The 72,089-nt window shown below is 36.8% G+C and overlaps 1 protein-coding gene across 1 annotated transcript; it reads right to left on the bottom strand.

Moving 5' to 3' along the window:
• Positions 1 to 24,737: 24,737 nt before the first annotated feature.
• TRAT1 (T cell receptor associated transmembrane adaptor 1) lies at positions 24,738 to 63,456 on the bottom strand. The gene is made up of 6 exons (XM_082697413.1): positions 63,004 to 63,456; positions 49,811 to 49,921; positions 40,186 to 40,222; positions 33,396 to 33,457; positions 31,065 to 31,153; positions 24,738 to 27,071 (listed from the first exon to the last, which is right to left on the bottom strand). The coding sequence occupies exons 1-6, from the start codon at positions 63,008 to 63,010 to the stop codon at positions 26,814 to 26,816; spliced, it is 564 nt and encodes a 187-aa protein (XP_082553539.1). The 5' UTR covers positions 63,011 to 63,456; the 3' UTR covers positions 24,738 to 26,813.
• Between the last annotated feature and the right edge of the window lie 8,633 nt (positions 63,457 to 72,089).

Raw genomic sequence — 72,089 nt, 5'->3', positions numbered from 1 at the left:
TAACAAGGGTACCTGTGTGGCTCAGTAGGTTAAACTTCTGTCTTATGCTCAGGTCATGATCCTGGGGTCCTGTGATCGAGCCCCATGTTGGGCTCCTTGCTTAGTGGGGAGCCTGCTTCTTTCTCTCCCTCTGCCCCTCTTTCCACTGCCTCTTTGTGCTCTCACTCTCATGCTCTTTCTCTCAAATAAATAAATTATTTTTAGAAGTTTATCATAACAAACTCTGTTCTTGTTCATATTCTCTATCTAAAATGTAGCATATTTCATATTAGATGTTACAGATCCCATAATTTACAACTTCCCTTCAGATGTGCCCCACGAAGTTACATAAAACATTGCTGAAATATATCTTCATTTTTCATGGAAATCAGATATGGCAATTTGAACATCGAAGGCAGGCTTAAACCAGTTCTTGATTATGTTTTTATAAGTGGTGGTATTTTTCCAGTATAATTTTTTCCCCCAACACATTTAGAAACCTTACCAAGAACTAATATTCAGGAAATATTCATTCTGATCAGTTGCCTCTTTAGGAAGGTATGATTAGACATCCACTTGGCACAATTTTAAATGCTAATCTTGTTATATTGGTCAAAGAAAAGTGAAACAAAAGAAAACAAATTTAAGCTTGAAAAATGATGGCAATTTGGATATGAACAGTTTGCTATAATTAAATATGGTAAAGGTAAGAAGTAAGAAACATTTATAGGAAGATGACTTCAAGTTTTAAAAACAAGTTTATTTGAAACCGAACAAATGAATAAATGAGGCAGAGATTTACGGTACAAGCATTTTATGATAACACAATTTATGTGAATAAGAATCCACATGCAAGTACGGGAATGGAACACTGAAAATAATTCAATTACACAAAACAAATTGAAAAGGCATAAAATCACCATCTGAAGGGTTGGTTAAATACTTTAATCTTTTTCCAATACTGTTTATTCAAAGGAAAGTCCAGTTTGAAGGTTTCTATTTTTGTTAAGCAAAATAAAGAAAGGAAGGAAGGAAGAAACATAGAGAAGCAATGGCAATTTGCTCAGTGATTTTGTTAGGTCCTGATCTGAGAAGGATACTGTTGAAAGCAAAACAGTTTGACTTTGAAATATTGTTCCTATTACTTGGGTTTCTCTTGAAGTAATCTGTGAAGGTAGTTTGTGATCTAATCATGAATTCTGAGGGCCAAAATGAACTGCGTCCCTTAAAAAAAAAAAATCTGTCCTCCATTTCATTATGAGGTGAGTTAGAACAGATGATCAAGGTGAAGACCAGAAATAGGAGAGTGGGCTTTTGGAGGTGGGGGACAGTGGAAAGATGGGAGAGGACAATGACAATCAAGGTAGTTGAGTAAGAAATGTAATTCCTACATTAAAAATGAAATTGTAGTTTCTCCCTGTTGTTTGCTCCCGCATTCCCTGTTTTGGAAAAAAAAAAAAAGTATGAGGGGCACCTCAGTGGCTCAGTGGGTTAAGCCTCTGCCTTTGGCTCAGTTCATGGTCTCAGGGTCCTGGGATCGAGCCCCAAATCAGGCTCTCTGCTCAGCAGGGAGACTGCTTCCCCCTCTCTCTCTGTCTGCCTCTCTGCCTACTTGTGATCTCTCTCTCTGTCAAATAAATAAATTAGATCTTTAAAAAAATGTGAAATTTGTGCCTTAGCAGTGAATGCCCAACATAATTAATATATTTTGGATAGTTCAATGACCTCTTTGTAAAATAATTGGTGTGTATACAAATGACATTAGGTATCTCTGCACATCGCCCCCTGTTCTGAATAAAGTTAGGAAATGTATCATTTTTTCTAGATAGGTCAAGATTGCCCATTAAAACACACACTCTCTGCTTGACTTCTATTTTTGAAAATTATTTAGTATTTCCAGCTACATTTTTTTTAAGGCAGAAATACGTTTCAACAAAGCTAAGTGTGGTCATAGCTAGAGTACCTTGTACCCTGACTGAATAGCAATTTAAAATGCTAAGGCCCTATCAAGTGAGAAAAATGGAATGTGTGACTTGTTTGGGATCACGAGTCATTAAGATGCAGGTACTAGAGTAGAAGATCAATTATTTTCTCTGTGATTTGTTAGGCTGACCTTTTGACTAAAGAAGTCCTCAGGAAAACCAGACTAACGGCCTTGCAGCCTCAAAGAAAAGGAAATCTCTGACCAAATTGAAATCACATAAACTGGGGCACGGAGTTATTTTGCACAATTGCAGTATTTCCCACTGAGTAGATGTTAAATTTTTTCCCCTTTGTTTCATTTTTTTTTAAAACCACTAATAACTGGAATAGGAGGCAGTGGCAGCATCTGTCACCCCAGGGGTGGCCTGATACCCCTTACATTTATGAACTGAAACGAAGTGAGCGCTCTCTAACCATAGCCTGCATGGAGACTACTGCCCAGGGAATGCTCTAGGAGGACAGGTGAGTCCATGAGGCTCTGCGCTACTAGAAAAATAGAATTGGTGAAGTGGGCAGACGCAGGCTCATTCATTAATTTATTTTTTAATTCATTAAGTATTAGTGGTAGACCTATTATCTGTCAGACTCTGAGATAGACACTAAAGAGGCAAAGTTAGTAAGAGACAGAGAGAGCATGCCCTCTTGGGGATTACAAGCCTACTGTTGACCAAATAAATTATATTATGAGTATAAAATTGCAACTTCCAACAAAGAAGTGAAAGAGAGGAAGGTCAGCTCAGCTCAGGATTTTATACAATGGTAATTCCATTACTTGCTTGGTGCCCATGGAGAATATGGGCCACTTTCAGCATATATTTTGAGATCTTGGAAAGGGTATATGTCACTGTCCTTGTTTCTGTGAAGGCTGTGAGATTGAATTGGTACAAAACACAAGGAAGTGGAACTATATAAATTTGCTACTGTCTGGAGTAAAGTAAAAATTGGGGGAAAGAAAATATTTGAATTTTAATATTTAATTGATTATATTTACTTATGTCAGGCACAATGTAACTTCTCAAAACTTGGAATCATATTGAGTACCATCCGTCACTTCATTTCTCTTTTCATATTGATATTCACATAGTATTTGTTTTTTATTAAACAGTTTTATTTTGAGATCATGGTAGATTCACATGGAGTTGGAAGAAATTATAAGGAAAATTTAAAGGAAACCCTTTAGTGTTATATATATATAAAGGAAATTATGTTTTCTTTATATAAATATATATAAAGGAAAGGTGTTATATATATATAAAGGAAACCCTTTAGTGGGGTCCGCAATGACAACATCTTGCAAAACTGTAATCCAATATCACAGCCAGGACACTAACATTGATACAGTCATGCTACAGAATGCTTATGCTACCATAGGATCTCACATCTTGCCCGATTATAGCTCTGCTCACTTTCCACCTACTGCTACATTTCCTTAACCCTTGACAACCACTAACCTGTTCTCCATTCCCAAAATTTTGCTGTTATAAGAATGTTATATAAATTGAATCATACAACATGTAACTCTTTGGACTGGCTTTTTAAACTCAGCAAAATCCTCTAGAGATTCATTGAGCTGTAACCTGGTATAACTACTTTAGAAAACAGTATTGCAAGTTCTTCAGAAACTGTGATCTCAGCGATGACATCTATTGCTTGTCTTACTTCATTCAGTTGAAATTATCCTTGCTCTTGGTATGATGAATTTTTAATGAAACCTGGATATTTTTGTATCATGGTATGAAACTCTGGATCTTATTTCAACCTTCTGTTTAATTGGTTTTCTCTTTCTCTGCTAGGGCAAGTGTTGGGGGAGGGGTGCATTGTCTGGTTACCACTAGGTGGAGGTAGAAGTCTAGGTTCTCTACTTCGCCTCCATTGACACCTTAGGGTGGGTGGAGAGACCTTGTCACTGCTGGATTAGGTGAGAGTTCTGGCTCCCCTTGGGGTCTCCACTGATACTAGGGTGAGTTTGGTTTCATTACTGCTGGATGATGCTAAATGTCTTGAGTCTCTGTCAGGCCTCCTCAGACACCTACCTTCTCCCAAGTGGTGAGGGGTAGGAATGCCTGATTAGGGCCGGTTAAGACATGGAAGTCCAGGTTCCCCATGTGATCTTCACTGACACCATGGCACAGGGATATGGACCACATCACCAGCTGGGGTGGTAGGGAGACAAAATCTTAGCTCTTTACTTGGCTTTTATTGACACTGTTTTGAGTTCTCATGAGTACAGAAATCTAGACTTCTCACTCAGCTTTTGACTGCATGATTGAAGATGGGCCACAGTTTTCTCTATGGAATTAGACTGGACTTGAGCAGTTATTGTCTAAGTTTTCTGTGCCCCAAGGGTGACCCTTCCCTGGTCTTTTGGCTAAAGAAAGTAGACTTTACTTCCTTCCTTCCTCACTCATTCATTCATTCATTCATTCATTCATTCATTCATTTGTGTTTGCTGGCATTTACAGGTTGCCGGCTTCTTCAGTTCCAAGTATGGGATATATGAGGTAAAAAGGAAACCCAGGTAACTTACTACTTGGTTGTTTCTTGGGACCCTCAATCCCTAGCTGGCCTGTTCCTTCTCTCCACCTTTCAGATCTTCTTATGTTTGTCTTATGTATAATGCCTAGAGGTTACCTGTACTTAGTGGAGAAACAGGCAAAAGTATGTCTATTCCATCTTCCTAGAAGCAGAAATCAATAAATTTTTTTGATTAATGTATTTTTATTCAAATTCTCTCTTCTTGATTTCAGTAAATAAGAGTCTAAATAACTCAGAAAGGAACATGGGCATGCTCAAAATATATACCCAGAATCCAAATACTTTTCATCTTCATCACTGCTACCATTGTAGTACAAACTCTCAATGTCTCCCATATGAATTATTGCAGTAATCTTATGATTGTTTCGTCCCTTGGTCCCTATTTTTTATATTCACTAAGTAGCTAGAGAGGTTCTATTAAACTGTAGTTTGATCACTCTGCTTAAAATCTCCCAAAGGCTCTGTATCACTAGAGCCAAAATCCATAGCCTGGCCCTCTCAAGCCCTACACATTCTGCACCTCCTTTACCTCTTTTGACTCATTTCCTCCTATTCTCCCCTCACTCTAATGCAGCCATGGTGACCTCTGTGCTGTTCTCACATGTTGTTGCTATTTCCTTCATCTGGAACATTCTTGCCCCAGATATCCTCATGGATAGCTTTACACCTTCTGTAAATCTTTTCACAAATGTTACCTCCTCAGGTCTTCCCTGACTACCATGTTTAAAACTGCAACTATGGGGAAAAGACAGTTTCTTTAATAAACGGTGCCAGGAAAACTGTAAAAGAATGAAACTGGACCACTTCCTAACACCATATGCAAAAATAAACTCAAAATGGATTAAAGACCTAAATGTGAGACCTGAAATCATAAAAATCCTAGAAGAGAGCAAAGGCAGTAACTTCTCTGACATCAACCATAGCAACACTTCTCTAGATATGGCTCCTGAGGCAAAGGGAACAAAAGCAAAAGTAATCTATTGGGGCTACATCAAAATAAAAACCTTTTGTACAGGAGGGGAATCCATCAACAAAACAGAAAGGCAACCTACTGAATGGGGGGAAATATTTGGAAATGACATATCCAATAAAGAGTTAATATCTAAAATATATAAAGACCTTACACAACTCAATACCAAAAAATATCTAAAAAATGGGTCAAGGGCCCAAGTAGCCATTTTTCCAAAGAAGACATCCAGGTGTCCCATAGGCACATGAAAAGATGCTCAACATCACTTATCAACAAGGAAATGGAAATCAAAACCACAACAAAAGATCACCTTACATCAGTTAGAATGGCTAAAATCAAAATGCCAAGAAATAACAAGTGTTGGTGAGGATGCTGAGAAAAAAGAAGCCTTTGTGCACTGCTGGTGGGAATGTAAATTTGTGCAACCATGGTGGAGAACAGATGGAGGTTCCTCAAAAAATTAAAAAATAGAAATGCCATATGATCCAATAATTCCCCTATAGACTATTTACCCAAAGAAGATGAAAACACTTACTCAAATGGATATATGTACTTCTATGTTTATTGCAGCATTATTTATAATGGTCGAGATAAGGAAGATGTGCTGTGTGTATATCAAATATCATACAGCCATAAAAAAGATGAGATTGTGCCAGATGAGACAACATGGTTGGAACTAGAGGGTATTACGCTAAGTGAAATAAGTCAGATGGCGAAAGTCAACTATCATATGATCCCATTCATAAATGGAATCTTCAACAATAACAATGAAAAACCAGATGTATTAACAAACAAAAAGCAGAATCAGACCTATAAATACAGAGAGCAAACAGGTGGTTGTCAGATGGGAGAGGTTGGGGAGGGGCAAAATGGCTCAAGGTGAGTAGAAGGTACAGACTTCTAATTAAGCAGTTAATAAGTCATGAGAATAAAAGTCACTATATAAGGAATACAGTGAATGACAAGGTAGTAGTGATGTAATGGGATAGATGGCAGCTGCACTTGTGAACATAGCCTATTGTGTAAACTTGTCAAATCACTAAGCTTTACACCTAAAAAATTAACGTAACATTGCATGTTATCTATACTCAAATAAGAAAGAGAATGAAACTGCAGCTGTCCATCACTCCCTCAACCCCACATGTCCTCCTCCCTTGCTTTATTTTCTCCATAGCAATTTCCCTTCTGTTCTGCCATATAATTTAGTTATTTATTTTGTTTATGTTCTGTTTCTCTTTATTGAAATGTAGACCCCACAAGGGACACGGTGTCACGTTTCGTGCTTCCACTGCTGTTTTCTACATCATGAAGACTGCCTGGCATGTACTAACCGCTCAATGAATATCTGTTGAATGAAGAAATTACCTGCATATCCAGGCTTTATTGAGGCAGAAACAGCTTCATGACCAGCAATGGCTCTGATGGTCTGACCGACTGCAGCTCTGGTGACACAAGGTAAATTCTAGTAGACGTTCTTTTAGATGCATTTATACACAGATCTCTTTTCTAGTGTTGTGTCACTCTATTTTTTTTAATTTATTTTTTATTTATTTTCAGCATAACAGTATTCATTATTTTTGCACCACACCCAGTGCTCCATGCAATCCATGCCCTCTATAATACCCACCACCTGGTTCCCCCAACCCCCCACCCCCCCACCCCTTCAAAACCCTCAGATTCTTTTTCAGAGTCCATAGTCTCTCATGGTTCACCTCCCCTTCCAATTTCCTCCAACTCCCTTCTCCTCTCTAACTCCCCTTGTCCTCCATGCTATTTGTTATGCTCCACAAATAAGTGAAACCATATGATAATTGACTCTCTGCTTGACTTATTTCACTCAGCATAATCTCTTCTAGTCCCGTCCATGTTGCTACAAAAGTTGGATATTCATCCTTTCTGATGGAGGCATAATACTCCATAGTGTATATGGACCACATTTTCTCTATCCATTTGTCCATTGAAGGACATCTTGGTTCTTTCCACAGTAAGGCGACCGTGGCCATTGCTGCTATAAACATTGGGGTACAGATGGCCCTTCTTTTCACTACATCTGTATCTTTGGGGTAAATATCCAGTAGTGCAATTGCAGGGTCATAGGGAAGTTCTATTTTTAATTTCTTGAGGAATCTCCACACTGTTCTCCAAAGAGGCTGCACCGACTTGCATTCCCACCAACAGTGTAAGAGGGTTCCCCTTTCTCCACATCCCCTCCAACACATGTTGTTTCCTGTCTTGCTAATTTTGGCCATTCTAACTGGTATAAGGTGATATCTCAATGTGGTTTTAATTTGAATCTCCCTGATGGCTACTGATGATGAACATTTTTTCATGTGTCTAATAGCCATTTGTATGTCTTCATTGGAGAAGTGTCTGTCCATATCTTCTGCCCATTTTTTGATATGATTGTCTGTTTTGTGTGTGTTGAGTTTGAGGAGTTCTTTATAGATCCTGGATATCAACCTTTTGTCTGTACTGTCATTTGCAAATATCTTCTCCCATTCCATGGGTTGCCTCTTTGTTTTCTTGACTGTTTCCTTTGCTGTGCAGAAGCTTTTGATTTTGATGAAGTCCCAAAGCTGTGATCACCAAGACAGCATGGTACTGGCATAAAAACAGACACATAGACCAGTGGAACAGAGTAGATAGCCCAGATATGGATCCTCAACTCTATGGTCAAATAATCTTCAACAAAACAGGAAAAAATATACAGTGGAAAAAAGACAGTCTCTTCAATAAATGGTGCTGGGATAACTGGGCAGCTATATGTAGAAGAATGAAACTGGGACCATATTTTTACACCATACACAAAGATAAACTCAAAATGGATAAAAGACCTCAATATGAGACAGGAATCCATCAGAATCCTAGAGGAGAACATAGGCAGTAATCTCTTCGATATCAGCCACAGCAACTTCTTTCAAGATATGTCTCCAAAGGCAAAGGAAACAAAAGCAAAAATGAACTCTATTTCTTTGATATTTTTTTTCCTCTTCATCTTTCTGCTTCTCCCATTCTAGACTCACTACCAATTGTATGGTTTTCTCTATTTCTAAAAAAATAACATGACAAGATCAAATCTAACTGGTCTAGTGAGTTGTCCTCATGCCTTGACAAAATCCTCATAACAGAACACATTGTAGATCAGCAGGTATAGAATACCCTTGGGTCAGCTGTGGGCCAAGGCATATAGCACATGGCCCCTCTTCTGGTCAATCACCTCTGGCAGTTTTCCCAAGGGCAGCAAGTAGGTGAGGCAGAGACCCAGACAGGAGTATATTCTTCTCTAATAGGCTAGGCAACTCTGCAGATTCGCAAAAATTTTTTATAGATTTAAGTATAAAATCCTCCTTTTTTTTTTTTAAACTATTATATCTGTAGATGAGCTACTCAGCCTACAACTTAGAAAAGTGCAACAAAATCATGACCCACCATTTACCAAAGGGATCTCTGACCTTTTTGACTTTCTGTCCAGGAGAGGACTGAGCTCTTTGAAGAACATAAGAATCTATGCAAGAAATAGCAAATAGCTTCATTGAACTCAACTTTTATTTTTGAAATGAATTTGACTTTCAATCCAGATGAACAGAAAAGCTTTCCTCTTAGGTATATGAAGAGTCAGAAAAGAGAGAAAACCCTTCGCTTTTCCTGTGTATCTTGGAGGGGCCCCCCCAAAACCCTTGCAAGTTCTTGGGTGCTACATCTCACTTATTACGGCTTTACTATGGTGCTTTTCTGAGCTCTCTAGAAAAGTGCAAAAACAAAGAGAAACATCAGAACCAACTCCTGCCTAGTGTGACCGGTAAGGGATAGCAGTTTGGAATCAGTGTGGATTTTAGATTTTTCGTAGGAACTGTTTTCTGGCCCAACTTAGGGGAAAACTGATTCCAACATACAGGGCATAAATGGACTCATTGTATAATCTTGCGCTTTTCATATCACATGATAAACACATTATAAACAAACTGTTCTGTGACAAACAGCTTTCAAAACATACACACAAAAAAGATAAAAAAATATTAAGCATATTTTCTTCCCTAGAAAATTCCTATCACATCCAACAGCTGCTTGTTATTATGTGGTTTGGGGGGGTTTCCCCCCATATCTAGAGATGAGAGGAAAAAGCTATTATGGATAAACTGTGATAAAATTACTAAAGCCCAGGAAACCAGTGGAATGTTTTAATATGAGTATATTTAATTTTGGAGAAATGGGACTAATTTCAAATTTCAGTAGAAGCTTTTGTTTTCACTTTTCTTTAGAATCTTTCCCTCTTTCTTATTGAGCACAAGGTATTGATTATTAAACATTTATTTGCTTTACATCGAGCCCCTTTGCCTTTTGCCAAACATAAGCAGGTGCCATTAAGCCAAAATCACGTACAGATAGCTCAGCTTTTTCTGTTCTACCTTATGGAACATTCTTTTATAATTGAGTGTGTTTTTAATTCCCCTGATTAGAGTGCAACATTACCCAAATTGAAAGGAGAGAGATTAAATAGCAGCATGTCTGAGCTAGATGAATTATCTGCTGATGAGAATAGAATGACAAGCGATTGCCACGCTTTTCTCATCTTTATTTGTCCAATTATCTTTACTTGTTTAATTATCCTTGCTAGAAAATGAGGCCAATAAAATTTTCAAGACAGAAATTTGCATCATTTTAGTACAGCTTATATTGATAAACAGCAGCCAAATAAAATAATCAGGACACAACAATGTCAACATTTAGAAAGTTTTATTATGTTGCTTTGTTAATATTTAGCACACAGACTGGCAGAGCCATCTGAGGGATAGTGAATCTGGGGCAATCGTTAAACAAAAGCTTTGAAAGAGGTCGTGCTCCATATTTTTGCCTTTTCCTCTTCCCTCTGGCTCTAATAATACCTTGAGGCTATAAAATCCTGAGAAATGAAACACCAAGTCGCCTGGTAGACAAATGAGAAAAGAATGCAACTCTGCCCCCTTCTGCTAACTAAGCATCGAGGCTTCAATGTAATTCTGCAATGCAGAGTGGATGGTACGGTGTTGCACGGAGCTTCTCGAAGGCAGAGAATGCATGATTCATCCCTCTTCATAAACCCAGTGCCTAGGATGGAGCCTGTCACATTGTAGGCAAACAATTCAGTGTTGACGAAAGTGAATACCTGTAGGAATGAATTCTATTTCTTATTCTATATTATAACACTCAGTCTTCTCTTTTGACACCTTTCCTCCATCAAGAAAGGTTTACTTTATGTCAGCTCTCTAGTATAGAACTGGACTGCTGGAAAGTAGGGCAGTTGTAAGTACATGGTGTGATGCACTTCTGTGAGAAACCCTATTCATTAGGGCTGATGTTTCTGAGTAGATCAGATGATCTAACTGGGGGTCTTTGTAGGCGGTGGTAATAACTACATGATCTTGGATGAAATATGAACCTCTTTCACTCACAAGGTTTTCCTTTGTATACTCTAAAGGAGGGCTGGTGTTCAAATAAAATGATGCAAAATCAACCAATTATTGAAAACATTAGAGAAGGTATGAATTTGTTCTACAACACTTTGGGACAAGAAAAGGTAGATTGCTTTATTTGGGTAAAGCAAATTAACTCTGGATTCATGCCTTTGTATGAAATGCAATTCTGAGTATGTTGGGAGGCCCCTCTACCTCCCTAGAGGGAGTCTTTCATTAGTCATCCTCACGCAAATACAAGGAAATGCAAATATATGCGTATTCTTATTTCTTCACCTGGACTTTTCCTACACAGAAGAGAGCATACTTTATGCACTCTTAGACACCATGCTTTTTAAAAAATGTTAACATTTCCACATCAATGTGCAGAGCATGTCCTTAGCCCTCATTACAGCCCTTATGGTGTTCCGTTTGGTGGCGGTCCCAGGGTTCCCTGAACAAGATGCCTATTGTTTCCAAACGTTCACTACTGCACATAATGCCTCAGTGGATGCCGGGTGGAAATATCACCATGTACATACCAACGTAGCCACAGAATCAATTCTTAAAAATTGGGGTCCTGTGTCAAAGAGCAAATGCACTTGTAATTCTTGTGAGTGTGGTCCCCGTGTCCCCCAGCGCTCCCCCACACTCTTCTGTAACGCTGTAGGAGAGTGCTGGCTGTCTGCGGGGGCATGGAAAACTAGTCAGTCAATTTCTTCCACAGGGATACAACATCTTTTACTTTTCTGTTTTTTTTTTTTCTTGAGTTACTTCTGATCATTTGTATTTTTCTGTGAATGTCTGCATTTTTGTCTAAATGGCTACCCATGTTTGCATATGTTTGTTCTTATTATCCTATTAAATCTTGTCCTGTATTTGCAGACGTGAGAATGTCCTTTGCGTTCCTGGCATTGTTTACTCATGGCTTCTCTCTATTCTTAATTCACTGGGCTACACGGGCTTCTCAACCTTGGCATGTTGGGTCCGATGATTCTCTGTTTTGGGGTTGTCCTGTGCCCTGTAGGATGGTTGGTGGCATCTCAGTCCATGCCCGTAGGGTCCCTCCACCCCAGGTTGTATTTCCAATTACAGAATGTCTGCACACTTTGCCAAATGATCCCTGAGGAAGAAAGTTTGGGGAGGGGGAGTAAAACTGCTCGTAGTGGATGACCATTGACCTAGAAGATTGGCAGTACTGGCCTTCTTGCAGAATGAACTTCGGTTTTGTTAATTGTTTTTTCCTTTTTGTGGCTCTTCTTACCTTTGTATGTTTTTTTTTTTCCGTTTAGACTGATGTTTACTTTCAAAATTTTTATGATTAATATTTTACCCTTCAGTTTTCACCCTACTTTTTTTTCCTAACAGAAGCATTCAAGGCTCTCCATTTACAACAAGAAGTGGAATTATAGTTCAGTATTAGTTTTCAGTTTTGATTTTAATTATTTCCTCTTTTATCTACAGTTTACTTAAAGATATATTTTTATAATTTCCAAATTTATGGATTTTTAAACTTATTCTTATTTTTAAACTTATTTTAAACTTATTTAAACTTATTCTTACTTTTTAATATTTTTTATTTTTTAAACTTTTAAACTTATTTTTAAACTTATTTTAAACTTATTGGAAATGGATTTCTAACTTAGTTTCATTGTCAAGGAACACGTCTGTGTAATTCTGATGTTTTGGTGCATATTGAGACTTATTTATGGCTTAGGAAGTAGTCAATACTTTTCATAAAGTTTCCATGTGTTCTTGAAAGTCATGTCCAGTTGCTAAATATAGTCTTCTATACAAGCCCTTTATCCCCGTTCCTCACAAACATTTTCTGATTATTTCTCACTGGGGTAAATGGATGAGGTTGGTTATGGGGTTGGATGAGACAGATCTGAAAGGGTGTAGATGGGCAGCCCGCTGTCAGCTCCCTCTAGAACAGAGGCAGTGAAGTCTGGTTTGTCTTGAAGTCCTTTCACAGTATGAGAGTTTGCCAGAGCACCACATCTTACCAGTTTTGCATTAGGTCAATATTGACTATGTTTTCCAAATCTTTCAAAGCCTTACTAATTCTTTTGTGTATTAATCTATTAACTACAGACCAAGTTGTGTTGAAGTCTATTAATTTTATACTTTCTCTCTGTAGTTCTATAAATTTTGGCTTTATAGATGGTATTATATACATGCAAATTCAAATTCTTAAATGTTCCTATTTAATGTTAATGTCTTTAATTGCAGCAACCCTTTTATCTCTAGTATTGCTTTCTGTTTTCATGTCCATTTGCCTAACATTAATGTAACTATGTCAACTTTCCTTTGTTATTTGCTTATTATATTTTTTCATCCTTTTATTTTCAACTTTTGTATCATCATATTTTAGATATACTACCAGTAGGTAGTGGGTAATTGGACTAATTCCCCCATTTTAACAATATTTGTGAAATATTGTCCCTGATAAGTTGGTAGACGTGTCTCTTATTAAAACAAGAAGGTTGCTGTCATAGGCTTTAACTTTTTCCATCATGCCAGCGATTCTTTTCTGATATGATCTGTGAATCTTCCAAGTATTTATGTTGTTTAAATGCACTGAGACACCAATTATGATAATATTACCAGGTCAAGTAAGATAGCCAGTCAGAATTGTAAGTTTCTTCCGGTATTGTTACAAGGCATGACAACAGTCTCTAAAGTCTTCAAAGTGTTAGAAGAATCTTTTCTGATACTTCCAAGGACAAATTTATATGAAGAGGAAGAACGGTACAAGTCTGTAGCAGTTATGAATATTCACACAAGTCTTCCCCTTGTTATAGAGGAAATAAGATTGATATTCTTGTGAACGTTCTCAATTTAATACCTTATCAGATCAGACTCCTTGAATGTGTTTTATGATGCAGAAAGCTCTCCCTCTCTGTAACTTCAAGAGATTGGGGATATCTCTTCATCTCTTTTAGACTCTTTTTGTTAATTGTGAAGACTAATACTTTTCTTTAGGCAAGGCTCTGCTAACTTCATTACTTAGCCCAGGAAGTCAAAACCAGGTCTAAGATCTCATTTTTATTTGCAGAGGTGGAGTAAAAGATGAACAGGATTTTACTTATTAACAGTGAAAGAAGGTGCTTCTATCAGTCACCTTGCGTGTTCTGATTTTGCAAATGAGGAATGGGTTGTTTCTCATTGATTGCAATGACTGCAAGAATGATGAAATTGACAGGCAGAGGTATTTTCCTCTTAAGATAATCCAAGGTTTAAAATTTACAGAGCAGGGGACGCTGCAGCAGTCTTGGTGAGAGGGTCTCATTTCTTTGTTCACCCAAGTGCCCTACAGCAAGGAGTTGCAGACCTGCCTCCTGGCTGGGATCTGACTGTCCCACTTCTCCATACCTTTCCTCTCACCTGGATCGGAATTGAACTCTGCAGGCCACTCGATTTATATCTTGGCTGGAAACATGTCTTTCAGGTCCTGCTACGTCGACTGAATTAGGTCGGACTAATATCAGCTGGATAGTTGAAACTACAGCAAGTGATACTGTCCTTAACAATTTGATAGCAAAATTTAGAGAGTGAATGAAGTATAAATAACAAAGGGATTAATTCTTGGTTTCTAAAAGTAGTTTGTTTCATATTTATTAAAAGTACCTGTAAAGGGTACACGTGAGTAGCTCACTGGGTTAAAGCCTCTGCCTTCGGCTCAGGTCATGATCCCAGGGTTCTGGGATGGAGCCCTGCATTGGGCTCTCTGCTCAGCAGGGAGCCTGCTTCCCCCTCTCTGTCTGCCTGCCTCTCTGCCTACTTGTGATCTCTGTCTGTCAAATAAATAAATAAATAAAATCTTTAAAAAATTAAACAAACAAATAAATAAATGAAATGAAATAAATAAAATAAATAAATGTCTTGCCAAGTATTTTCTTTTAAGGGATCTCTTTTAGGCAAAATTTTATTCTTTCGATTATACATCCTCTGAATTAGTGAACATAATAACTACACAAATTTAGTTTCCATTGTCATATATAAAGTATTCTAAATTTTATTCTTTTTTATTTTACTGGAAAGATTTATTTATTTATTTAAGTGACAGAGAGACACACAGTGGGAGAGGGAACACAAGCAGAGAGAGTGGAAGAGGGAGAAGCAGGCTTCCCACCAAGCAGGGAACCTGATGTGGGACTCCATCCCAGGACCCTGGCATCATGACTTCATGACTTGATGCTTAACTCAGATGTTTAATGACTGAGCCACCCAGGGACTCCTAAAGTATTCTAAATTTTAATTGTGAGGAACAAGTTTATGCATTTGCAGGAATTTTAATATTCATCTTCCTGAAGATGGGTTTTTAAGCATCTCTGAGAATATTCTGAGTGGTGTGAAGTAGATTCAGTCTTGAAGAAAGCCACTGTAGACCCCATTTTGCCACCCACATCGCAGCCCACATGATGTCATGTTAGCAAGCCTTCTTACCTTTAGGGGAAAAATTAACTAAAAACTGAAACCAAGATATTTGTGGGTATATTAGCTAGATTAGGTCCACCCACAAATAACAGAAAACTCAAATAACAATGGCTTAAATAAAACAGAATCTTCTCTCTCACATTGAAAAGCTAGTGATAGTTTGTCCAAGGCAGGTGTGATGTTCCACATGGGAGGAAGTTGGGCTTTTCTTATCTTGTTTCTCTGCCATCCCCAGCCTATGGCTTCTTTCCTCTGATCTAATATGGTTGCTTAAATTCAGTCGCCATATCTTTCTCCCAGCTAGAGGAGATGAGGGCCAAAGAAGACCGCACCAGCTATAGGGGGAGGGTTTTTCCTGCAGCGATGCATTCAGTGTCCATTGCACTGAACAAAGTTAAACAGACAATGAAGACTTTATTCAAGACTATTGCAGTAAACGAGGGAACCTGAACTCCACTCTGCTGAACCAAAAAACTGGAGAGATTTTAAAAGCTGGGTGGAGGTAACCTTAGGTCACCTGTGTTTACTAATTGGACTTACCCAAAGGAAAACCCAACTTTTTTCTATCTTTGTGGCAGGGGATAGTTTTACAACTTTGAGAATAATACCCACTGAAGTTAAGCTTCTACCCTCCCATGGACACTGGGAAATAGTGGCACCGTCTTCTTTTGATGTTCACATTGCAAAACAGATGATTGCCAGGTACCGGGGTCATTAAACCGCCAAGAGGCTTTTAAGCAATTTGTATTTCAAAGGAGGCAGAGGAATAATTTGCAACAACATTGTTTTAAAGGAAATACTCTAGGAAAAGTGAGGTCAGGGGCCTATAGTCAGGAAGAAATCTGTCTAAGGTTTGTCAAGCTGAGGAGAATATTATGGCCCCCCAGTTAAAAATCAGGATTCTGTACTAAGAAAGAATGGGAGCATGGAAATTGGAGGACAACTGGCAATTTGCCCCAGTTGCCTTAATACTTTTTTCCTCAGTTACTTGAAGAAAAATTACAAAATGCAATAATGTTTAATTCAGTAATTAATTTTATTGGTAGATTTTCAGGTACTCCTCTAACTTGTGTGTTAAAGATTTTGTGGATGTGGGGGACCCTACCAGTGTTCTAAAAATTCATTCTGTAAAGCTGACTTGGATTTGAGAAGTAGGACATTTGCTAAGTGATCTCCACGTATGTGAGCTACTCTCTTTTCCTTCTATAAACAGACTGACTTTTGGCCACAGCATGAAAAACACTCAGACCACTAGATATTCTCTTATAACCTGCTGAATTTTCTCCAGTCCCAGCATGGTATGCTTTCCATGAGTCAGTGGTGTTCCTTTCTGAAGTTGATTGTCCTAGCTATACTTGTTAGTGTAGTTACATAAGATAATTAATTGTTATGTTTCCTAATGAAATATGGGTGAGGATGGAGCATTTTCTTTGATAATTCAGTTTGGTGCTTTGCAAAGAATCAATAAACACGACTTGCTTAAAAATTGCTGCCAATTCAGATGGTAGAAATACTTACAAAATACTTACAAAAGTCTTACCAAAAAGGGCCAAAAGTCTGGAGAGATCCTGCACTTAGATTCCATCACAAATGTTTTAAAGTTTTATTCCACTTTAAAGAAACTAAGACTGGGGCTATCAACAGTATTTTACAGGCAGTGAGATTTATAAAAAAAAATATGACATGGAAATCCCATCATAGATGTTATTAGGAAAATGTCTTGGTCCTATGTCTAAAGGTTAATAAAGATAAACTTAAGCATTTGTGGTTAAAATGTTTATGGTACTTTTTGTTATTCAGTGCTTAATTTTAATAATCTACCAACTACTCCTTCAATCAACTGGGATGAAAACAGAACAAAATAAAAGTTCTACTAATTGTCCAGTTTTATGACAAAGAGAGTTGTCCATTGCATCAGAGGTGGCCAACAACACTACTGATTGAAATGCTTACTCTTTTTTCATTTTGGTTTAAATAGCAAAGATTTTTCTAATTCTAAGTGAAATAACTTTAACCCGCCCCCAAGATAAAGTTGGACTAAATTGAGCATAAAATAAGGTTTTAGCTTTAGTGTTGAAATGTGTGTGTGTGTGTGTGTGTGTGTGTAAGTTAGTTTTAAGTTTTCTCTGTTATGGGACATGAGCATGACTTTTGTATCCAAAATCACCAAAATGATGACTTCTGTCTTTCAAGGTATTTAAAAGCAAGTGGCATTGATAAAATGCTTACCTTTAAAAGCACTTTGATATGAACATTTTATGGTAGATAACTTAGTGTTTATTGAGAGCTATAGACTGTCATGTCAGTGAACTTATATTTGGATCTGACTTAAACTGCAGAGGCTCTTAGTGTGTGAAAGCTAACATAAACAGGCATTATTTTTCAACATTTTAAAGAAATATATTTTTAAGTTGATTGTAATATATAAATAAATGTATATTTATATATTTATATATATTTTATATTTATATTATGGTTATATATTTATATATTAAATATAAATATATATTTAAGTTATTATTAATAATAACTATTATTTAAATATTAAATAACTATTATTTAAAATTCTATTATTTAAAGTCTTATTTTTATTATAAATAAATAATATAAATAAATATAAATATTATATTTATATAATATAAATATAAAATATAAAAATAAACAATATAATTAAATATAAAAATATAAATAAAGTTTTATTATTTAAATAACAGAAATGCAATCTATTGGAAGTAGAGATTAACTATGGTCAAATAGGCAGGGCATAGGACAATCCAAAAATAGGACTCAAAGTGCTTGAAACCAACTAGAGAGATCACTAAAAGATCACTGCTCTACAGAGCCAGCTCTGGACTTAGACTGTGTGCTCAAATATTGAACCTATAATTTATTTGCACAATATTAGGCAAGTTAATCTTCATCACTCTTGTTTTTCTCATCTGTAACATCAAGATTTAGTAGCATCCATCTTTTAGGGTTTTATGTATTTAAATTAAGTATGCAAGTAAGCTCTTAGACTAGTGTCTTACACTTAGCAGGTTTTTAATAATAGTTGTTTTTATGGTGGTTATCTGATTAGTGATTAGTAATGGAATCTTGAACCCCACTCTCTATCATCTTGTGTTTACTCTTAGTTTCTGTCCTTTGTAATCCTGCTTTGCTTCCCAAGGCCTCATTTCTGCCTTCTGGTATCCTTAGGGCTCTGTCTTCAGTAATGACTGTTCAATCTCCTGTGTACAGATTGGTTCAGTAGATGAATTAACAACGGTCATGATTCCAGTGTCCACCTCTGACCCAGGCAGCCATGACTTCTTAGGCAGTAAACTGTGAGTGGATAGGGTGTTTTCCTACAGAGCAGGTTGGAGGAATGACAAGCTGCATTAAGGGAGCACCTCTACTGCATATGTATTCTTTCTTGTTCCCTTCTCTAAATTTTGACATTTCCTGTTTTTAGCATCTCAATATAAATTGTCTATTCTGTTAATCAAGTGAAGGAAAAACCTCAAAGAGAGATTTAAAGAATATTTTAAAACTAATCACCATACTTCTACTTTGCCAGAAATAAGCCCTTTAATACCAAAGGGAAATGAGTTATTGCTCTTATTCTTCAGATTTGAGTTGAACTTTTTGGAACTTTAACATTCTCAGTGAAAATCTCGAGAGTCTGGAATTCATCTGTTTTCTAGTCACAGATTTTCTCTTTATTCCTGTCTGTACGTTTTTTTCTTAGTTGAACTGTGAAAGCTTATAATGAGACTCCTCTGGGACATAAGCCCTGAGAACTGCCACAGGTAAAGTATATATATTCCCTTAATAATTGCATAATGATCAGTAATTCATAGCTTACTAATTAACATTTAAAGGACTACAGGTTTGGTTACAGAATTACACTAAATTATACTAAAAACATATTGTAGAATTACTCTAAAGGGCTATGAGGTACTTGGAGTTTTGCTTCTGTTCGACGCAAAATTACATGTTGGATTTACCTTCTCACTTGGATACATATACCCTCCCACCTTAAACAGCTATAATCCAGACAAAATATATGAGACAATGGCACTCAAAACATTGAACATCAGGCAAAGAAGGACAATGATCTCTGAAAGATGGGAATGGAAATAAGGTGAACTCGACTGCCATATCTTGTCTAGAGGAAGTTTTCAGACCCTGGAGCAGGTAGAGGGGTTGTGGTATTGTCCACTGATTGCCAGAACCGAGAAGATGAAGCTTCATGTCAAGCCAAGATGGTAGGGTCCTGGAGGGGAGAGAACTATGCCCAGAACTCTGAAGATGTGCAAAGAGTCCCCCTCGAGTATTTAGCTGAATACTGATCAGCGCATGCATGTAAGAAAGCTACCAAAAGTTGGGGGAAAGACCAGCCTTAAAAGAGAAGACAATGCCCATGGCTCACCCAAGACTGGGCAGAGTACCTGTTTTCCACAGCCAGAGTAGAACACCTCATAATTCATGAGGGCCAGAGCTGCTTTCAAACTAAGTTAAATTTAGCCTATTGCTGAGGCAAGTCCTTCCTCTGGATCTGTCTAACAAAGTTTAAAAACAAGATTCTACAGGGGTGGCACAGTCAGTTAAGCATTCAACTCTTGATTTCAGCTCAAGTTATGATCTCAGGGTCTTGAGATCAAGTCCTGAGTCAGGCTCCACGCTGAGCACAGTCGGCTTGAGATGTTCTCTCCCCATCCCTTTGCCACTCTCTTTGCTCCCACGCACTCTCCAGAGCTCTCTCTCTCTCTCTCTCTCTCTAATAAATAAATAAGTCCTAAAAAAAAATAGTTGTAATGAGCACTGGGTATGATATAAAACTGACAAAGCACTGAGCTCTACCTCTGAAACTAATAATATACTATATGTTAAGTAATTGAATTTAATAATTAAAAATAATATTTAGGGGCACCAGCGTGGCTCCCATTAAGCTTCTGCCTTCAACTCAGGTCATGATCCCGGGGTTCTGGAATTGACTCCTGTGTAGGGCTCTCTGCTCAGTGGAAAGCCTGCTTCTCCCTCTCCCACCCCCACTGCTTGTGTTCCTTCTCTCCTGTCTCTCTGTCAAATAAATACAATCTTTAAAAAAATAATAATATTTAACAAAAAAGAATTGAGGTCATAATGTTTCCTTTGAGTAAATCTTTACCATACTGCATAGGTTTTTAGATATATTCTTTACTTCATTTTTTTCTAGAAAATCTGTTATTCTAATTACAATTTTCTCATTGATCTAGAAGTTATGTTAGAAAATAATGGGGGAGGCTGAGTAAGTCAGTTGGTTAACTGTCTGCCTTTGGCTCAGATGGTGATCCCAGGGTCCTGGGATCAGGCTCCATATTGGACTCCCTGCTCATTGGGGAGCCTGCTTCTCCCTCTCCCTCTGCCACTCCCCCTATTTGTGCACTCTCTCTCTCTCTCTCTCTCTGTGTCACATAAATAACTAAAATCTTTAAATAAAAAAAAGTAAGTGTTCTATAATTTTCAGATAGTTGAGGGAGTTTGGAGATCAATCTTACTGATTTCTAGTTTCAGTGGCCTATAGTGAGCATCTTTTTTGCAAAATCTCTGTCTTTATAATTTATGACTTTCCACTGTGTACTAATACATGACTAATTTGGTAAACTTCCCAGAGACATATGAAAAGGATGTATGTTCTTTGTTTCTGATGTTAAAAATTCTAAAAATACCTATTAAACTGAGCATGCTGATTTTATTACTTAATCCTCTGCATTATAAGATCATTATTTGCTTACTTGACCCAAGAAGTTTTTCAAACAGTATATTAAAATGTCCAACTATAACTCTTTATTAAGTGTTTCTGTAGGCCTAGGAATTTTTAAAAAATATTTTATTTATTTATTTGAGAAAGAGAGTGTGAGAGAGAGAATATGAGAAGGGAGAGGGTCAGAGGGAGAAGTAGACTCCCTGCCGAGTGGGGAGCCTGATGTGGGACTTGATCCTGGGACTCTAGGATCATGACCTGAATCTGAAGGCAGTGGCTTAACAAACTGAGCTGCACAGGAGGCCCTGTAAGCCTAGCAATTTTTACCTTAATATTGGATATATATGGGTGCCTGGGTGGCTCAGAGGGTTAAGCCGCTGCCTTTGGCTCAGGTCATGATCTCAGGGTCCTGGGATTGAGTCCCGTATCGGGCTCTCTGCTCAGCAGGGAGCCTGTTTCCTCCTCTCTCTCTCTCTCTGTCTGCCTCTCTGCCTACTTGTGATCTCTGTCTGTCAAATAAATAAATAAAATCTTTAAAAAAATATATTGGATATATATTCTGTATTGTACATATATAAATGTATAATATTAATTGATACATTGTTTGTAGCTTTTACACAGACTTTTAAGTTACATAATAAAGTACCCCATCTTAAAAAAATACTAGGAATTTTAAAATGTAAGAAAATATAACCCATAATGAGGGAAATCTTTGGGTTGAAACTCAGAATGACAGAGAGTCTGGGTGGCTCAGTGGGTTAAAGTCTCTGCCTTCGGATCAGTTCATGATCTCGTGGGGCTCTCTGCTCAGCAGGGAGCCTGCTTCCTCCCTCTCTCTCTGCCTGCCTCTCTGCCTACTTGGGATCTCTGTCTGTCAAATAAATAAATAAAATCTTTAAAAAAAGAAGAATGACAGAGATGATAGAATTAACAAATAAAAACATTATAACAGTTGTTAAAACTACACGCAATATGTTCAAGAAGTAAGAAGAAAGGTTAGACATGTATGATAGAGATGTGAAAAATGAAGAAAAAATTACTCGAGCTGAATTTATAAAGATAAAAACAAATTATCTGAGATTAAAAAGTATCCATCTTGGATTACTGGCAGATAAACATTTTAGAAGCAAACACTAGTGACCTTGAAGACATAGCAAAAGAAACTACCCAATATGGAACACAGAGAAAAGATTGAAATAAACATATCAGTGGAATGTGGGAGATTTGCAAGTGATTGAAGATCTTGAAAATGAGTTGTGGGCTGGGAACAGGAAAAATATTTAAAGAAATATTGGTTTTCTCCATATTTAATGAAAACTATAAATACACAGATTCAAGATGATCGACAATCTCCTAACACAAGACATAAAAACAAATGAACAAAAACTACTCCAAGGCATATTGTTTAAAATCAGTGAGGAGGAAAATCTTAAAACAATCAGAGAAAATAAATAACAGAGGGACAAAGACAAATATGACACTAGAGTTTTTCTTCAGAAAAATGTAACTGAGAAAACAGTAAAGCCATTTCTTTAAAATACTGAAAGAAATATATAGTCAACTCAATCATAAATTTTTTTACCCAGAGAAAATATCTTTCAAAAATGAAGGAAAGTAGAGGCTTTTTCAGATATGTAAGAGCTGGAGGAATTAATCACCAGCAGACTTGTTCTAAAAAAAATGTTTAAGAAAGTCCCTTAAGCTGAAGAATAATGATACTAGCTAGATAGGAGCTTGGATCTACACAAAGGATTGAAGAGTTCTGGAAATGTTAAATACAGGGATAAACAGAACAATATTTATTTTTATTTAAATCTTTAAAAAAGAGAATTGGCCTTATTAAAGGAAATAACATGGATAAGTCCTTATTAAGAGAAAAATAATAACAATGTGTAAAATAAAGAAAACCCAGAGCACAAAAGTCAGAATAGAATTGCACCATTTTAAGGTTCTTTTACTATACCAAAGTAGTAGTATATCACTTGAATGTAGACTGTGATAAGTTAAAGGTGTTTTTCATAGGGGTGCCTGGTGTGGCTCAGTCAGTTTAGCCTCTGCCTTTGGTTCATGATCCCAGAGTCCTGGGATGGAGCCCCATGTGGGTCTCCCTCCCCAACGAGGAGCCTACTTTTCCCTTTTCTCCCTGCTCTCTCTTGCTATCTCTTTCTCTCTCCATAACGAAATAAAATCTTTTTGAAAAAGATGTTTATTATAAACCCCAAGCAATCAGTAAAATGACACAACAAACTTCTAACTAATAATCTATCAATGAAGATAAAATAGAGTCATAAAAATATACCAATGTACAGTTGGCCCTTGAACTGCATGGGTTTGGTTATATGAAGTTTTTTTTTTGATATAAAGTATAGTATTGTAACTATATTTTCTCTTTCTTGCAATTTTCTTAATATTTTCTTGGGTTTATTTTATTGTAAGAATCTAGTATGTAATACACACAACATACAAAATACATGTTAATAGACTGTTTAAATTTATTGGTAAAGCTTTCAGTCAATAGGAGGCTATTAGTGGTTAAGTTTTGGGGGCGTCAAAAGTTTTATGTTGGTTTTTCACTGTGTTGGAGGTTGTGCCTCTAACTTTTGTATTATTCATGTATCAATATATAGATATATAGAGAAGATATAGAAGAAGTCATAAAAAAATAGAAAGGATGAATGAAAAATAGAAAACAAATAGAAAAGAGAGATCAAGAGTATTGCTTTGAACCCAACCGTATCAATAACTGAATTAAAGGAGAGTGGTCTAAACAGTCCAATTAAATGTCATAGATTATCAGATTGGATTAAAAAAAGCAAAATAAACTATATGCCAGATTGGATTAAAAAAAGCAAAATAAACTATATGCTGCCTATAAAAATGCCTTTTAAATAGAGAGCATATAGAAGACTTGAAAAGCTTTATCAACCAAGTTAACCTAATTGACATTTATAGAATATTCTATCTAATAAAAATAGACTATGCATTCTTTTCAAGTGCGTATCATCATTCACCAAGATAGACTGTATTCTGGGTATTAAAGGAAGGCTCAATAAATTTAGGATTCAAATCATATGCTTTCTTTTCACAATGGAATTAAATTCAAAATCAATAACAAAAAAGATCTGGAAACTCTTCAAATACTTGGAAATTAAATAACACACTTCTAAACAACCAATAGGCCAAAGAAGGAACCAAAGGGAAATTACAAATACTTGAAATTAAAATAACAACACAATATATCAAAATTTGTGGAAGATTTGTGAAACCAGATGTCCATTTTAGACAAGAAGAAAAGTCTCATTACCGACCTCAGCTTCTACCTTGAGAAGCTAAAAAAGAACAGATGAAAACACAATAAACAGAAGAAATAATATAGATCAGAGGGCAAATTGATGAAACAGAAAATATAAAAACAGTAGAAAGATTATGTGAATGGTGAGTGGTTCTTTGAGGAAGGAAAAAAGTTGATAAATCTCTATCTAGACAGATGGGTGGCGGGGAGAAGCAAATCCCCAGTATCAAAGAGAAGTTAAATCACCAGATTCTATAGATATTAAAAGGACAGTATGGGAATATTTTTAACAACTTCATGCTAATAAATTAAACAACTTAGATGAGAGGGACACACTCCCCCAAAGATACAAACTAGCACATTCACTCAACAGGAAATAGATGACTTGAATAGTCTTTTATTCATTAAGGAATATAGATTTCCCATTAGAAACCTTCCAAATTATCAGTTGTCAAGTACATTTGAAACATAAAACTCAAAATATTGAGTGGAATTCAAATGATATAAACCAGAGGCAAAAATTCAAATATCTTTAGGTGCTAGGTAAATAATGCAAGTGAAGGATGAGATTAGTTATGGGAAAAAGTAACTGCCAAATATACAGTCAAACTTTATTTTTACTAAATCATGGTATGTATAAAAATGTAACACAAATGTATAATAGCAAATATTTTGAAAATTTAAAGTTGATATATACTTATTATTTCTTATGTTTTTATACTTCTTCTCTAGAATTGGAAACCCAATTCTTTTCTTCTGCCCTTAGACATTAAGAGTTTTTAGATTTTTTTTCATGGCATTGTGGACAACTTCAGAGATTTTAGTTTAGCACTGGCATTTAATTTTATGCCAGTTCATAACGGAAAACAATTACTGACAGAAGTTGGTACTTCCAAGTATGGACAGAGTTCTTCCACAACATGCTCTTCCTTCCTCTCTCTCTTTCCATGGGTGGCTCCTCATTGTTCAGTGCTCAGAATTAAAATTTTCTCTTCAGAGATGCCCTTCTCTCCATCATTATTTCTCATTCTTGTATTTTCTTAGTTATATATTTTTTTACTAGTACTGATACTCTATTAACCTGATACTCATCTTTTCTACCCATTTATAACTCCATGGGAGCAGGGCCTACCTTGTTTTACCTCGGTTTCCCTCACTGTACATGACTTCTAACTTAGTGCCTCTGCTACACTAGGAACTCAACAAAGAACTGAAGAAAGAATGAATAAAATCCACTAGGCTGTGGTTAGAGGGAAGGACAGCTCACATGTATACTTCCTTGGTCAGTGATGACTTGAGACCCAATTAAACTTCTATTCCAAATAGAAAAATAACAGAGAGGTTTTTTTTTTTTTTTTTAAATTTTGGGGGGGCAGTTTAGGAATTTAAATTGGACACATAACTTGACCAAACTCTTGGCCTTTTAGAAATATATTCAATGGAGACTCACTATGTACACCTTTTAAAGCAACAGTTCTTTTCCTAGGCATTTAGCCTTGAGAAGTCAGGTAAGTGTGTAAGCACCGGTGGGGATGCATTCTCACTGCAATATTATTTGTAAAAGTGAAAAACAGAACTTGGAAATGAGCTAAATGTACTTTCAAATTATTTGAATAAATTCTAATGTAGTCATCAATGAGATGCTATGCAGGCATTAAAATGATAATGTATAACTGTATTTAGTTATAGTAAAAAAAAAACAAGGAAAATAAATCTCCAATATATTAAGTGGAAAAAGTTTAAATAATATGTATAAAATAGTCACTCCCTTTTCTTGGTAAAAAAGAAAAAAAAGAAAGAAAACTGATGTATGCATGTATATAGGGATAGTTGCTCATTGTAATTATCTCTGGCTAGTGTGATATCCAACTTCTTTTGTATATTTGTCTATCGTTATAGGGAACATGCACTAACTTTATAATAATTTTTAAAAGCAATAAAGATACTTCCATTTTGGAACAATTCTTCTTAAGAAGATTCTTGCACTTCTTGTAGGAATGTATTTAATGTCCTAGGTCTTTCGATCAGAAACTTCTTTCAATTAATTGATGTTACGTGGATGAAAAAGGATGAAATATTTTTTTAAAAGGTGGCTTTTATTTTTCTTTCAATGTGTTCTAGAATATACTTGTGCTTAAAACATTTGTTTTGTTTGTTTTATTTCTCTGAGTATTCAGTGTTGTTGGTGAAGTTATGACTCCATAATTGGGCTCCATGTGCAGACTTGACTTTTACATTTTACGACTTAGGCATTTGTTAAGCAAATTCAAATAACTTGTTTTCATGGCATTACGTTTGGTGTGCAAGAACATAAGCTCTGGATAAGAGGTCAGCCACCATCTCACTAACAAATGATGTAGATCGACACCCTTCCAAATCATGCCGTGTCGTATACGGATTTTGTTGGCTTTAACATCTCCAGTAAGAGCTGGATTATTGAGCTCGATCACAGTCCATCTAGTTTATAGATTCTTTCTTCGCACGAATCAATCCAAACAATCGGATGGGATCATCATGAACATTTTCCTCTATTTCCTGGCTCTCAAGTGGGAAATTGTCTACCGAAGTGATCTTGGAAAGGCTGGCATCCCCTGCGTGTAACTGCCCATCTTCATCCTTGTCTAACAAATTACTGTTCTCCTTCTTGGGCATCCTGCTCTTCCCCCCACAGCTGTGATCCAGTGAGGCATAGAGCATCTGTCCTTCCTCGGTTGCCTAAAAAGAAAGTCATGTTCATTTTTTAGTGTTATCTTATTCTTGGACGACTGCTGGGAATTTCTAAGATCTGTGAAAAACAAGCAGCTGTTTTCTGGGCTTTGACTACCTTGTTTTGCCAAATTGGTCAGGTAGGATGACAACAAAAAACAATAGTCCACCAAGACTTTTGAGTATAAAAATGCTTAGATTAAACTTTTGTGTGTGTATTTTTATTTGTTTCTTATACACAAAATATACATGAATATTTGATTTTTTAAACAATTTTATTTATGTATTTACTTATTTGTCAGAGAGAGTGTGCACACACAGCAGATTCCCTCCTTGTGCATCAGGCAGGAGCCCGACGTAGGACTTGATCCCAGGGCCCCGGGATCATGACCTGAGCTAAAGGTAGACACTTAACCAACTGAGCCACCCAGGCTTCCCATGCACAAGCATATAGATGGACTCTCACAAGACTCTCCCCCTGCCTTCACCTTAGGTACCTCTTGCCCTGTGTTGCTTTCATCAAGTGACAATACTCAATTGGTTAAACCAGAACAAGCATAATAGGAAAGAATTAAATGAATCTCAAAATCTACTTTGCATATGTTTAATAACTGGTCATTTGATGGTACCGACAAGAGTCCCCACTTTTTCTACATTTCTTGAGATTTAGAAGTATAAAGTACAAAGATTCAGAAGTATCAAGATGACAATATCCATTTCTGTGACTGGCATCTGGCAAGAATTATAGTTTTCCATCTTCCCCCATTATTTTCTTCTTGCCTGCCAGGCTACAGGTTCCCTTTGAGGTCATTTTAGGCTGGACTTAGAGATCTTTATTTCTGTACTTATAACTAAAAGCATTTCCAATAATGTATGTTTGGTCAACAGTTGGTCAACTTTATCAAGTGCTGCAGAATTCAAAGAATGTGAGTCCTGGGAAAGGATCACAGATTGTACACAAGTCACTTGTGACTTCCAGAGTGTGGTTTCAGCTGAGTGTATGGGTGGAAAAAATATAGCCAGGAGTAAAAGAATGTGTATCTATGAAAACAGTCAAGGAAAGTAAGAATTAGCTTAAGAATCAGAGAGAAACACAGGTAGAAGTCAAATTTTGTTGTTTTTGTTTTTGTTTTTAAGTATTGGGATGATTTGTGCAGATTGGTAGGTAAATAGTAATGATTCTTTAAAGAAAAGATTGAAAATGGAGACAATTAATTGAAGGTGCAAGATCTTGAAAGCAGTAGAGGAAATGATCAAGAGCGTAAGTTGTTATTGGCTTGGAAAAGGAGAGTGGGTACTTCTGACATAGGAGGGAAAGGTTAAGATTGGTGGGAGAGGGGCGCCTGGGTGGCTCAGTGGGTGAAGCCTCTGCCTTCAGCTCAGGTCATGATCTCAGGGTCCTGGGATTGAGTCCCGTATGGGGCTCTCTGCTGAGCGGGGAGTCTGCTTCCCGCCCCCCTCCGCCTGCCTCTCTGCCTACTTGTGATCTGTCTCTCTCACTGTCAAATAAATAAATAAAATCTTAAAAAAAAAAAAAAGATTGGTGGGAGACTGGGACATGAAGAGGAGAGGAATAAGCTCACAATTGTGCCCCTCACTTTGTCTTATGATACAGGAACTCTATGGACTCATTTTCTTAATCAGGTTTCCTGATGAACTCTTCCTAGTTGATGGTAGACGTAGATATTGAAATTACAGCTTCTGAACTGTGCCTATCATTTTTAAAGGGCAAGGAGCTGATTTCTTTTTCCAACAAACAGATATTTTACCCACAAAGTTCTCTGCATAATATAGAGCGCTCTTGTAATTGACCAAAGTATGTCTTGTAGTAGCAAACTGGGTAGTGATTTTGAAGATCATGATCATTCTAATAAAATGGAATTGAGCAAATATAAAGAAATTATGTTTAATTTGTGAAACTAAATGTGTGAGAAGGATGTAATACAATAAAAAGTAATATCCTTAGAAGTATCTTTAAATACATAATTTATAAAATAGCAGACTTTTAAGACATTTTAAGCTTTGCACAATTTCCACTTGAGTAAAAACCAGATGCACCACAATTCATATGTAATAAGTAGCAACTTTTATTATGAATTTTCAGCTCTTTTAAAATTAAGGTGCTGTGAATCTCTACATTTCAGATGGTGTGGTTATATTTTAGCTTTCTCTAAGAGGTTTTCTCTTTATTATATTGGAGTTAGCACGTTGTATTAGAAGGCTTTTATACGTTTTATCTAAAATTTTTTTGCCATTAATGGGCCATCAGATGACAGATTTGTGCATCAGAAAGTGACTTCATAGTCTGTTTAAACCTTACCACATCTTGGTTTCTTAAAAACTTCAAGAATTCTGATTTCTTGGTGGATTCATATAGAGGAAAAGAGACAAATTCTATCTTAGTGGGAAGTTTTCAAGATGTGGCCCATCTTAGGGAGGAGAATTTTTTTCTGTTAGGCAGGACTAAGTTTAGATTCTCTATCTACTTAGTACCTGAGTTCTTTAGGGTAAGTTTTTCACCCTTCTCAAGCCTCTGTCAAATGGGAGAAATAATGCTGTTTCCCTTATAAAACTCAAGGAGATAATACATGTAAAACACATATGACAAGGCCTGACACATAATGACCATGTAGGAAATGCTGGCGGGCCCTCTGACTATTTCTAGGGAGTAGCAAGAGAACACATAACTGAGGGGACAAGCTCCAGAAGGGAAAGAAAAAAGAACTCTTTTAACAGAAATTTGTAACATGTCAACAGCATGCATATGAAAAATTATGAACGGTTTCTGGTAAAATCAGTGCTCTGTCTAAGGAAGTTGAACTGATTGTGGTAGGAAAAGGAAAAACTACCCATTTCTTCTAGAGTATTCATATATTTCTGCTTACATGTATGTCCTCCCTAACCCTACATAAGATACGTGAAAATCTCTTGCCATTAGCCCATAGCCATGGAGCTTGTGTTAAAGTTTATACTCAGTTGCCTTATAAAATAGGAATATGGTCTTTTATATCTAGTTAATTTATCTTTTAACTAAACCACTGTCTCTGTCTCTGCCTCCCTCTTCCTCACTCCCTCCCATTCTCTCTCTCTTTTTTTCTCTCTCCCTTCCTCTCCCCTTCTTTCCCTGCCCCCATAAATTCCAATACCTAGGTCTTATGAGCATGATATAAGTGTAAAATTTCATGTTTATCTTTGTGATATACCCAATTTTTTTTCAATCTGAAAGAAAACGCTTAGTTGATTAAGAAGAAAATCTACTTTTCCCTTTAACCTATTGCCTTTGTGATGGTATACACTTTGGACTTTTTTTTTTTTAATTTTTTATTTTTTATAAACATATATTTTTATCCCCAGGGGTACAGGTCTGTGAATCACCAGGTTTACACACTTCACAGCACTCACCAAATCACATACCCTCCCCAATGTCCATAATCCCACCCCCTTCTCCCAAACCCCCTCCCCCCAGCAACCCTCAGTTTGTTTTGTGAGATTAAGAGTCACTTATGGTTTGTCTCCCTCCCAATCCCATCTTGTTTCATTTATTCTTCTTCTACCTGATCACTTTGGACTTTTTTTTTTTTTTAAGTTTTAACTTTTTATTTTTTATAAACATATATTTTTATCCCCAGGGGTACAGTTCTGTGAATCACCAGGTTTACACACTTCACAGCACTCACCAAAGCACATACCCTCCCCAATGTCCATAATCCCAAACCCCCTCCTCCCAGCAACCCTCAGTTTGTTTTGTGAGATTAAGAGTCACTTATGGTTTGTCTCCCTCCCAATCACTTTGGACTTTTTGAGTGTGGTTCTGAGTACTCTTTATTTGCCTTTGAGGTTCCCTTTAGAGCTTGGGTCCCAGAACTTGACACTGAATTGGTCTGTAAAATCACAGACAGCTTCAGATACGAATCACAATGTGCTGCTCTTAGATTCTTGAAACATGCAGCCACGCTGTGATCTAGGCTGAGCTTGACCCTTAATACAGACAACAAAACTCACCTGTGCAGGCGGGGTCACTTCTTGCAGTTTATTTGTACATCTCTCTGGTCGAGCCTTCATTTGTTCATAACAATTTTCATCCACTGGTTCTTGGGGGTTTAAAAGATCATGATTTACAATGGAAAAATAAAAAAATGCTGGCACAAATAAAAATACATAACCCAAACCATATTTAGCTGTACATGTGAAACCCCCAAGAATCATTCGACTTGTCTTTTTTTGTGGAGATGCAAAAAAGAGAGGAAGCACAAACCATTTTCTGCAGATCAGAATGTGAAGAAGTCTTTTACCCCAGAGAGTTAATAATAATACAAAAGAGGTCACTAGGGATAAAGACTATTATCATATTAATTTATGCCATTGTAGGACATGATGGGCTCAACTTCAGTTTCCATTTGAATGATATAGAGATCCCATGTGTTTGCTTATATTTGTGTGTGATTGCAAAAGGTCATGGCGGCCGAGTGCAGTGCACATGCACAGATGATTGCAATTTGGTTATTTTCCCCATGAGCAAGAGGTTTTACTCAGAGACATTTAAACATCTCTCTTTTTAAAAAAGAATGTGGCTCAATCAGTTAAGTGGCTGCCTTTGGCTCAGGTCATGATCTTTGGGTGCTGAGATGGAGCCTCTCTCATCAGACTCCCTGCTCAGGGAAACTGCTTCTCCCTCCCCCTCTGCCCCTCTCCCCACTGCTTTGTGCCCTCTCTCTCAAATAAATAAATAAAATCTTTCTTTAAAAAAAAAAAAAAGAATGTTTAGATCCTGTTTTTTTGTCCCATAAATCAGTGACAGCACAGACAGGCTGTTTTGGGGGGGTCTGGAGCTCTGTAATGCTGGTCCTATGTATTTACGGTTTTTGTGCAGTGTCCAATAGCCAGCAGACCTGAAGTCATTTCATCCTGTGGGAACATGCTTATTAAACCATCCATCCCTTTATTCCTCCACATATGTGTGTTTGAAAGGGAGAAGATAGAGAGAAAGTGACTTGTAGGATGGCCAGTCACCTGGCAGAAATGTGGATTGCACTGATTTGATCCTATAGGAAAAAAGATATATTCACTATAGTGCAAGTTATCTTATAATCAATCATTCAACCCCTTCTGAAAATTAATGCAGAGTGATGTTTCTCAAAGTATGGTCCATGGAAAACGTGCATTACACTTACCTGGAAGTTTGTCAACTAGTAAATTCCTAAACCCTATTCCTAAACATTACTAAATCAGAATGTGTGGGGTGGCACCAATGCCCCCCTTAGATACTGAAATTGCAGATATGGTGGGCTTTGCACCACCAGAGTAGAGAAGAATTGAAATCTCAAATATTACAGGTGGGGATAATGATTCTGCAGGGTGAAGTGGGAAGGCAAAATATTTTTAACAAGATAGTCCTAAAAAATAGTTCTGATTTGTCAGAGCACAGAGATTAGAAGATACTTTAAAAGGAAGGGGAAGACAAAGATTAAATACATTTTTAAAAATTAAATAAAATTTTGAATCCTTTAGTTATTCCTAACTTTAGGAGAATTGCATATTCAGAGATTTATATAGCTTGGATTTGCTATACAGAGTTTCAGATAGTTTAGTCCGTTTCTGGAAATCTCGGTTAACCCCCAATTCATGAATGAATTGAAGGGCTTGAGAGTGCAAGGCTGAATGGGGTTAAATGTTAGCATTTAGCCTCATGGCTTCTCTCATCAGAGCTCTGGGATCAGATCATGATTGTCTGCCTTAAGGAATTGAGTGGCATTTTGTTTGGGGTGGTTGGGATGTTTCAAGTAATAAGGGATGCTGGGAATTGAAAAGTACTTGTTACCTAAGAATAAAAAAATGTATAACCTAGTCAGTGGTGATTTAGCTCTTCTCTTTACCCACTTGCCATCAATGTAGCCCTAGGTTCTTTGCTTAACAGGAGCAGTTAAAACAAGGGGAACCAGAGAACATGCTCCTTGTTCCAGATTATTCATTATAGATTTGCTTTTGTAGACAGCGCACAGGACTCTGTTTCCCTGAGCCATTTTCTATTCTAGAAATAGCTTTATTTCATAGAATTGTGTGTGTCAAAATTCATGGTGATAGTCTTCTGTATTCACATTTCTACTACAGTAAAATCAGGAGAATATAGAAAGACAGGATGTTGCAATACAATTTATAATATGCAGTTTTGGAAGTGTATACTAAATAATATACTAAACATTATTGAATCTATGATTGCCATTGGGATATTTAAATGTGATTACAACCAGAAATAAGCTATCTCAAATGATGTGGAATTAAGGGGAGGGATATTAATTTATAGATAAATATAATTTCGGGAAAAATAAAACTTACCTGGGACTATGTCATCTAAGTTACCATAAATTGGTGTGTCTTCAATATAATATTCATCCTCCCTATAACAATGGAAGATAATTTATCTTATTAGAATCCTCTTTACACATAGTTCTTAACTAATTTCTCAGCTAAATTCAATATATGATTGCATGTTCTTGTTTATCCTCAGCCAACCAAGGTAGATATGTTCATGTACAAGTGAATGGATGAAAAAGTGCATGAATTCCTACATGCATGTGTGTGTGTGCATACATTTGAACAGGTGTTTTTGGATTTTTCAGGAAATAACAATAGCAAATACTTATTTAGCATTTATGTTTGTCAGATGCTACTTGACCTTCATTTTCTATATTCATTTATACCATTCTAACAACAATCTGACCAGACAGGCACTATCACATTCTCATTATATACATAAGAAATTTGAGGCACAGAGAAGTCATATAATTTGAAGGTCGGAAGGCTAGTAAGCCGCAGAAGTGGGACTAGAACTGAGGTTATCTGTACTCTACATTGTGCTGTGCTGCCAGTTTACTTGCCCAGAGTATCGTTCCAAATAATCCCCTAAAACTATGTTTCCTATCTAAATACTAACTGACAATGATGCTTAAAAAATACAAGGCCAAAGAGATACTATAGACTCAGCTTGACAGACGTCCAGATGTTGTAAAATGATTGATCACCTATTACACCCAGATACTATGCTAAATGTTTCATATACATTATACCAAAGTCCTAGGGAAATTCCGCAAAAATATTATTTCCCACTTCATAGGTGGGAAGTCTGAGAGTCAGATAGATTAACATATTTTCCCCGGCCTTATGTGTAACGCCAGCAATAAGTAACAATTCTGAAAGCTCTTCTTTATGCCAGTGCTCATTCAGCACACAGAACAACTCTGAGATACTTTGTTTTTAAATTCCCACTGTGCCTGTAAAGAATCTGCAGCTCCTAGAGTTAAACTGTCCAAAGACAAAGACAGTGACTATCAGAGCTAGGATTGTAATGCAAGTCTAGTCCAAAAGCCCTGAATACTATTTGCTCTTGATGTTTGATTAAATTTCCTTACACCTTCATCTGAGAAATTCATTTAGGATTAGAGTGGACATCCTATCATAGCCACCACACAATGGCAATGGCCCTGGTGACCAACCTTCACAATGGCAGGCTGGGAACAGAGGAACATATGAGGCAGTGAGAGTAGCATTTCATAAAATAGTAGCAACTGCTTTAACTTTGAGATTACAGACCATCAAGAGCTGGAGGGAATTGCATGAAAAGAAAAAAGAACACTGATCTCAAGGCATAACACCTATAGTACTCCCTATGTTTCTGAAAGAGGACAAAGTATATGTAAATAGTAAGTAGGTGTCCTTAAAAAAACAGATCAAATGATACTTGTATGAAATGGCTTGAAAAGTCCAGATGCTGGCATGTATTTCTCTTATCTGATAACAAAGGAACTCATCTGTAACCTTTCCTTTCATCAGTAATTCAGTACAGCTTAATATTGGAATATGGAGTGGTCCCTGTTCATGGTTTTTCTCTGGCTATGCTGAGAATATAAGAGCAAAATGTGAAGAATTTTTAATAAGACAATCCATCCATTTTCCTAGCTCACATAGATAGCAGAGACAACCTGCAAATGATAAATCATGTCCAAAAAATGAATATCACTTCATTCCCTATGAATGAAAATAAGATGTGATTTATAATGCAGTGCCCTGTGTCTACAGACAGGTCTCAAATGATTAATCATCCCAAATAAAGTATTATAAAAGAACAGTTGCCTAACCAACAAATTAAAAAATATATTTTTACTTAGCAATGCCAAATAGCTCCAGCCTATTGCAAATATCTAATAAACTTTAAGCACAATGTTTGGTAGTGTTTTATGTAGAAGATTAGGTACTATCAAAAATAGATTAATAAATAAGCCCACATCCCAGAGGTGAGTGCATTGCTCTGAACATGTCTGAAATGGCCCTCTGACCAATAAGCACAATTGCTGACACTCCAAAACTTAAAATAATATTAACTGTATCTTTAACTATTTTCTACCTTTATGTATATTTTCCTTAGTCCCTATTTTTAAAGTTTTTAATTCATCATTATTTTATTGTGAACTCTTAAATACTTCATTATCTAAGTAGATTAAATAGGTTTAAATAGGTAAATTCATTTTTTAAAAAATCATTACTTCTATCTGATTGACTTTGGACATAAATTGTGAGTTTCAATTTCCTTATTTATAAAACAATTTTATTAAACTATTTAATCACTTTTGTTCCTTTCAATTCTGAAATTCTATATTATAAATGTAGGGTTCCAATATTCAAAGAAAAATGAAAGATATTTCTATAAAATAAAACTATTTTAAGGGGCTGGAAAGCTGTAAGATTGAGGAAAAAGCAAGCTGAGGGGTCTGTTAAAAATTGATTTTGATGTTACCTTGATTTTCTTAATAGGTATTTCTTTAAATTGGCAGATATATGTGTTTGGGCTCCATTGGCATATAAGTGCTATTTAAAGCCATAGGGAAAGACAAAACTACATTCTGGAATGAGTATATATAGAGAAGAGGTTCTTTAGGTGAGCCCTGGGCACTCTGATGTCAAAGGTTCAGAAATCAGCAAAGGGCAAGGAACCACTGTTGAGGAGGAAAACTAGAGATGAGAGGACCCAGAGCCTGGAGAAGTGTTTCAAGAAGAGAGTGTCGATGTGTCAAATGCTACAGATGGACTGCATAGGAAAACACTAAGATTTGGCCATGTGGATTTCACTGGTGACCTTGACAAGAGCTGAGCTGGCAGATTAATGAAGGCACAAAATTTTATAGAGTAGGTTCAAAAAAAAGAGAAGAGGAGAAGCCAGCAAATATGGACCGAATGTAGATGGGACTTTCATGTTTTACTATACAGGGTACAGAGCAAAGGAGAGGTGGGTGTAGGAAATCTAATATCCAGAAAGCTTTCTTTTTTCCTTTCTTTCCTCTCCTTTTCCTTCTCTCCTTCTTTCTTTAAGGTGTGAAACGACACTCTTACATATTGATGAGAATAATAAAAAAGGGACAATAGCAATAATGCAGGAGAGAAAAGGGAAGGTTGCTGGTGGGACGTGTCACTGAGTACATGCTCACTGAATTTTTGCTTTCTTTGGCAGGGACCATACCATGGGTATAGGTGTCTTGAACCTGGGGTGAGAGGGCCAAATACAGACCTCTGGTCCTGGGAAAGAGTATAAACCTCAGCACTGGCTTTGTATGGTTGGAGACTAAGAAGTGAACCCAGTGGTGTTCCCTGTGAGGGATGCTTAATGGACTCTCAGAGCCATGATACCAAATACTACTTAATACTAAATCTTTATTCTCTTTATCAGTGTTCCAGTTTTCTTCCAGTATATCCACTTCTTTATAAAGTCTATAAAACACAAGGCACTTATATTGCCAGTGCTTTGGAGTACTTAAAAAGAAGAGTTTTTGCCAAGGTTTTGTGGAAAGGAGACTAGCAATATCTCCCAGCACGAAGAATTCTAAAGACAAAGGCAAAGACGCTGAGAGCAGTGAAACAGAACTAGGAGCAACAAAAAGACAACTGAAACCTATCAGTTTGGAACAATTGGGCAATTTGGACAATTTAGAACCTATCTGTACTTCTCAAGGTTTCTTAAGAAACAATACTTAAGAAGGGACTGGACATCTTGCAGTCACACGGGGATGGAGCTTGTACATTAAAAAAAAGAGAAGGCTGGAAAACTTGGAGCTATTTTGATCATAAGCATGGCAGTGATCACAGTGGGGGCTTCATCCGTGCACCCACTTGGAAGTCTCAGAAGTCTGGGAAGGCTACACAGTAGTTCTTTCGATGGGACGCCTGGGTGGCTCAGTTGGTTAAGCGTCTGCATTCTGCTCAGGTCATGATCCCAGGGGCCTGGGATTAAGCCCCGAGTAGGGCTTCCTGCTCAGTAGGGAGTCTGCTTCTCCTTTTCCCTCTGCCCATCCCCTTGCTTGTGCTCTCTCTCTCTCAAATAAATAAATAAAATCTTTTTTTTTTCCTTCAAAAAAGTTCTCTTGTCATAAACAACCTCAGGTGAGGAGGACAATTGAGACCCTGGCAATCTGGGCCAGGGCACTAGCGTAGGATATTAGTAAAGAGGGGAAGTGAAAGGAGCTTGCAGAGCTGCGGAAATCCAAGAAATCATCTTAAGGTAGAAGAATGGCTGAGCTGTGCCTTGCCATGAAAGCACCTTTCAGTGCCACCCAGGAACAGAGCAAGTAAAGACTGCTGGGAATCTGTCCTAAGGTTTTTGAGAGCAACTCTGAGGAATCGTGATAAATTCAAAGTAGTCATAAACCTGAACTGATTTCCTAAATATACAACAAATGGGCAGGAATTTTCTTAGACTTTAATTTTCATCTGATAAAGCAGTATCTTTTTTTTTTTTAAATCAATTATGCTTTGTAAGGGAAGTATTACATTATAATCTGTATTTTTCAGATGATACAACTTAAATTCAGCAATGCTCATTTAGCTAAGATTACAAGCCTAGTAATTACAAGAGTTTAATTAAAACCTAGAATTGTCTAGATCTCAAATCCATGATATTCCCATTGTATTATCCTCCTAACACAGATCAAAAGACCAGCATTGTGCACACTTATCTTTTTAAAAATTTAAATAATTTTTAAAAAGATTTTATTTATTTGACAGAGAGAGCACAAGCAGGGGCAGAGGGAGAGGGAGAAGCAGGCTCCCCGCTGAGCAGGGAGCCCTACTTGGAGCTTGATCCCAGGACCCTGGGATTATGATCTGAGAAGGCAGATGCTTAACCACCTGAGCTACCCAGGCACCCCTAGAATTTTGTTTTAAAGGAAAAATAAAGTGGTCCAGGGGTAAATCCCAGGGAATATGTATCTGATTTTCTGTTACATATAGATGCTACATTGTCCTTCAAGTGATCACATTTTTGACCTACAGCACAGGAAGGGCAGGGTTTTGGGAAAACAGGAAGATAAGATCAGAGAAGCATGGGTTTCTACCTAAACCAATGTTGAGTAGGGGCAGAGAGATGGTTCAGTGGGGAGCCATAGCCTCAAACCACCTAAGAACTGAGGGGCATCACTAATTTTACTTCTACTTCTACCTTCTACTTAAGAAATAGCCTTTATTTCCACTTGCTGTTTTAATGTTGAAGTTTTAATAGCTGGAAATAGTTTCACATTTGTTATCTCCTAGAGTCTCCATGTCCTTCCTACAAAGGTGATTTTAGATCTCTAAATACATAATCAGAAATAGACAAGCTGTGAAGTACATACATAATTAACACGCCAGCCTCTTGTTAAAGATAAAATCTGCATTTTATATTCAAATTATGCCTAAATTGAGGTTACAATAGATAACAGATTGCTAAATCCACGATTTAGTAATCTGCATCTTTCCATCTTTGCATCTCTTGTCTAGCACAACTCCTATTTGTTGAACAAATACTTATTGAATGAATGAATGTTATAGAAGAACCAATTTCTTTTTCATACTTGCCCTATAGGTAAGAGCCTGCTTACTATGAGATGGGTATTTTACCAATTTTCCCTCCTGACTCTTGCCATTCCAACCCAAGAGTACCAACCCAATCTTTAGCAGATTGATCAAATCACTAGACTTTCTATCACATTGCAGCTTAATTGCCTTTCAAATAACAAGTATCAAATCAATTGTCCAAGAGATTAACTTCTACATGGAAAATCCATAGAGGATTTTCTTTGTCATGTTGTTTGTTTTAACCAAATCAGCAAATCTCTCTTGATATGAGATAATGCATTGAAGATTATCTTGTTATAGAATGCAATGATACATCGCAAAAATAAAGATTTTCTTTTTTGTGTGAATCTGCCTGAAGCCTACATCCTGAATCTGTCAGAGATATTTCCACATGGAGAAAAATTTTAAAAAGACCTTTTAGAGGCTAACAGAAAGCTTATAATCTTATCCTACCCAGTGAGAAAGCTCTGTGTTTGTGAAAGACCTTTCTGCCTTTTAGCCTACCATTTCAGAAAGGTCTTGAAGAGTCCTCTAGGAAATTCTCTATATTTAGATGTGTTTTCATCCTAAAGGAGAAATCTCCAATCTAATAACACATTTGGGTCAGAATATACTGTGAAATAAAATGAAAATTCTCTGCTATGATTTATGCCATAAACCTTCTTTTGTTAAAAAAAAAGTCATATAAATTTCTCTGTAATTCAGTTAACAGGTATTAAAGAGAATACACTATATCTGTATCCATATATTATTTTAGGGCTGATTAATCACATTTCCCCATTGGTTGACATTAATCTTAACAGCAGCATAGCACAAAGCATCCTTATCTAAGTATGTATGTATATATATATCTTAAATTTCATTAGGTTTTGCCACACTTCTTTTCCAATCTGGCTTCTTAAGGGCCCCACAATTCCATGTATAATTAGACTACATTCTTACAATTTGATCTGATTCATAATCTAGGATATATCCATCTGATATTGACAAGAATTCTGTAGATACTAGGTTAGAGTCTCATTTTGTCCCTTAACCAGCTCTCTTACTGACTCAGGATTAGTAAGTCACTAAGGAAGATAATAACATTATAGCTTTTGATCTTCAGAGAGAAATAACAGAAATTAAAGCTCACTTTTAATTTTATTTTTACCCAAACGTGACATCCCTGAGCCAAACTTATAAGTAATATAACATTTGTTATGCCCCCTTATTACTTGGGAATCATAATACATAAGTTATTTCTACATACCTGGGAATGTAGTCTTCAGGGTACCTGTACATGTTATCTGAAAGATATTAAAAATAGTCAAGTTAAAAGAAATATTGCCATACATTTAAATCTTTTAGAGAATGTTGTGAGGAGAGCTTAGCTTCAGAGTCAGCTGATATCTCAAATCAAGGCACTTAGCCACCACCACCAGACATAAATATCTTCTTTGATTTGGCCCGATCATATATATTCTCTCTTGGTAATTTGAGATGGAAACACAAACGCAGCTTAGAGGTGACGCAGGGCCTGGATGTGTGGCCATTTTATGGGAGGAAAAAACCAAGCTATAAACATGGGGAACTCTACTAGTGCCTTTTCTGTGGGACGGTCCATCATGAGTGGGGCATACTGTCCTTTCTGCCTTCACACTTCATGGAACACCTCTGTTTCCTTCAGTCAGATTTCCCTCTCTGCTCTTGCTGATTTGAATAAGCTTTACTTCCTTACCCAAAACAAACAGACGAATGAAAACAAAAACACAAAATGAAACAAATCCTAAAAGGCTTACTTATTTATCTATATTTGAAGTGTCTGTTAACACTTCTTGTCATGTGAACTACAACATGAAAATTATGTTCGGGAAGTTTCTCTGGTTGTGATTTTATCTCATCTACATGGCAAATAGAGGTAAGAAGAGTTGACCCCAAAGATACAGATGTCGTGAAAAGAAGGGCCATCTGTACCTCAATGTTTATAGCAGCAATGGCCACGGTCGCCTTACTGTGGAAAGAACCAAGATGCCTTTAAACGGGGACAAATGGATAAGGAAGATGTGGTCCATATACACTATGGAGTATTATGCCTCCATCAGAAAGGATGAATACCCAACTTTTGTAGCAACATGGATGGACTGGAAGAGATTATGCTGAGTGAAATAAGTCAAGCAGAGAGAGTCAATTATCATATGGTTTCACTTATTTGTAGAGCATAACAAATGGCATGGAGGACAAGGGGAGTTAGAGAGGAGAAGGGAGTTGGAGGAAATTGGAAGGGGAGGTGAACCATGAGAGACTATGGACTCTGGAAAACAATCTGAGGGAATTGAAGTGGCAGGGGGGTGGGAGGTTGGGGTACCAGGTGGTGAGTATTATAGAGGGCATGGATTGCATGGAGCACTGGGTGTGGTGAAAAAATAATGAATACTGTTATGCTGAAAATAAATAAAAATTTAAAAATAAAAAATAAATGAATAAATTAATTAATTAAAAAGGAAGAGATGACAATTCTAGGGAGAAGAGATCTGGAAAAAGTTGGGAACACAGTCTAAAAATAATCAAAACATTGAGTGGCTTTTAAAAAAAACTGTATGCTGATATGCAGTAACCATACTGACCAGAGATCTGATGTAGGATCACAAAACCATAAAAAAATTCTGTACCACGTCTCAGAAAGTAACCCACTGCTGAACCTTGAAACTGGCGGTTCAAAGGCAAGTAAAAGAAAGTATTCTTCCTTCAAATTAAATATTTTTATTCATTTTTGATGTGATTATCTGCTTTGTGCATGTTGAGTTTGAGGAGTTCTTTATAGATCTTGGATATCAGCCCTTTGTCTGTACTGTCATTTGCAAATATTTTCTCCCATTCCGTGGGTTGCCTCTTTGTTTTGTTGACTGTTTCCTTTGCTGTGCAAAAACTTTTGATCTTGATGAAGTCCCAAAAGTTCATTTTTGCTTTTGTTTCCTTTGCCTTTGGAGACATGTCTTAAAGTGGCCGATGTCGAAGAGGTTACTGCCTATGTTCTCCTCTAGGATTTTGATAGATTCCTGCCTCACGTTGAGGTCTTTTATCCATTTTGAGTTTATCTTTGTATATGGTGTAAGAGAATGGCTGAGTTTCATTCTTCTACACATAGCTGTCCAGTTTTCCCAGCACCATTTATCAAAGAGACTGTCTTTTTTCCACTGGATATTTTTTCCTGCTTTGTCAAAGATTATTTGACCATAGAGTTGAGGGTCCATATCTGGGCTGTCTACTCTGTTCCACTGATCTATGTGTCTGTTTCTGTGCCAGTACCATGTTGTCTTGGTGATCACAGCTTTGTAGTAAGGCTTGAAATCAGGCAACGTGATGCCCCCAGCTTTATTTTTCTTTTTCAACATTCCCTTAGCAATTCAGGGTCTCTTCTGGTTCCACGAAAATTTTAGGATTGTTTGTTTCAGGACTTTGAAAAATGCCAGTGGAATTTTGATCGGGATGGCATTAAAAGTATAGGTGGCTCTAGTCAGTATAGTCATTTTAACAATGTTTTTTCTTTTGATCCATGAGCATGGAATGTTTTTCCATCTTTTTGTATCTTCTTCAATTTCTTTCATGAGTGTTCTATAGTTCCTACAGTACAGATCCTTTACCTCTTTGGTTAGGTGTATTCCCAGGTATCTTATCAGGTATCTTATGGTTTTTGGTGCTATAGTAAATGGAATCTATTTTCTAACTTCCCTTTCTATATTTTCATCGTTGGTGTGTAAGAAAGCAATTTTCTTACATTGATTTTTGTATCCTGCCACATTACTGAATTACTGTATGAGTTCTAGTAGTTTGGGGGTGGGGTCTTCTGGGTTTTCCATATAAAGTATCATGTCATCTGCAAAGAGAGAGAGTTTGACTTCTTCTTTGCCAATTAGAATACCTTTTTTTTTTCTTTTTGTTGTCTGATTCCTGTTGCTAGGGTTCTAATACATGTCAAATAACAGTGGTGAGAGTGGACATCCCTGTTGTGTTCCTGATCTCAAAGGGAAGGCTGTCTGGTTTTCCCCATTAAGGATGATATTTGCTGTAGGTTTCTCATAGATAGATTTTATGGATGAATGGATAAAGAAGATACGGTCCATATATATAATGGAGTATTGTGCCTCCATCAGAAAGGATGAATACCCAAATTTTATATCAACATGGACGGGACTGGAAGAGATTATGCTGAATGAAATAAGTCAAGCAAAGAGAGTCAATTATCATATGGTTTTACTTACTTGTGGAGCATAAGGAATTACACAGAGGACACTGGGAGAGGGAGAGAAGTGAGGTGGGGGAAATCGGAGAGGGAGACAAACAATGAGAGACTGGACTGAGAAACAGGGTTTTGGAGGAGAGAGGTGTTGGGGGTTGGGTGAGCCTGGTGGTGGTATTAAGGAGGGCACATATTACATGGAGCACTGGGTGAGGTACATAAACAGTGAATTTTGGAACACTGAAAAAAAATAAAATTAAATTTTAAAAAATTAAATATTTACATTCAAACTTGAAAAAAATAGTTTTAAGAATCTTTTTAATGAAAAGCAACAGATTCCTAATGAATTATTGAGAGAAAATAGGGGGAATTTAGAGCACAATTTTAATAATTAAGATCAATATTATGAAGAAGTCTGTATCTGTTCATTAATAAATTTTCTTAGATATTGAAATCAATGGATGTGTATATTATGATAATTATTATATTTTGACTGTGTATTATTCAACGTGACATTGAATAGCAAAATCTTGCAAAAGATATTTCTGTAAAAATGGAGCCCATTATTATCTAAGTCTCTGGCAATAACACAGAGAAAATAGTAACCAAAGGGTGACCTTTCAGTTTACACATATAAAAAATATTGTGTTGGTAAGGAACTAGCAAAAATATCTCAAATGACTGAATTAGTCACCAAACAACTAGAAAGGTTATTTTTAGTTAAATTTATATGTGACCAAGTTGAAGTATTCTCCAGAAGGGTCACTAGCAGAGAAACATTATTGGAACAAATTATTAAAATCATTATGTTGGAGGATAAAACAGACATGTCATATGTCAGTGTATTCAGAAGAATTAAAATATATATACAAGAATTTAGTCAAACTGTAACCTAATGTATTATGGAAAAGATTCCAGTTGAGATATTGCAAGATTTTGATTTGGGTAGCAGATCTTCAATGCATTTTACATGTGACAATATGCAAATCATTTTTAAAACTCTGATTCTCGCTTTACCTATAAAGTAGAGATAATAATGCCTATAGCATGTGAGTAGATATGGAAGATGAATGAAATAATTTTTGTTAAAAACACTTTGGACAATGACAAAGCTGGTTTTCAATATTATACATTCTAAATTCAATCACATTTTCAGCCACAATTTAATTGTGCTGATTGGAATAGAATCTCTTCATTAAATGGAATATCTGAAAACAAGCTGATATAATTAAAATGCTATTTACAAGATTTATAAGTAAAGCTGGATTTTTAGGGCAATGACCAAATCTCATTTCTGGCAAGAGGATTGTCACCAAGCGAGTGTTAAATGAAAAGATAAAAAATAAAGAATTTGAAAACAAAAATAATGATATTACTTATAGAGAATAAGAAAAAAAATAGGCATAGGGTCAAATGTTTCCGTATACAGACTAATATTTTCTAAAGACAATGTGGCTTTTCCAGCTGGAAGTGCTTGGAGTGTGAATGTTGGTGTCTGGAAGGTACACAAATGTGATACATAAAAGGATAGTTTGTATTTTTTTTAAGATTTTATTTATTTATTTGACAGAGAGGGATCACAAGTAGGCAGAGAGGCAGGCAGGGGGTGGGGGGGTGGGAAGCAGGCTCCCTGCTGAGCAGAGAGCCCGATGCGGGACTCGATCCCAGGACCCTGAGATCACGACCTGAGCCGAAGGCAGAGGCTTTAACTCAATGAGCCACCCAGGCACCTCTAAAAAGATAGCTTTATGGAAAAAAAATTCTGTTGGATGTGTTATCAGTAGAGAGAAGGAAAACAAGGCTTGGACCAAAAAGCTTTGTGGGGGAAAAACGAAGAAGAAGCCACTCTATGAAGGATATGATTTAATGATGTGATGCTTACATGGAAGAAAAAAAACTAAAACAGTGTGAGGAAGAAAATAAGTATTGGGAAAAGGACATTATGCATCAAGACCAATCAACATTCTTAAAACTGTAGCCTGAAAGTGTTCTTAAAATGTTCAAGGTCACCACCTTCTGTACTCCTCTTAGAATTTAAATGTATAATCTGAAACTGGACAGTCTGTACTCGTATGGTTTCAGTAAGTTCCTTCTTATGGTAAGAAGTGTAGAAGCATATGATTTCTTTAAATAGAGGAGTGGTAATCAAAAGTTTAGAGGTTGGGACCAAGGAGAAAGGGCAGCAAGCTTAGTCTCCTGAAGAGCGTTGGCTCGTTCATGAAGGCTTATAAGTTTATGTAAAAATAAATGGCATAATTTAGAAGCTACCTAATCAACTCAATGATATTTTTAAATATTTTTTATTAACATATAATGTCTTATTAGCCCCAGGGGTACAGGTCTGTGAATCGCCAGGTTTACACACTTCATATAGCACTCACCATAGCACATACCTTCCCCAATGTCCATAACCTCAATGATATTTAGTAAAACTAAAAGCAGTTTTTATGTTGCTATGAAGCAGTTACATTTGCAAGATTCTGTGTGAGAAGAGGTGGGTGAGTTTTCACAATCCTCTCTGTGATTCAGATACAGACAACTTGCGGTCAGGTTCATGGTTGAGAGCAGGTAAACAAACATTTGCTTTTATGTTTTCTCCTTTATAGTGTTTACTCTTCCATGTGCAATACATAACAAGAAAAACAGCACATGGTCCAAACTCCATAATAACATTTTTTGATACATTCTTAATGTGAAAATGTGAAAAATGTGCCATAATTTTCTAGTGAATAGGAGATGTACTGATAAGACTTTGATGTATGAGCAAACCATACACTTACTTATCCTTCTTCTCAAAACAGAGAAGAAAGGTTGGATAAAGAAAATTTTTTGGATTTAAAGGAGGACAAAGCTAATACCTTCCTAGCAGGAAAAGAAATAAATATAATCCTCCTAAAGAACAGACAAAGAATCACCTAAAAATGTAAGGTTTATTTTGGGGGAAGGGAGAACTTCATTACAAAGCTTTTACCTAGCTAGCACTGCTGCAGAAAACATCAAGGAGAGGCTTATCATGTCTATCTGATTGAATGTGGAGATACTGCATTGTTGCTGGGATGGAGATTTTCTTTCGTAAGCCATTTAATACACCAGCACAACTTATTCACTCACTGTTCGCCATAGGTGGAGTCCTATCTTTCAAGTTTCTTAGCCATAAATAATAGCACAGAGATGCAAAAATAAAAAGTTCCATCAGGTCAGATAACGGGGGCATTGTGTTTGCAGACAGAGTGGCAGAAAAGCTGACTAATGTCATCGAATCTCCTCTGCCTATGACAAACAAAACCGGGAGGAGGCTTTAGCAGGACGGGACAGAAGTCAGTTTGCAGAGCTAATCCCAGAGCCACCTGTAGCCTTCGAGAAAGACAGACAGTGCAATACTTGCTCATGTGGACTAGCCAAGGGTGACATTTATTACTGATGCTAGCGGAAAGACGTCAGGAGAACCTGGGGCAGTTAGGAGAAGGTTGCAGTGAGACAATGGTGAGGTGGGATGAGAATGAAGGGCATTTTGGCATCCATGAGCTCTGCTGCAAGGCTAATCTGAGGTTTGCACACTAATAAAATGCAAGACCCAGGCATGTTATTGCTTTAAAAAAAAATAATTTGCAGTAGATTAATGGTTAGAACCGTCTATGAAAGCCTATGGAAAACACTCTAAAAGGCATCTGTGCAGGACTTCAATGGACACAACATTATTGCTAAAGCTCAGGTTATTACATAGACATGTTAAATGATATAGACATGGGGCAGGAAGTGACATAGGGCCTGGAGAGGACCTAGAGGATACAGAGGTGTATCCTGTAGGTCCTCTAGGGAGATCTCTCCTCTCTCTAGGAGTGAGGAGTCAGAGGAACTAACGTTCCCTGAACCTGACACTAAAATTAAATGGGGAAAAATGTAGTTAGGGCAAGCCCTTCACAAATGCCAGTGGATGGAGGGAAGGAGGCACTGGGGCCACCGAGAGTGGTGTTGTGGGCTGTGCCCTGAGCAAGACTGACCTCCTCTGTCCCCAGCACGATGCTGAGGGATCTCTAGAAGTTTCATAACCCTTGGTCTGAACAGTGTTTTCCACATTTTGTAGGCAAGGAAACTATGAGAAACTATGTTTCTGGTACAAGAGGTTTCCCAGGTAAATATTGAAAGCAGCATTCTAATTAATGGCAGTTGACTTCAAAAGCCATGATGTTAAGAACAAATTGAAAGAATCGAAATTAATTTTTAAAAATAGAACAATGAATATAATTGACTATTTCCTGTTTTTTAAAAATGGTATTTCCCACCATACTGTTTTTAGACGAAGTAATTTGTGACACGCCTGAGACATGGTTTGTACAATTGAAATGAAAAAAAAATTTTATTTTTTTTTCTTTTAAGAAAAAGCCTTTCTCTTTCCCTTCCTCCCTTCCTCCTGTCCTTTCGTCCTTGTTTTCTTTTTTAAAAAGTTAGTCTACTGTCTTTTGGTAGTGGTCACCTAACCGTTATAAGAGAACAACTTCCAAAAGGAGCCCATATGGTGGCAAATGGTATGAATATGGATAAATAAATTCCAAAGCACAAACTACCAAAAAATGAGAACTGAGGAGGACACTTGTTCCTTGGTCCCACAAAGGGACTGGAGACTCCAGAGACCTGCACCGAAATCAACAGAGAGTGAAGTATTAGTTCACATGGTTATTCTTGTCCTGGCTTCCGTCCTAAATTATTTCAACTCTATAGCTCTCAATTCACCTTTTTCTTTTTTAAAGGATTTTATTTATTTATTTGAGAGAGAGAGAACACAAGCAAGGGGAGGGACACAGAGGAGGGGGAGGGAAAAAGGAGGTTCCCCACTAAGCAGGGAGCCTGAGGTGGGACTTGATCCCAGGACCCTGGGATCATGTCCTGAGCTGAAGTCAGATGTTTAACTGATGGAGCCATCCAGGTCCCCCTCAATTCACCTTTTTTTTTTTTTTTTAAAGATTTATTTACTTATTTGACAGACAGAGTTCACAAGTAGGCAGAGAGGCAGGCAGAGAGAGGAGGAAGCAGGCTCCCTGCTGAGCAGAGAGCCCAATGCGGGACTTGATCCCAGGACCCTGAGATCATGACCTGAGCCAAAGGCAGAAGCTTAACTCACTGAGCCACCCAGGTGCCCCTCATCTATTTCTAATACAAGTGACAGTATTATCTGCATTCATAAAATATCTTAGTGGAGAAATTAAAATATAGTCATTTTAAGCGAAAAGTGTTGCTCTTAGCTCATTTTTTTCTATGGCGGAAGCCTTTTTCAAAAATGTTAGAGGATGGGTCATTCATGCATCTGACTTATGAAATTTGTTTCAAAAAACATTTGATTTAAAAAAGAATTATTAATTGGGTTATGGACATTGGTAAATGTATGTGCTATGGTGAATGCTGTGAAGTGTGTAAACCTGGCAATTCATAGACCTGTACCCCTGGGGCTAGTAATACATTATATGTTAATAAAAAATAAAAAAATTTTAAAAAAGAATTATTGAAATCATTGCTAATGAAAAAACATTGCCTGCCTGGCATTTTAGGCTTAGAAATGATGTAATAGAGATCCTAAAGGAGTGTTGGGTTTCTGGCCGAGGATAGTTGGTACACAATGTAAAAGCAACGTGTGCTGGTAGGAACCACTCTGAACAGAGAATTAGACAGGACCCTTATCCTTGACTTTGTTATTGAGTAGACGTGTGACCTCAGCTATATCGCTTGACTTTCTAGTGCCTCTTGTCTTTTTTTGAGAGGCGTGACAGTAACACCGTCTTCATATTTTATATTTGTGTTATCCCAAGAGGATCAAGGACTCTCCCAGATTCTAACCATTGTCTAAATTAGCTTCATGCAGTTTTTCTTGGTCATGTGTCTAATGCAATTTTATTAACTTTGTTTTACTTCTTCTCTGTTAAATGTACTGACATTTTTTTTTCTATTCATTATAACCACTGAAATGTCCTGCTCCCAGAAATAGCTGGATTTTCGTATTCATCCATCCATCCATCCATCCATCTACCCAACACACTTGTATTGAATGCCAGTGGTGTGCAAAGATTGTGCCACCATTGAGCTATTTCAGTCATGTTCATGAGGGTGAGTCACATGGCTAAAACTTCTGACCAGCTTGTTTAAAGGAACAGCTAGCTAACCCCAGGAGTGTTAGAAAATAAGCTTGTGGATCAGCCTGTTGTTTTGCCATTTTTCTTCTGATCCCAGTCCAGCTACCTGTATTTCAGAGGTTCTGACTGAGGCTGAGGGGTTTGAGTAGGCTTGAGTGGAAGCTTGAGGATTTGGGTCGCCACTCTTTCCATCAGCTATCAGTGAGAACTTTTATAGCTGCTGCAGAAGAGGCTACAATTTCACGAGCTGTTGAGTTGGAAAAGGAAAACTACATTTTACCAGGACAATTCCTTCCTACTCTATATTTGTTAAGGCAGAGATAAAGCCAAGATTGGGAGTCTGTTTATATTCTAATATGATGGCATTTTTAAATTAAGAGAAACCTAAGGGTAGAAAAAAAGTATCATATAGGAGTCCTACGGATGAAAATACCCTACTTCATGACATTTCATAAAATTGTCTTCTTCTGTAGGTTTTCCAGTGACTTGTTTCTATTCAAGTTGGTACTATCTGGCTATTTTTCAAAATGTCTTACCTTGTCGCTGCTTTTCCACATAGTGGGAAATATTGAAGATCAGTGATACAACCAGAGCTAACCCCAAAAAGGCTACAATTATCCAGGCATAAAACTGGCATTCCGAGTTTCCTGGAAAAAAACAAACAAACAAAAAATACCTATATCAACATCATAGGTGCTCACCAATTTGTTTTGAATTGAATATTCCCACAATTAAAACCATAGTTTTTATTCATAATGAAGAACAAATCCTCTGCCAAGAAATTAATTACCATTGACAGACAAAGCCGCCTTACAGATTTCAAATGGGTATTGCTATTATGTCCCTGTATTCAGCATGGACAAAAGGAAGCAAGTTTCCCTCATTCTCAGTGTTGATGAAATGAAAGATGTTTTTAGTCTAGCTGCTAATATTTGACAACTGGTGACAGATTATTAAGACTTTGATTCAAAATGAAAATCATCCAGATTATCCAGAATGATAATTTACCCTACTTTTTCCCTTTCTTTAATCTTCAGATATAGTCATATATACTTTTATTTATGGAAAACCACCTATCCCCTTCTATAAATAGTTATGCCTCTCTTTACCCTTGTGTAGAGATTCTTTTTTCATTCCTGAGCCATAGGGGGCTTGTGGGCTATTGCCTATCAGTTGTCCTTGGTTATTTATGGTAATCTTTACATGTATATGAGTGTTTTATAAGATAATTACCCTGATTTTATGTATTTAGATATATGTATTATGTGTATATTTATGTATAATGCGTATATAAAATACATTATATTTACATATAAATATATTGATTTTATATATAATACATATATAATATGCATATGTGTATACATATAGTCTATACCATATATCATATACTATATAAACATTATATATTAATTATAAATGTATATTTATTACATAATTTATATTTTATTAATATGTATTTTATATATATTTTATATATGTGTATATTATAATTTTATATATTTATATATATACATATATATGTATAAAAATTAGACAATTATCTTAGTAGCCAAATAGTCATGTGAATACTGACCCCAGAAAAGTAGCTTATGATTCTCTAACACTGTATATTTATGTGTTCAACCGACATCAGACATCTCTTCTGTGTCAGGACCTGTGCCTTATATTTGGGAATCAAAGGTAAAGAAAACAGAATCTTGGACCTCAAGGCACTGTTTAGCTGGTGACACAGATGTGTAAAGACAAGCAGAAATGGCATGTGACAGTAGCTACAACAGAGCTTATGTTCCTTCCCAGCCTCTGCTCCCTCTATGACTTCCCCGAATCAGACACCATGCTCGGCCCTTTCAAAGAACTCTAAATAGCATGATGTTAGATGCAGAACAGGCAAACCCCTCACAGGAGGGAAATCAGTCTTGCTTCCCTTTCCTGTCTTTAAACCAGCAAATAATCCTTAGACCAAAATGTCCTTTGTGCTGCTCTCTTATACTTATATTCTATATCTCAAATTTGATGTTTGAATTGTTTTTTGTTTTTTGTTTTTTGGGTACATATTGACATTGCAGTGTGGTTGTTGAGTCGCTGTCAGTGGACCTGTGTTTGAGAGGTCGTCTGGTTTCCTTCCTGCCTGCCTGCCTTCAGCCCGCCCTCCCTTACTTCCCTTCCTCCTTCCATTCCCCCATCCCTTCCTTCTTTCTTTCCTTCGCATCATTTATTTTTAAATGAACATTTGTGATATAGATGTGCATCTACATATTTGCATATAATTTGCATATTGCTTATTTATATATACTTTGCTTTTGTTTGAACTAGTCTGTGGCTCTTTAAACATAAATCTGTCTACTAATGTCTGCAACCTCCTTTTTTATTTCATACTATGTTATTTAGGTGTTCGAAATACCATGAAGTCCACAAAGGATAGAACCATCTCTGCCTTCTGCTCTGCAGTGCGAGGCATAATATACATGATTTATAAAGATTTTTAAAGAATTTGTTAATAAATGGGAAAAGGTCGCTGATAATGATAGTGAAATGTGTGGTTTTGTTTTCTTTCTTTTTTTAAGATTTTATTTCTTTATCTGACAGAGAGAGAGAGACAGCAAGAGAGGGAACACAAGCAGGGGGAGTAGGAGAGGGAGAACAAGCTTCCCACTGTGCAGGGAGCCTGAAGCAGGGCTCAATCCCTAGACTCTGGGATCATGACCTAAGCTGAAGGCAGATGTTTAATGACTGAGCCACCCAGGAGCCCCTGGTTTTATTTTCTTTAAGGGACTTTTTATGTTTCATAAAATTAAAGAAAAATGAGAAGACTTGAATAATTTTTAATTCTCCAATAGACCTATCAATTCATTTGGTTAAAAACACTAAGGTTTAAAAAGGCCTTATTTATTCATCATGAACATCATCCCATAAATATTTATGAGAATTCTACAACATAGTAATCATTAACTACTTAAAATATACCAGAAATTCTAGGTTTTGCGTGGTACCATCTATATTCCTAGAAATATTTCTTTGACTTTTATGTTTATGAAAAGAACACATGTGCCTGCTGAGTATATATTTAAAAAATCCTAGCAATATAAAAAATCCAAGCAATTCCTAGGATAACATGTAAGATTCTCTATTAGAGCATAAATGGGTCACAAATTTTATACTAATTAGCCTTTTTTTAAAAAGTTACCAATGTGTCTGGGGGATGTTTGCCATGTTATTACGTTATTTTTAGTGGCTACATGGAATTATACAGTATTGCTGTACTATAATTCACCTACCCACTTCTCTAAGATGGACATTCTGATTTTTTAAAATGGTTTCTCTTATAAACAATAATGCAGTGAACTTCACTGTACAGGCCTTTTGTACAGGCCTCTGTAGAAAGAGGCTCCTGAGAATATAATTGCTGGGTCTCAGGGAATTTTTAAGACATGCTTTCAAAGAGAGCTTGTTCCCCATTGCGCATTGATAATAGTCCTTCTCAGGTGGCTAAAGGGACTATAATTGTGAACAAATGGGACCAGCAAGCTGTCTCAATGGCCAGATGGGTCTCAGTTTCTCTCTCTGCTATCACAATACAAAGGTATTAGTTTATGTTTTCTATTATCAAACTAATGGTTAAATCAATGAATTATGTTATTAAGGACTTCTTGTATTTGTCACTTACAGACCCACAGTCTAGATGCAGTTCTAGGTTCTTTCACATCTTAAATCTTAAGGCAATTTGAGGGCACATACTATATTTTCTATCGAGATAGATCACAATTATCAATTCAGGATATTCGGTCTGTCAAGTAGACTCAAATCACTCACCCTCTACAGTCACTTTATTTGGTAACAAATAAATGAACTTCAGTTGCTACACAGAGGCCAGATTTGCTGTATGTGTCATTCTTGTTCACAATTTAAAACAATTAGTAAACTGAGACAAGCAAAAACGGAAAGCTAAGAATCAACCACAATCCTGTTTTCAAGAGATGACCCCTGTGAACACCTTGGTTCATATACTTTCAGTTATTTTTCTCCGTATAGAAATTGTTACAGACAAAGACATATGATTCATTTATACTGACTATACTATTATCTACTTTCATTCGAATAATCTATAGTGTGTTTCTTTTCCTATAAATAAAATATATGTTCATTTCTTTTAGCTGCCCTATATTCCATTGAGCGAATTTTCCATAATTTAAACAATCCCTTATCATTAGATATTTAAGTTGCTCGTGATTTTTAGTTATATAAGCAATGTGATGAATATCTGTAGCTACAACTATATATCCAATCTTAATTTTTTCCCATGTTAGAAATTCTTGATTTGCTAGATCAAAGGATATACACATCTTATAGGATTTTAATATTAATGATGGCTCAGGTTTTAGAACACAATATTAAGCAGACCCTTTCCAGGTTGATCTGGCCTCTGTTCCTATTATTGCAGTTGGTCCGGATTTTAGGTTTACGGCTCTTTTGGTTCATTGAACACCATTCCTGGTAGCTACTATCTTTCCACACACTGTCTCATATGGTCCCCTCCTTTGTGGTTTTTGGAGGAAATTGTTCACTTGTCTTTTCTCCCAGGAGAAGGAACTTGCTCCTCTCTCTGCCCTAAGCATAGAGAACATCACACTTTTCTTTCCTCACCATGAACTATTTCCACAAAATATTACTTTAGGTTTCTTATCTTTTAGGACTTATTTGCTATGCCTGCCCAATAATACACCATGCTCCAGTCATTCTGAGACACTTAAGATTCTCAGTAGATACCATACTTACCATTTCATGTCCTTATGTCTCTGTGTATTTGCCCCTTTGCCCAAAATGCCTTCCCCCTTAACTATTTAACAAGTTCCTAGTCATCCTTCAAGACTGCATTTTCTTTGAAGCGTTCACTCTACGCTGCCTGTCCCCCACCAAGTGATATCTTTTATATCTCTGTAATTCAACAAATATTGAGGTAATATTTGTTGAGGTAATCATTTATGTGTAAAATTCTCTCCCTACTTAACTGAACTTCTTGAAGGACTGAAAGGTCATATTCATTGTGGTCTTCATGCTTCAATTTCCTCATTGTACCCATTTTTGTGGAGATTGAGATTTATAGAAGAGTGTTCCTCATTAATAAGATGCTCAATAAATGTTAGTTATTATTCTTTAAAAAAATTTTATTTGAGTATGGCTGACACACAATGTTACATTAGTTTCAGAGGTACAACATTTCTATATGTTATGCTAGGCTCATCGCAAGTGTAGTTAGCTTCTGCTGTCATACAACACTATTACAATACCATTGACTGTGTTCTCTTTGCTATACCTTTTATTCTCATGATTTCTTCAATATATAACTGAGAATTATTGTTATTCTCATCTTAATACCAGTAAGATTCCAATTTTTATTTCTGCAACCTACTTCTGCAACCTATTCAGAGAGCAAAGTAGGTTCTCACTAAGCATGTATCAACTAACTAAATAGAAAATGAGTGGCATGAAGATGGATAATGTAATGACTAGGGCCAACAGAAACGTTCTTATCAAGTATGAGGTCTAAACACACCCACAACTTTGGGAAGACAAGCTGAAGATTCTATTACATTTTTCTCTAGTACTGTTGAGAAAGTACCTACCTTCCAGCAGCTAGGGACCAGATCCTTGTGAGAAGGAGAATAGCACATTAGGCCACTGTAATCTTGGTGTAAGTGCTCATCTACAACAGTCTAATTCTCTCTGCCCTGAATATGTATTTACTGAAAAACCTACAGATTATTTTTTTTTCCAGGAAGTTTAGAACAAGTGGTTTGCATTAACAGCTACTGATATGATTAAATTTATGGGGTGTCCACCACTCTAAACATAAAATTTTCTTTTCTTGTTTAAAAATAAGTCTTTGCAGCACCTGATAGTTCAGTGGGCTGAGCCTCTGCCTTTGGCTCAGGTCATGATCTCAGGGTCCTGGTTTCGAGCCCCGCATTGGGCTGTCCGCTCAGTGTCCCCTGTCACTCTCTGCCTGCCTCTCTGTCTACTTGTGATCTCTGTCTGTAAAATAAGTAAATAAAAGCTTTTTTAAAAATTTAAAAAGTAAAAATAAGACTTTAAGGAGTTTGGTTGGGGTCAGTGAAATCTCTGGGGAAAGGAATTTAGAAAAGACCACTAGTTGAGGTAAGCTGTATGAGCTAGATGCAACCTTAGGAAATTTACACCTGCATAATGCTGGGATGGTAATGGTCCAAGAGTCATAGTGAGGAGAAGTAATCTCCTCAGAGAATACACAATAACTTCCAGAGACATGAAACGAGATGTGCTTTCACTCTCTTCAACCTTTACCTTAAAGATCAATGTCTTTATGTTCACTTATTAAATGCATACTCTTCCAGTATGAGAATAGAAAAATAAGTGTTTTTCTATGTACTGATAACATGGTTATCATAAATCAAGAGTGGCCTCATGAAATAGTTGTTCTGTCTGGTTATTGTTAGAGAAAGAATGGACAATCTTTAATCTTTAAGTAACTACTTAAAGATCAAATTATTGTTTTAGGCAAATACCCATTTTTTTCAGCCTAGTAATTATATATACCACAATATAGTATAGGTTACTTAAGAACACTTATAACAGCTAATATTTTATAGAGTTGGCCAGAAAGTTGCTTTGTTTCTAATGAAGCATTTGATAGATATATTAATGATTTACTGGTAAGCAAATTGGGTAATTTATAATCTTATGTTAGAAGTAGTCAAATCTAATTTTTACAGATGGCTAACAGACATGAAAAGATTCTCAACATCATTCATCATCAGGGAAATACAAATCAACACCACAATGAGATACCACTTCACACCTGTCAGAATAGCTAAAATTAACAACACAGGAAAAGCCACAGATGTTGGTGAAGATGTGGAGAAAAGGGAACCCTTTCACACTGTTGGTAGGAATGCAAATTGGTGGAGCCACTCTGGAAAATAGTATGGAGGTTCCTCAAAAAGTTAAAAATGGAACTACCCTATGACCCAGCAATCACACTCCTGGGTATTTACTCACAAGATACAAAAATATTAATTCAAAGGGTAGGTGTACGCCAGTATTTATAGCAGCAGCATCAACAGTAGCCAAATTATGGAAAGAGCCCAAATGTCCATCAACTGATGAATGAATAAAGAAGAAGTGGTATATATATACAAAGGAATATTACTCAGCCATCAAAAAGAATGAAATCTTGCCATTCTCAACAATGTAGATGGAGCCAGCAAGTATTATGCTAAGTGAACTAAGTCAGAGAAAGAAAATACCATATGATTTCACTCATATGTGGAATTTGAGAACATAAGGGCAAAAAAGAGAGAGGCAAGCTGAAGAAAACAAACTGCTGGCAGGGAGGTGGGTAGGGGATAGGCTAGATAGTGATGGGTGTTAAGTAGGGCACTTGTGCTGAGCACTGGATATTGTATGTAAGTGAGGAATCACTAAATTCTACTCCTGAAACTAATATCCCACTGTATGTTAACTAACTGGAATTTAAATAAAAACTTGGGAAAAAAAGAAAAAACGTATGTTTACTTTAGAAAATTTGTAATTAAAAAAAAAGTTCAGTCTAGAATTATTGCTTCAAATCCTATAACATATACTTTGGGACCTTGATCATTCATTCATGCACATGCTGAAAGGATGCAAAACTGTTTTGGGAAGGAAATTTTCACCTTGTCTTAAGTTCTCCCTGGATCTGCCTCTGAATGGATGTAGAATGGGCTTCGATGGCTTTCTAAACTGGGACATATACCAGTTATGTTCCTAAAATGCTTTAAGAGAATATCAAAGCTGTTTCCATTTCAGCTGACAATCTGCCTTCAAATGTCAACAGAATCCTGAACTGCAGGTTACAATCAGAAAATAAAAATTAAAATGCTTTGTCGCTCTTTTTATTTTCTTCCATTTTATACAATTTCTGCCTATGTTATCAGGGCAAAATGAATCTCGTTTTAGAGAAAAGAACCAGCTGGATGAAATGTGCTATTGAATTCATTAATTATAAGGAGTCTATGGACTAGAAGACATCGTTGAATATATCACTTGGCATCTCTGGTAGAAGAAGCTGGGATCTCCCCAAGAACTGGCACGTTTTCACCCTTATGGTTCATGTGACTATTACCGTCAGCCATCTGGCTGCAATTATGTATCATTTGATAAACAATCTATCTGAAGCAAATCTCTGTGATTATATGATACTCATTTTTGTGACCTAATTGTACCCACTTCTCCTTAATTTTCCTTTGTCTTGATCTATTTGGTTAACCCTTATACAGGACTATATGCTTTATGTACTTCAAATACCTCTCTTTCTGAGGGAAGAGAGGAAAGCAAAGAAAGAAAGAAGGAATAATAGATGGCTAGAACTTATCCTTGAGAGAACTAACAATTTACTTCGTACTTAGTTTTTTTTTTTTTCTTTCAGTTCTCATAGTATCTAGTATTTAGTCTATATTCAATAAATAGTTGTAGTTTGGGCAAATAGAATGAAGTGCTGTATAAAAAAGCATACTTCAAGGCAAAGCCCCTCATCTTATTTTTATAATTACACTGATTCTAGCTATAAAATATCCTATCCTTTGCACAAAATTATATTTCAATTAGAAGCTCCCCTTTAGCTTCTTTAACTAAAAAGAACACAAAAAAGTTGTATGAGTCCATTAATTGGGACAAGAAAATAATTTGCTCTCAACTACAAAGAAACAACCAGGTCATGGTCATGAGCCTACTTATTTTATGTAAAGGCTTTAACAAAATCCTAGTAATTTTCAGGAAATACGTTAGCAACAGTAAGACAAGAACTTAGACCACACCATACATTCTTCTAGGGCTCAGTTTTGTCATTTACTGTAACAATTAATTTGTTTCACATAACCAACTGGAGGCCTTTGAAAACTTAGGCCAAATTCTAAAGCATGGGGTTGGTTTAGCATGGTCTCTGTTTTTTTCTGATTTCGGGAGTTTCCAGCTCCTACTTAACCTTCTGTTTTCCAAGATTTTTTCCTTGTGTAATGTGATATGAGTTTTAAACAGGCAGATTTTAATTTAGAAACTTTGTATTTTGTGACATTCTTGATAGCCTTCATAATTTTTTTTTTTAAAAGACGTTAAGTAATCTCTACACCCAACGTGGGGTTCAGAGTCACAAGTCTGAGATCAAGACTGAGCCAGTCAGGTGCCTCAGCTTTCTTAATTTTTTGATTGCCAACACAAATGCCCCCATTTTGAAAACAAAGAAAACTTACACAGATGAGAAAAACAAAACAAAACAAAATACACATTTAGCTATTGAGTAGCCAAATGGTGGGGATTTTCAACCTGAATGACAGATTTATGTAAGAGTTCGCACATACTTTCATACCTCCCTTGACCCAGTTATTTCCCAAGTGCAAAATGAGTATCTCCAAACCCATGTGGGTGTCTATTCAGTACAGATAATGTTGCTTATACTATTAGATGCACAAAGTGCTCAAAAGTTCTTGCCCAACAAATGCAATCTTCAGTATCATTATTCCATAATTGTAATTACTTTCGTTTAAAAAGCTTTTATCAATTTAAAAAGAACTCCCACACAATTTGAATTTAGCTCTTCACACTGTTAAAAAGCCAAAGGCCTCAAGAAGTTATTAGTGAGGCAATGACAGCTAGGAAAAGCATGATTTAAGTTTCTATCTAGCTTTCAACTGCCAGGGGCTAATCGTAGTCTCTCTAATTATAAGACCTCTGACTCCTTTAATGCCAACAGTACTTGGCAGGAACTGTAGCTGGAATTCACATTTGCTTGTGCTCTGGAGGGAAACCCAGCAAATGTATCATTTTTCTGCTGGCAGGTTTGATTCATACAGAAGACTTCACTTAACTAACAATAGAAAAGCAATACATATGATGCCTTAATTGTTTTCCTTCAGGGAGTCTGTAACTGACACAATTGTATGAGTTTATAGTTTATAGGATATGGCTTTTTTTTTTTTTTTCAGTGTTTTTTTTTGTTTTGTTTTTTTTTTTAATTTATTTTTTATTTTCAGCATAACAGTATTCATTATTTTTCACCACACCCAGTGCTCCATGCAATTCGTGCCCTTTATAATACCCACCACCTAGTACCCCAACCTCCCACCCCCCACCCCTTCAAAACCCTCAGATTGTTTTTCAGAGTCCACTTTTCAACATGGTTTCTTTCCCTTGGCTTGCAGATTCTGTCGGAGCAGTGACCATCTCCTTGTTGCATTCCATGAGTAGGTGTGTCTGCTTTAGGCACCCCAGAAAGTTCAAAGAAAAAGTTCTGATATATCATATCCCCATGGATCCTATGCATAAAAAGAGTTTTTTCTTACTGACAGTTAATGACAGTTTGCTGGGAACTAGGTGCATTCCTGAGGCCTCTTTGCAGCACGTTGTCACTATCCACACAGCCCCCTATCCCACTACCATCCATCCCCATCACCCCATCAATAAAAGGCATTAAGGGTCATTGATAGACGCACTGGAAGGTATTCTGAAATCAACTCTCAGGCTTTCGAGTAAATAAGATATTGTTTTTAATGCAAAACTTGGTATCTGTCCACCTTAAGTAAGGATCTGGTATAAACAGAGGGTTATTTGAGAAATGGATGGTGTCTGTTGGGGGAAGGACAGTGATGGGGAGAGGGACGGTAGCAGTACAGGGCATTGGAATGCCTGCTTCAAAGTTCAGAGGGAGACTGAGTGAAGGCACTTCCTAGCTGTGTGACTTTTTCCATCTCACTGAACCTCACTAGGCCAATTATAACTCTGGAGTTCAGATCCTCAGCTGTGAGACATATTTCTAGCACATCATAGTTGCTCTTAGCCAAGACTTAACTGAATTTGTTAAAGGGAACATACCTGTGGAGGGAGGTGTGGGGGAGATTTTAAGACTCTCCGATGGAGAGGAGAAGTGAGTTGAGGGAAATCAGAGGGGGAGACAAACCATGAGAGACTGTGGACTCTGAGAAAGAAACTGAGGGTTTTGGAGGGGAGGGGGATGAGGGGTTGGGTAAGCCTTGTGGTGGGTATTAAGGACGGCACGTACTGCATGGACCACTGGGTGTAGTGCATAAGCAATGAATTATGGATCATGGAAAAAAATTAAATTAAATTAAATTAAATTAAAAAAATAAAAAATAAAATGTACAACCTCCAAAAAAAAAAAAAGACACTATGTTATAATTTCCCCAGGACTGGACTACTTGTCAATTTTATAATTAAACTTTAATTGGGATTGGTCAACTTGAGAAACCCTGGAAATGTGACCAATAATGATGTTGATGATTTTTCCTGGATTGAAATCCTTAATCCTTCCTTAAAATCACTGCACATATTACTTAAATTAAATGATGAAACACATTATCTTTGACCCATCTTTAATTAAAAGAACACCTAAGTTTAAAAGATGGTTAATAAATTAGTCCTATCTCATCTCTAAAGGAAAGGCTCATTGTACTCAGAAAGGTGATTGAGGCTCAAGGAAAGAGAAAACCGTGAGAAGACAATGAAAAAAAAATTTTTTTTTTGGAAAAGCAACAATCTGTACCTAAGTTGTGGATCACTTTGTAAACTAAATTAATGGTAGCCCTCAGGAATTGTTCTCACCAGTTGATTCAGCTAATATTGATTTTATGTGTATGCAGAAACATGGGGGAATTATGATATTGGCCGATTTATGAATGCAGTAAGTGCAAGGCATTTAGGCAGGAGAAACCCAATGATACTTGGGGGTTAATTTCTTAGGTTGCTTTACTTAACTAGGAATAATTTTGCTTTTTCACACTAATTTTCTTTTTAACTTCACCTATCTAAAAGTAAAAAATACGGTTGTCTGACTCTTCTCTCACATTAAAGTCTTTTCCCCTCCTTTTAAGATCTATGAGTTTTTGACAGCAAACCCTTGATATTTTTTATCTCTTCTGTGGCATTGTGGAAGGTCTCAACTGTCAATGGGGAACTCCTGTATTACCTATAAAGGGAACATCTAAACTACAAAATTGTAGGGAAGAAATTGTATCATATCCCTCATAAAATTAGCATTAATGAATCCTGGAAATAGTTGAATGTTATACTCAACGCCTTTGGCCTTCCCAAGCTTCCTGAGTTCCCCCAACACCATCAGCTCATGAGAACTGTTCGTAATATTGCCATGTCTATTTTTTGCAGGGCACTGGCAAAACTGGAACAGTTGTTTTGTTCTTTGCTAACCTATGAACCTAGAAAAAATAAAGATAGGTATGTAAATCACATGTCAGGCTTATGCTCCCTGTGTGATTAATCCAATCAACTGATTTTAAAATCAGCAAACAAAATACTGGGAAGAAAATTCACAGAATTTATATATAATATCTTTACCCTATCAATGGCTCACACAAATTGATATTAGAAGTACTATAAGCACTATAATGAAGCAAAAGATATAATTAGACAATGCACAGATTGTTTGATGCTAAACAGTTTAAAAGCCCATTTAAATTGTGCAGCTTCATTATAATCAATGATTATCAACAATGGGTTAGTATATTACGCTTTTATCAGTAAAGATTTTTTTTAGGGGATACCAGCCTATTCAGGAGAAACACACTAGAATGAGAGTGGATTGGCATCACTCTTGAAAAAGCAACTATATAATAATGAGATTTACAGTGTTTGTAACCTCTTACTCAATAATACCAAGTCTAGAAATTTTTCCCAAGAAAATGACTCTTAATATAGGAAAAGTATAGAGATGTTCATCTTTCTGTCATTTGAAATATAACACAACTGTTTACAACACAAATGTCCAACAATAAAGGAATAGCTAAGGAAACTATAATTAGCCTAATGGATGTCATTGTCTACCTTCTTCTAAAATGATTAGGCAGAAATCATCATGAAAAGGGAAAGACTTATACCCTAATGTTAGCAAAAAATTCTTAGTATATGATTTTATATTCACTATTATTTCAGGTATGAAAAGCAAAACATGTAGAATGTGTTGAAATAAGAGTGGGAAGGAAATACAACATAATACCTTGTGTTTTTTTTGAGGTGGCGGGAACTATGTAAATATTTTTCTTTTTCATATATATTTCAGTCCTCTTACTTGGTATAGTGTGTATCTTTTCTTTTACAACAAAATGATACTTACTAAAGACATAAAAAGTACACAAAACATTAAAAGGGGTATGAACCATCAACGTGGAACAGACACTCAGCTAATCAATGGGGATTCAAGCCTTGTGATCCATGTCACGAAGATCAAATTTTCACTGGCCATTGCAGAATGGTCACCTCTCTGGTATCAGCAATTGGGTTAATTTCTGGGAAGATATTACAAGTCTTAAACTCAAAGGAATTAGAAATGTGGTTACTACCGACCTGTTTTATAACTAAAGAGGAATATGCATGATCAACAAAAGTTTAAAAATAACAGATACTGTAATTGGCATAATTATCAATGAACACCAACTGAACAGTTACAACTAGCTTTATCTTATGCAACTTCCCATTTTTTTTCTTCTAAGAGAAAATAATCAACTTATATTTACTACAGTCTTTCCAAGTATGTTCTAAATTATACTAAATGTTTTCTCACATTTTAAAAATAATGTATAAACTAATTTAATCCTCAAATCTTAAGTGTTTTTTTGGTTGGAGTGGTGGAAATTATTTCGTGAATTTTTAGGCACAGGAATAGAATGAAAGAATTAAAAATGCCACTTACCTGACATGCTTCCTTTGTCAGAGAAATCCTTATGTAGCCATAAGGGAAATGTCTGGATTAAAAAGGCTCCCACAAACTCCTTTTTTTCTTGGTAAAGGTGCGCTGGTATTTTAGAAGCAGTGTGCCAGTAAAACGTCTGTAACCGTACCTCGGGTTTCTCTCTTCTGTGTTTTAAAATCTTTTGTGTGTACTTTGTTCAGTTACAAACAGGAAATGTGGTGATGGAGGCTTCTAGAGGTTTGATCTGAAACCAGTATGCTCTTAAATTTTTGTGTTACGTGAGAAAAAAAAAAATCCCACAAGCTTCTGTATTCTGGTATTTGGATTTTTATCAATACCTAAATCTAATTTTAAAATGATAATGAAAGCAAAGTATGAATTAGCCCAGGAGGGAGTCCCCCATGCCTTTGCAGAGAATCCAGGGATCTCCTCACAAGTGAGTTCACATGGAAACAAACTCAAATACGGTAAACAGGGGAGGAAACAGTGAGAAGCCCCCAGGTGTGTTCAGCTTTTGGGTGTGTTTTCTTTGAGGCCCAATGGAGGAAAGGGGATTGAGGCTTTTTGAACGTTACTATGTATCAGGTGCCTTGTGTACCTGGTCCCGCTGGAAGACCGGGTGTCTGCCTTCTTTCCCGCCAGCTCTCACTCCAGCGGACGGGAGTCTGTGCAGTCTAGGGCCACTTGGCAATGAGTTCCAGCTCTAAATGCACACTCCAGTATCTCAGTAATCAGAGGCTCCTAAATGTTAGTATGCATAAGTATGCTATGCAGCTCTGGTTTAACACTCATATTCCTAAGCCTTACTAAACCCAAATATCTGGAGCAGGGTCCAGGAATCTGCATTTTCACAAGTGCCTCATGGTTATTTTAAAATATAAAGGTTCTCGATAATGCTCTGGAAAACGCATGTATATGTCAATGGTAGAGTTCATTTTTAGCATTAGTCAAAGATGATCTGGGCAGTATCTGAATATGGTTTGTATGTGTTTGGGGGTACATATACCTGCTGCATATTATGTGTCTATGGATGTTTGATTATGGATTCCACCAGTTTTCTTTAGCTATAGAAAAATGACAAACCTGAATCCAGTTTACTGTGAAAGGGGATGCACTTAAACTTTAAGAAGTTAAACTTTACGGGAAATTTAAAAATGAGACTTTTGATGCACAGACTCCGAATAAAAATATTAAATGGCTAGCAGAATATCTTACTCTTGCTGATTTCTATAAGATTCTTGGGGCAGGGAGAGTCTTGATTTTATTCACCATGAAAACCCCAGCATTTACAATGTTTGGCACACTGTAGTTCTCAAAAAATATTCTCACAATGATTGAATAAATAAAAGAATGTTAATCTTCTGCTTTCTCTTTGCTCCATTATAGAAAACAACTTTCTAGTAACCAAAATACAGTGCTGCTTTATTCTTTGAATGAATAAAGACTTAACACTAACAGATTTTTCCAATTCAATTGCTTTCCCCCAAATATTTCTTGTGAATCATTGAATCAGAATCTATAAAACAGAAAGAGATCATGGAGATTCCCTACTCTTCTAAAAAAGCATTTTTAAAATACATTTCATAGAACACTAGGCCTTAAAGGAAACTTGGAGATAAATGCTCCTGCGACAGATATATTTAGAAAAACTATTATTTCACCTTCATGGATACCTATGAGTATATTAAAATCAAAGGTAAGTTCTATAAAAAGTAAACCTGAATAACCACTTTTTTTTTTTTAAGATTTTATTTATTTATTTGACAGACAGAGATCACAAGTAGGCAGAGAGGCAGGCAGAGAGAGAAGGGAAGAAGCAGGCTCTCTGCCAAGCAGAGAGCCCTATGTAGGGCTCGATCCCAGAACCCTGAGATCATGACCTGAGCCGAAGGCAGAGGCTTCAACTCACTGAGCCACCCAGGCGCCCCCTGAATAACCACTTTAACAGAGCTTTTTCTAAACCTACTTGGCCAGAGAACATTTTATTCAGCACCATCCATTAACAGGGTAACAGGTTGGGATGAAGGAGGCCTGGATGCCCAGAGACCAAGAGCTCAAGGGAATAGAAGTCTCAGATTCATGTAGGGACCAGAGGACAACAAAGAATTAGAAGGATCCATCCAATAATTAGGTAGGACATAGGAACGGAGATCTGCTCAGGAGGAGGGAGCCCAGCTGTGGGGCAATTGTGAAGGGTTGTGAGGGACTGAATTTTGGACCTTTCACCATCCATGAAGGTGAAATATTAGTTTTTCTAAATATATCTGTTGCAGGAGAAATTATCTCCAAGTTTCCTTTAAGGCCTTCTTTTTTTCTAAAAATAGAAGCCTCAGGCTCAAAAGGAAATTGCAGGGGCACCGGGGTGGCTCAGTGGGTTAAGCCTCTGCCTTCAGCTCAGGTCATGATCTCAGGGTCCTGGGATGGAGCCCTGCCGAGCAGAGAGCCTGCTTCCCTCTCTCTCTCTGCCCGCCTCTCTGCCTACTTGTGATCTATCTGTCAAATAAATAAATAAAATCTTAAAAAAAAAAAAAAAAGGAAACTGCATAGATGGCCTAAGTAGGAGCATGGCAACCTCAAAATCTTGAAACATGGGTAAAGTAGAAACCCATTTATATCAGCAGGGGCTGAGAGAAGATATGGGAGACCAAAGGGGTCTCAGGACTGGAGATTTCTGTGCAGGACTCTCCTGTTCAAGCAAGAATAGAGTAGAGGATGGGGAAACAAGGAGCAGGGATACCCTGGTTGATCCACAGAACTCAAGTCCATCAGTGGTTGGCTTTGGTCACAGAGAAGGTCAGCTTTAGGGAGAATAATTCAGGTGAAAATGCAGATGTACATCTCAGGACAGCCCAACGGGGACATAGTCTCAAACCAAGTGAGCCAGTTGGGCCAGCACCCACAGCTACCTGAGGGCTTCCCTGCCTCAAGTCTATGTGACATCTACCAGTCTGCAGAAATCTGGGGAAGGCAAGAGCAGAGGAGACAAGGGGGTGATCAAGAAAGGGTATACCCTATTCCCTCAGGTCAGCAAGGCAGCCTGTGGTGCATGTTGAATGGTTACTTAATGGTTTTACCCAGTTAATGAACATAACCCACGACTGACATTTCTAAAATGATAAAACATCTGCTGATAGACCTGAACTACTTCACAATTTCTAATTATTATAATACTTTTGAAAAGTGATCTGCATGACAATGTTCCCCATTCTGTAGATTTGTAAAATCAGGAGATAGAGCAAGGTTTTCCAAGGTCACACAAAAAGTCTGTGCCTGTGCATTAGATGGCTTCACATATGTTTGAAATTTGTCAGGAGAGAAAAAAAGATAGCTTTTCATTAAATATAGGTGTCTTAACACATGGAGACATTATCAGAATATAAAAAAACCTATGGATTTATATTTGTTATGAAATACACTAGCGAGTGCAATTGGAGATTTGAATGATGGCTTTATGAGTCCTATTCAAATAATAAATAAACATGAGTCTTCTGTAGTACTTTTTAATGAGTTGGGTTATTGAAATGAAGTTTAGCAGATAGTGGGACTAAGCAGATTTGTCCTGACAAGCTTGGAGCAGTTAAAAATATACGGAATTTTGGGGGAAGGTATGTGGCTCTGATGGGCACCTGTCAAGAAATGAGAATTTTAAGGCCAACAAGATTGAAGTTTTGTCGCCCCCCACCAAGAAAAAGAAAAAGAAAAACATATCAGAATGGCAGCTGCCATTCAGAGCTCCCGCACTCAGAAAAATGGGTCGTAGTTTATAGAAAGAAGCCCAATTTCCAAGTCTCTTTTTTGATGGTCACCTATTATCTTTATTTTAATCTTTATCACCATAATATTTTTATTTATACTTGTATATATCATACAAGTATATATACTACACATACATATATATGAATATGCATTTTAAAGTTTACAGGGTTTCAAACCATTAACAGTAGTTACTAATAGGGGATTACCTGGAACTCTGGCTTTACACTTTACAAATCTGTCCATTGTTTAAATGATTTCCAATAACATGCACTAAATAAAATGGTTGGAATAGAAGATGCCTCCTTATTTTTTAAAATTGTATTTATTTATTCCAGAGAGAGAGAGAGAGGAGGAGCAGACTCCACATTGAGCATGGAGCCTGATGCAGGGCTTGATCTCAGGACCCTGAGCAAGAGTCTGGCACTTAACTGATTGAGCCACCCAGGCACTAAAGATGACTCCTTATTTTTTTTTTTAAGATCATTTATTTATTTATTTGACATGGAGAGAGAGATTACAAGTAGGCAGAGACACAGGCAGAGAGAGAGGGGGAAGCAGGCTCCCTGCTGAGTGGAGAGCCCGATGTGGGACTCAATCCCAGGACCCTGGGATCATGACCTGAGCCAAAGGCAGAGGCTTTAACCTACTGAGCCACCCAGGCACCCTGATGACTCCTTATTTTAAAGGATCTTTGGAATACTTTTTTTTTTTTTTTTAAATAGAAACAGAACTAATCTCTGTGTGATTTTTCTTTATTCTGGTAAATCATTCTTTAGTAAGACTGACTCTGGTATGGAAACAACTTTATGAAAGACAGGAGGGGAGGGGCCCTGTGCTTCCAATTATCCAATTTTAAAATATGAAATTATTCAAAATTAATTATGGTGCTACAGTTACATCTGATTAGACTATATTGATGATTCGTATTTTCATTGAGTTTATACTCTAAGTTCCTCTAGAAGACATAATTATTCAGGTAGAAAAGAAAAAAACAAGTTAAAAGTAATAGAACAATGCATGGATTTTGCATAAAAGTCTAAGCTTTTTTATTATAATTATTATACTTTTATTATACTTATTATAACTTTATAGGACCAGAATTCCTAGAAAATCAATTACGTAAAATTCAGAAACAAGGGAGAGTAATGGCTGTTAGTAGCTACAGTCATCTTCCTACACATGAAAGGCTTAAATATTCAAATTTTCTAGAAGAAAGCAATTTGCTTCCTAACTTCTACACAATGCCCCAGAGAGAATGCTATTCGTAAAGTCAAAGCATTCTGAAAAATTTTGTTCTTATTTGAAATACAACTGGCTCAAAGGAAATCCAGTTTATTTACCATGGAACTCCGAGCTTTAGTAAGCTAATATAAAATTTCTCTTTTCAAGAGGAAGCGATACTCAGTATTCCCAAAAATTATTTCACAAGAGAAAACATTCTCTTATTTTATTATTTTTTCAAAGCCTTTTGCAGGACTACCACTCTGATGTGTGTGCTTCACAAAACACTGGATCAAGCAATATTTGTTCCTGTTGAACTGGGTCTTCTGACTTTCACCCATATTCGGCACCTGGCTTACCTGAGGGACACCACAGATACTATCAACTTTACTGCCTACATATGAATTTCCATCTCTAGAAACATTGTGCTGAGATTATAAGGGATAAGCCCTTAAAACTCAGATGTCCCAGGACAGGTAATACCACCAGTATCCTCAGAATAGCCTTCCCAGTGAGACTAGTTCTAGTGGATTTTCTACTCAATAAAACATATGGTAAACGAAATTTTCATCCGAAGAAGAGATTTGGGACTAGGACATTTCTAGAATATAAGCTCTAGTTGGAGGGCCCTAAGGACTAGAAACAGGATGTGAAAAGGGACACCAAGAGGAGATGCACCAGTTGGGGTCCTGGCTGGAAACAGATGCAGCAGTCAAAAGGATTAGTTGAATGAGTTTAAAGTAAGGACTATACAGAGGTGCAGTCTGGGCCAAAGGGAAGAACAAGGGATGGTGAACTTCCAGGTTAACCACAAAGGGAGCTATGACAACTCCTAGGTTTGAAAGTACTAGAAGAATGTCCACCACTGGAACCTAGTGAGATAAGTAGCTATGAGAAAGGGTTGCTTGACAAGAACTTTGGCTTTCAGTTAAAAAACAAAAGAGAACAAAAAACGCAGCCATCATGTTTTGCAACCAGGCAAAAAGGGAGATGTGGGAAAACACGCCAATTTTGTTCTCCTCTGGCCTCCAATCTCCCACACATTTTCCTCATTAGTCACATCCAATGAAGTCAGAAGGAAGTCATGATTCTGTCCATAGCAGTCAGCCTCCCATGGGTCAAAGAGGGATACAGAACAAAGACTAGATCTGAGTGATAAATATGCAAGTAAGAGGTGCTGAGAGTGAACTTAGTTTTAAAGATTTTATTAATTTATTTGACAGACAGAGTTCACAAGTAGGCAGAGAGGCAGGCAGAGAGAGAGGAGGAAGCAGGCTCCCTGCTGAGCAGAGAGCCTGATGTGGGGCTTGATCCCAGGACCCTGGGATCATGTCCTGAGTCGAAGGCAGAGGCTTTAACCCACTGAGCCACCCAGGTGCCCCAAGAATGAACTTAATTTTAGATAGGTACTCTCTGTCCTGCCAGACATGGCTTTTTAAAAAATTAACATATAGTGTATTATTTGTTTCAGGGGTACAAGTCTGTGATTCATCAGTCTTACACAATTTACAGTGCTCACCACAGAAGCTACCCTCCCCAGGATCCATCACCCTCCACCACCCTCAGCAACCCTCAGTTTTTTTGCTGAGATTAAGAGTCTCTTATGGTTTGTCTCCCTCTCTCGTTTCATCTTGTTTCCTTTTTTCCCTCTCTTTCCCTATGATCCTCTATTTTGTTTCTCAAATTCCTCATATCAGTGAGATCATATGATAATTGTCTTTCTCTGAATGACTTATTTCACTTAGCCTAATACCCTCTACTTCCATCCATATCATTGCAAATGGCAAGATTTTGTTTCTTTTGATGGCTGCCTTGTATACCATTGTGTATGTGAATATATATATATATATATATATATATATATATATATATATGAAGAGGTGGTATGTATGTATGTATATATATATACATACAATGGCATGATTTTGTTTCTTTTGATGGCTGCCTTGTATACCATTGTGTATGTGAATATATATATGAAGAGGTGGTATATATGTATGTATATACGTACATGTACGTATATACATACATGTACGTATATACATACATATATACCACCTCTTCTTTATCCATTCTTCTGTTGATGGACATCTGACCTCTTTCCATAATTTGGCTATCGTGGACATTACTGCTATAAACATTCGGGTGCATGTGCCCCTTCGGATCACTACATTTGTATCTTTAGGATAAATATCCAGTAATGCAATTGCTGGGTCTTCTTTCAACTTTTTGAGGAATCTCCACACTGTTTTCCAAAGTGGCTGCACCAATTTGCATTCCCACCTACCGTGTAAGAGGCTTCCCCTTTTTCCACATCCTCTCCAACATTTGTTGTTTCTTGCCTTGTTAATTTTTGCCATTCTAACTGGTGTAAGGTGGTATCTCAATGTGGTTTTGATTTGAATTTCCCTGATGGCTAATGATGATGAGCATTTTTTCATGTGTCTCTTAGCCATTTGTATGTCTTCATTGGAGAAGTGTCTGTTCATGTCTCCTGCCCATTTTTTGACTTATCTGTTCTTGGTTGTTGAGTTTGAGAAGTTCTTTATAGATCTTGGATATCGAGCCCTTGTCTTTAGTGTCAATTTGCAAGTATCTTCTCTCATTCTGTTGGTGTCTTTTGGTTTTGTTGACTGTTTCCTCTGCTGTGCAGCTTTTGATCTTGATGAAGTCCCAAAAGTTCATTTTTGCTTTTGTTTCCTTTGCCTTTGGAGATGTGTCTTGAAAGAAGTTGTTGTGGCTGATGTCGAAGAGGTTACTGCCTATGTTGTCCTTTAGGATTTTGATGGATTCCTGTCTCACACTGAGGTCTTTCATCCATTTTAAGTTTATCTTCGTGTATGGTGTAAGAGAATGGTCAAGTTTCATTCTTCTGTACATAGCTGTCCAATTTCCCCAGCACCATTTATCGAAGAGACTGTCTTTTTTCCACTGTATATTTTTTCCTGTTTTGTCAAAGATTATTTGACCATAGAGTTGAGGGTCCATGTATGGGCTCTCTACTCTGTTCCATTGGTCTATGTGTCAGTTTTTGTGCCAGTACCATGCTGCTTGGTGATCCAGCTTTGTAATAAAGCTTGAAATCAGGCAACGTGATGCCCCCAGCTTTGTTTTTCTTTTCAACATTTCCTTGGTGATTCAGGGTCTTTTCTGGTTCCATACAAATTTTAGGATTGTTTGTTCCAGAACTTTGAAAAATGTCAATGATATTTTGATCGGGATGGCATTGAAAGTACTGATTGCTCTGGACAGTATAGACATTTTAACAATATTTATTCTTCCAACTCATGAGCATGGAATGTTTTTCTATCTTCTAGTGTCTTCTTCAATTTCTTTCATGAGTGTTCTGTAGTTCCCTGAGTATAGATTCTTTACCTCTTTGGTTAGGTTTATTCCAAGGTATCTTATGGTTTTTGGTGCTATTGTAAATGGAATTGATTCTCTAATTTCCCTTTCTACAGTTTCATTGTTAGTGTATAAGAAAGCAACTGATTTCTGTACATTGATTTTGTATTCTGCCACATTAGTGAATTGCTGTATGAGTTCTAAGTAATTTGTGGGTGGAGTCTTTTGGGTTTTCCACATAAAGTATCATGTCATCTGTGAAGAGAGTTTGGCTTCTTTAAAGAAGAATATTTTAACCCCTAGAAGCAATTAAAAGGAAAAAAACCTCAAACAATGCATCTCAAGTATTAGGGAATTAAAATGGTATCCAAAGAGTTTTGTTTAATACAAAAGACAAAACCAAAACAAAACAAAAACCAGAAGCAAGATCTTCCCTTTTGTCCACAAAATACCTGAAATTCAAGGATACAAATAAGTGAGAGTCAAAGTATGGGAAAAAATGCCTGCCTACAGTAATAGTAACAGAGAGTGCTTATACTTACCTGAGATGAAATAGACCTCCACACAAAGACTATTACTAGAGATGGTTTTCTTTATAACATTTCATAATGATATATGGGTCAATACATCAGAAACAGATACTAACTATATATGTTAATAACAACAATGTCTGAAAACAAATGAAGGAAAACCTGACAGAGTTAAGGAGAACTAGAAAATACAACAACCAAAGTTGAGATTTAGCTTGTCCTCCCTCAGTAATT

This window comes from Mustela nivalis (genome assembly GCF_964662115.1).
Source record: "Mustela nivalis genome assembly, chromosome: 1".
NCBI lineage: Eukaryota > Metazoa > Chordata > Mammalia > Carnivora > Mustelidae > Mustela > Mustela nivalis.
The sequence above is the reverse complement of the archived record's forward strand: the minus strand, read 5'-3'. Positions and strand labels throughout refer to the sequence as shown.

Coding starts and splice junctions, on each gene's coding strand:
- TRAT1 (XM_082697413.1), bottom strand. Junction 40,223..49,810: donor TGTGGAAAAGCAGCGACAAG/GTAAGACATTTT, acceptor AATATCTTTCAG/ATAACATGTACAGGTACCCT. Junction 31,154..33,395: donor CTTAGATGACATAGTCCCAG/GTAAGTTTTATT, acceptor TAAACCCCCAAG/AACCAGTGGATGAAAATTGT.